The sequence below is a fragment of the Cajanus cajan genome, chromosome 6, assembly GCF_000230855.2.
Source record: "Cajanus cajan strain Asha chromosome 6, NIPB_CcT2T_4, whole genome shotgun sequence".
Classification (NCBI taxonomy): Eukaryota; Viridiplantae; Streptophyta; class Magnoliopsida; order Fabales; family Fabaceae; genus Cajanus; species Cajanus cajan.
In genome coordinates this window covers 52,367,495-52,436,180 of record NC_138522.1, presented here as the reverse complement: position 1 = coordinate 52,436,180, position 68,686 = coordinate 52,367,495, and the positions used below count along the sequence as shown (strand labels likewise).

General features: G+C 34.2%; 10 protein-coding genes across 14 annotated transcripts; 6 read left to right on the top strand and 4 right to left on the bottom strand.

Moving 5' to 3' along the window:
* Positions 1 to 9,129: 9,129 nt before the first annotated feature.
* LOC145958754 (uncharacterized) lies at positions 9,130 to 9,919 on the bottom strand. Its single transcript, XM_083076288.1, has 2 exons — positions 9,900 to 9,919; positions 9,130 to 9,742 (listed from the first exon to the last, which is right to left on the bottom strand). The coding sequence occupies exons 1-2, from the start codon at positions 9,917 to 9,919 to the stop codon at positions 9,130 to 9,132; spliced, it is 633 nt and encodes a 210-aa protein (XP_082932414.1).
* A 125-nt stretch (positions 9,920 to 10,044) lies between these two features.
* On the bottom strand, positions 10,045 to 10,599 carry LOC145958753 (uncharacterized). The gene has a single exon (XM_083076287.1). The coding sequence runs from the start codon at positions 10,597 to 10,599 to the stop codon at positions 10,045 to 10,047; it is 555 nt and encodes a 184-aa protein (XP_082932413.1).
* A 3,017-nt stretch (positions 10,600 to 13,616) lies between these two features.
* On the bottom strand, positions 13,617 to 14,057 carry LOC145958752 (uncharacterized). The gene has a single exon (XM_083076286.1). The coding sequence runs from the start codon at positions 14,055 to 14,057 to the stop codon at positions 13,617 to 13,619; it is 441 nt and encodes a 146-aa protein (XP_082932412.1).
* A 2,356-nt stretch (positions 14,058 to 16,413) lies between these two features.
* On the top strand, positions 16,414 to 19,443 carry LOC109790244 (pollen receptor-like kinase 4). The gene is made up of 3 exons (XM_020349357.3): positions 16,414 to 17,234; positions 17,751 to 18,353; positions 18,459 to 19,443. Exons 1-3 carry the CDS (start codon positions 16,478 to 16,480, stop codon positions 19,094 to 19,096), a joined length of 1,998 nt encoding a protein of 665 aa, XP_020204946.2. The 5' UTR covers positions 16,414 to 16,477; the 3' UTR covers positions 19,097 to 19,443.
* A 149-nt stretch (positions 19,444 to 19,592) lies between these two features.
* LOC109790249 (ribonuclease H2 subunit B) lies at positions 19,593 to 23,925 on the top strand. Of its 3 annotated transcripts, none has more exons than XM_020349363.3 (11): positions 19,593 to 19,752; positions 19,863 to 19,984; positions 20,310 to 20,369; positions 20,621 to 20,722; positions 21,088 to 21,164; positions 21,542 to 21,665; positions 21,880 to 21,944; positions 22,390 to 22,459; positions 23,130 to 23,205; positions 23,339 to 23,417; positions 23,504 to 23,925. In XM_020349363.3, exons 1-11 carry the CDS (start codon positions 19,649 to 19,651, stop codon positions 23,621 to 23,623), a joined length of 999 nt encoding a protein of 332 aa, XP_020204952.1. In that variant the 5' UTR covers positions 19,593 to 19,648; the 3' UTR covers positions 23,624 to 23,925. The 3 variants fall into 3 exon arrangements, with proteins under 3 accessions (XP_020204952.1, XP_020204951.1, XP_082933720.1); XM_020349362.3 differs by having other exon boundaries at positions 23,498 to 23,925; XM_083077594.1 differs by having other exon boundaries at positions 19,598 to 19,752; positions 19,869 to 19,984; positions 23,498 to 23,925.
* Positions 23,926 to 26,203: 2,278 nt separating this feature from the next.
* LOC109790247 (protein kinase C-like zinc finger protein) lies at positions 26,204 to 29,177 on the top strand. Its single transcript, XM_020349360.3, has 4 exons — positions 26,204 to 26,362; positions 27,159 to 27,312; positions 27,670 to 28,149; positions 28,341 to 29,177. Exons 2-4 carry the CDS (start codon positions 27,211 to 27,213, stop codon positions 28,932 to 28,934), a joined length of 1,176 nt encoding a protein of 391 aa, XP_020204949.1. The 5' UTR covers positions 26,204 to 26,362; positions 27,159 to 27,210; the 3' UTR covers positions 28,935 to 29,177.
* Positions 29,178 to 30,471: 1,294 nt separating this feature from the next.
* Positions 30,472 to 35,806, top strand: LOC109790246 (U-box domain-containing protein 52). The gene is made up of 10 exons (XM_020349359.3): positions 30,472 to 31,101; positions 31,239 to 31,345; positions 31,499 to 31,620; positions 31,944 to 32,149; positions 32,242 to 32,314; positions 32,473 to 32,773; positions 33,106 to 33,207; positions 33,304 to 33,732; positions 34,207 to 34,962; positions 35,420 to 35,806. Exons 1-10 carry the CDS (start codon positions 30,900 to 30,902, stop codon positions 35,489 to 35,491), a joined length of 2,370 nt encoding a protein of 789 aa, XP_020204948.1. The 5' UTR covers positions 30,472 to 30,899; the 3' UTR covers positions 35,492 to 35,806.
* Positions 35,807 to 39,330: 3,524 nt separating this feature from the next.
* Positions 39,331 to 46,330, bottom strand: LOC109790245 (oligouridylate-binding protein 1). Its single transcript, XM_020349358.3, has 13 exons — positions 46,165 to 46,330; positions 45,893 to 46,036; positions 45,075 to 45,136; positions 44,702 to 44,804; positions 44,138 to 44,214; positions 43,803 to 43,864; positions 43,597 to 43,684; positions 43,113 to 43,188; positions 42,675 to 42,705; positions 42,459 to 42,581; positions 41,599 to 41,684; positions 40,428 to 40,601; positions 39,331 to 39,976 (listed from the first exon to the last, which is right to left on the bottom strand). Exons 2-13 carry the CDS (start codon positions 45,998 to 46,000, stop codon positions 39,662 to 39,664), a joined length of 1,305 nt encoding a protein of 434 aa, XP_020204947.1. The 5' UTR covers positions 46,001 to 46,036; positions 46,165 to 46,330; the 3' UTR covers positions 39,331 to 39,661.
* A 3,380-nt stretch (positions 46,331 to 49,710) lies between these two features.
* Positions 49,711 to 53,292, top strand: UTR7 (UDP-N-acetylglucosamine (UAA) transporter family). Of its 2 annotated transcripts, XM_020349355.3 has the most exons (8): positions 49,713 to 49,981; positions 50,099 to 50,181; positions 50,353 to 50,458; positions 50,585 to 50,830; positions 51,258 to 51,368; positions 51,469 to 51,627; positions 52,503 to 52,646; positions 52,866 to 53,292. In XM_020349355.3, exons 2-8 carry the CDS (start codon positions 50,141 to 50,143, stop codon positions 53,028 to 53,030), a joined length of 972 nt encoding a protein of 323 aa, XP_020204944.1. In that variant the 5' UTR covers positions 49,713 to 49,981; positions 50,099 to 50,140; the 3' UTR covers positions 53,031 to 53,292. The 2 variants fall into 2 exon arrangements, with proteins under 2 accessions (XP_029125457.1, XP_020204944.1); XM_029269624.2 differs by lacking the exon at positions 51,469 to 51,627 and having other exon boundaries at positions 49,711 to 49,981.
* Positions 53,293 to 55,795: 2,503 nt separating this feature from the next.
* LOC109790241 (uncharacterized) lies at positions 55,796 to 65,693 on the top strand. Of its 2 annotated transcripts, none has more exons than XM_020349353.3 (13): positions 55,796 to 55,954; positions 56,464 to 56,511; positions 58,900 to 58,948; positions 59,024 to 59,072; positions 59,565 to 59,635; positions 60,207 to 60,265; positions 60,405 to 60,497; positions 61,444 to 61,501; positions 61,672 to 61,808; positions 61,922 to 61,978; positions 63,398 to 63,495; positions 64,191 to 64,390; positions 65,345 to 65,693. In XM_020349353.3, the coding sequence occupies exons 1-13, from the start codon at positions 55,877 to 55,879 to the stop codon at positions 65,413 to 65,415; spliced, it is 1,068 nt and encodes a 355-aa protein (XP_020204942.2). In that variant the 5' UTR covers positions 55,796 to 55,876; the 3' UTR covers positions 65,416 to 65,693. The 2 variants fall into 2 exon arrangements, with proteins under 2 accessions (XP_020204942.2, XP_020204943.2); XM_020349354.3 differs by having other exon boundaries at positions 55,797 to 55,954; positions 56,467 to 56,511.
* Positions 65,694 to 68,686: the final 2,993 nt, after the last annotated feature.

The window sequence follows — 68,686 nt, the reverse complement described above, 5'->3', positions numbered from 1 at the left end:
TGATCCCAGGGGCCGTACTGCGCCTCATCCCTATAAATAGGACGTCATTTGGACGTCATTTGACACTTTTACACACAGTTTTGACTCCCTCCTTGAGTATTCTGGGGTTTTTGAGCAGTGTTCTGCCCTAGAAATCTCTCTGGGAGTCGATCCGACGAAGTTCTTGAGTCACGAGCCATTTGCTTGAGTCTCGAACTTAGTCGAAGGGAAATCTTTTGGATTTCCATAGTAAAAATTATTTTTTAGGAAGGAGCGAGCGAGCTTGTAGAGGGAGGGAGCGCCAAAAAGCCTCCTAAACTTCATTGATATATAAAAAGCACGCTTCAAGAGGTTTCTTCTCTAAAAATCCCTTCTTTTACCGCTTTCTGATTGTTGCATATTTAAATTCGTCATCATGTAGATATTTAATATATAATCGTTTATAATAAATAGGGGTAATTTAGTAATTTTACGCTATTATTTAATAAATAATCCGTCATAGGGAATCCGAAAGGGGCGTTGTGGGGTGCTAACACCTTCCCCGCACGTAACCGACTCCCTTACCCAACTCTGGTTGTAATGGCCAAAGTTGATTTATAAAATCAATTGCCTTAAATCTTTTTCCAATGTTTTGAGTAAAATATTGGTGGCGACTCCAAGAACCCTACCTTTTGCGAAAACTACTAATCCATGGAGGGTCCCGCTTGGGATTAACATGGATTGGTGAATCATTTTAATAAAATTGTTAGTTCGACAAGGTCTCAGTTTGAGAATAAGTCGTTCTAACAATCCACCACTTTTCAAAACATTAATAAGAGTCCGACCATCGTCGCGAATGCCAAGGTCCGTTTCGGCGGGTGGCGACAGGTTCGAACTCGACCTTGGTTAAGAAAATGTGATCTCAAGGTTCGGACTCGACCTTGGCATATCAAGGTTCGAACTCGACCTTGGCATATCAAGGTTCGAACTCGACCTTGGTTAAAAAAATGTGATCTCAAGGTTCGGACTCGACCTTGGCATATCAAGGTTCGAACTCGACCTTGGTTAGTCGTCATGGTTAATGTGCCAATACCGAAAATGTATGGGAATGGAGTTGCTTTGTTGATTTATTTCTTAGGGGTGCCTCGTTAAAACCTTCCTTGGCCAAAAACCCTTTTCTTTAGTGGGAAAAAAGGCTGAGGAGGAAAAAGAGTACATCCCCTGAATTTACAAGTTAAGAGAAATAAAATTTGAGGTGGGTGGAATTCCAAGTTCCAAATTTTCCTTTGGAGGGGTCTGTTCTTGCTTCTCCCCGTAATCGCCAAACAAGGTCGCCATCTTTAAATGTTTGTGGCCTGACCTTGGTCTTGCTTTCCTTGTGGTTTGTCGCGAATTGTCTTGCGGAACTCGGCATGCTCCTCCATCTGGATGTACCCAGCAGCGCGAGCTCGGAGCTCGTCCATGTCGTGAGGGGCCTCACGACATAGGCTGTCGACGAAGGGCCCGGGCTTGAGTGCCATGAGCATGGCATGCAGGGCGACCTCGGGGTTCAGATTTATGATCTTAACCGAGGTGGCTGCAAATCGCTCCATGAACGCCCGAAGTGGCTCATCGTCGTTCTGTCTGAGGCTGGCCAGGGCGGCCGAAGTGATGTGGTGAGGTCGGCTCGTTGCATACTGCATTGTGAACCGCCAGACCAGAGTGCTGAAGCTGTCGATTGACTCGGCAGGTAGCTGGGTGTACCAGTTGAGCGCGGCCCCTTTGAGCAAGGTCGGAAAAACCCTACACAGAATAACATCGTTATTGGTGTAGAGGTTTACCTGTGTGGTATATAGGTCGATGTGCTCATCGGGGTCCGTCGTGCCATCATAGCAATCGAGGTGGAGAGGTTTCCACCCCTAAGGGAGTGGTGTCTCCGTGATGCCTTCCACAAAAGGATGACGGCGGAAGGTTGCTTGACCCCCTGTGATATGAGTCGGGGCTTTGCTGACTTCATGGACCGATTTGTTCGTCGGAACATGAGACCGATGCGTGGCAGGTCGTGGAGTCGGTGCCCTAGTTGCAGTTCGGGGCTGAGAGACCGAGTGCCCTTCTTCCTCGTGGAGGTTGCTCGCCTCAAGAGGATGATCAGAGGGGCGCCGAGGGAGCTGGGCGCGAATCCGCTCGTTTTCAGCACGTAGCACCGCTAGATCTGCTTCATTGGCGGTCCGCATCGCAGCTAGGTCGGTTTCGTGCTGGGCACGCATGTTTCGCAGATCGGCGTCGTGTTGCTGCCGCATCTGTTCGACCTGGTTGATCAGTCTCCTTAATGTGGCTTCGTTGTCCATGGTAGTTGAGTGGTTTGCGTCGTCTGTTGCGCGTCTGCTATGGCTTCTGATGAATACCATAAGCGTGGCCGATAAGAGCTGTCTTGATCGGCCCCACGGTGGGCGCCAAATGTTCTTACCGGAAATCTACTGTAGAGATGATCCTCCGAGTAAGATTGGTGAGCCTCCTTCGCTGGTACGCTTGATGCTCCAAGATGGGGGTGGTACCTGCAAAAGAGACTCCGATGCTAAAGTTAGTGTTTGTGGGTGTATGAGTCTCGTATAAGTAATGCACATACCTTTGTGTGTATTAGGGTTTTGTTGGGCCTTGGGCCCGAGATCAGTTTATGACCTAATTGGATAGCGAGCCGATGTCGCCTAGCGCGTGTCCGAGGTCACTCCGCGCTGTGATGCTGAGCTCAAGCTCGGCATAGTGGTACGGATAGTACAGGAGGTTTGTTGTAATACAAACAAAATCTCACATCATTGAATCATGAGAAAAAAATAAAAAATTTATAAAACACACATAATTTCCATTAGTACAAGACCTTTCGAAAGATAAATAAAAATAAAATCATGAGAGTTTAGGTTTAAAGTGAACAATTTTATATCAATGTATAAATATGTGTATGTGTGAATCTTGAGTGTCCATCAAAATTGTATATATAATTCTAATTTAGTTTTTAATATAAGTAAGATAACTTTTTTACAGTGTTTATTTATGATTTTCTTTTTTTTTTTTTCTTTTGAAATATAGTGTTTATTTATTATAATTGTTTATCGGTTTCACATTTTGGTAGATGTCCAAAAATAAAACTATAAGGATTTAGATTCAAAATAAATAGGCTTAATTACACTTTTGGTCCTCCTAATTTAGTGTAAGAGCAATTTTGATCTTCATAATTTGAATTGCTTAATTTTGGTCCATAAATTCAAATAATGGGCAATTTTAGTCCCACAAATAATTTACCATCCAAAATTTAACAGACGTTAATGATATAGATTTTATGCTAAATAAACATTAATTATATATTATTTGATTTCTTACGTGTCAAATTATTTAATATTCAAATTTTAAAAATTTTAAATTCATTTATTTTATATTTCTCTTTCTTATACGTGTTAATGTTGCAACTGGAACGGTCTGTTCTTCAAGCAGAACGGACCGTTCTGCTTGCACGCGTAGTCTGTTAATTTTGAAACTGGAACGTCCAAGCAGAACAACCCGTTTTGGTCCATCGTCATGTGTGTATTTTTACATCCAGAACAACCTGTTCTAAAAGGAGCACAGGCTGTTCTGCAAGTGCTGTAAGGAGAACAGGCTTCTGGATCCAGTTTTACACCATGCTCAAATCCAAAATGCAAAAAAAAAAAAATTAACAGCTCATTATTCGATTCCCTGGTAATCGAATTCTGAATGTGAATAGTGAATGGTGCTACTTGGGTAAATAAATTGGTACAGGTGTTTTTTTGGTAAATTTTTTTAAAAAAAATTCTATTTTAGTGAAAAATTCTCACTACGATTGATATCAATACCTTTTTCATTTTGTTTGCAATGTTATTTGAATTTAAAATTTGAATATTAAATAATTTGACACGTAAGAAATTAAATGATATATAATTAATGTTTATTTAGCATAAAATTCACATTATTAACGTCTGTTCAATTTTGGATGGTAAATTATTTTTAGGACTAAAATTGCCCATTATTTAAATTTATGGACAAAAATTAAGCAATTCAAATTATGAGGACCAAAATTACTCCTATACTAAATTAGGAGGACCAAAAGTACAATTAAACCAAATAAATAATATCGTGTAAATCTGAAGACATGTGTATGAAATTTCATATGCCTAACTAATTATATATATATAACTATAATTTAGTTTTTAATATTACAAGTAAGATAACTTTGTACAATTTGATTTATGAATTTTTTTTTCTTTTGAAGTTAAGTGTTTATTTACGATATTAGATTATCAATTTCACATTTGATATCGTAAAACAAACAAGTCGTTGACTTTAGTCATTATTTATCAATTTTATTTTTATTAAAAAAATAATTTAATTTTTAACTTTGATAAATACCAATCAATTTAATTCATTAAGATCTTATTTGGCTCAACTTATTGAGTAAAAATGTTAGTTTTTGAGTTTTTTTTTTAAAGTCCTTTTAGTTAAGTGTTTATAGAAAAGCCCATTAAATATGATAAACAGGCTGTTTATTAATAATATTGTTATCAATAAAAATATTAATATTTACTATATGATATTGTCACTATTTTAATAATAATTTAAACATCATTGTTCGGCTAGTTTTAATATCTACAATATGTAATGTAACAAAAAAATATATAAAATATGCATTGTATTTTTTGGTTTTAACTGTTTATAATTCTTGTTAAAAAGCTGTTTCTAATTAGAATGACAAGTTTACTGGTCATAAAGGTTATAAATATGTTTAGTACACAAATTCATTCGTTTTTTCAATTAATATCCATTAATCTGCAAGTCTATTAACTTGTTTACTAATAAACTTATCAATTAATTTAAAGTCTTAATACACTACATCATTCCTTTTTAATAGTGATTTAAAATTGTTCTACAAAAATTAAGAAACATAATAATTCATTTAGTAGTTAGTACATACTCTTTTTTTCAGTTTTACTCCCCAATAAATAGTATTAGTTGTCAATGCCCAAATTAATTGTAACTTAGATGAAAAGTGTACTTACACGAACTAGGTCGTCTTCCTAACTCGGATAAGTCATCTCTTCTGCTCGGCTTGGTTGAGAGCGTACGAGGTTGATTGACAAGATGAGATTCCTTCTCTTCGGTCTCTCTATTTGAGCGTCTCGGATGTACTTGCAAAAAGGACTCCGACGATCAAGTTAGCCTGGGTTCTCCAGTTTTGCATATCATTATATTATTACCTGTGGGGAGTTGTCCGAATAACTGTGCAACTGCCATATGGTTATCTTCTGAGGGTGGTTACTCGTCCTTGTTTTCGTTAACTTACCGAGGTATCTTAATGATGCCTTCTATGATATGTCAGCATTCTCTGACGTCATCTTGGCTTGCTTAAGAGGTCACCTCGGGGTGGATTAATTTGTGGGTATAGCCGAGGTTGGCTCTAGTTAGGTTGGTACAATGAACTCGGCTCAGGTCGGCTAGAGTCAGGTTGGTACATAAGCCCCCCAAGCTCTGAGTGATGAAAGAGTGAAAGAGCTGAACACTATTAATTCCTGGGGGAATTTAACGCTAGGTGGCGCCGAAAGGTTATGTCTTTTCAGGACACGTGTAGTGAAAATGGTGGGTGGCATTAAATGGGTGTGACACACGAAACGACAGGCACGCGGGGAGGTGCGAAGTTTGGGGGAGACGCTTGGGTTTTGGAGGGGTGTAAGAATCTCAATAAAGAGTTGCATAGACAAAGGCGCATACATTTGTATGCTTCTAGAGAAGTGCTAGGACGCAAAACGCGAAAGCATCATCGTCGTGTGTAAAGCCTTTGCCATTTAAGGTACTCCCTTAGCCCTGCTGCATTGCGTTTAAGTTTTGGATACAGTCTGTACACATTCCTGAGGTTCAAGTTTTGTAGTGAGATTGAGATGAAAGGTAGCAAAGGCAAAGGTAAAATGGTTGAAGTGGAGGAGGAGAAAGGTCGAAAGAGAGGAGGGAACAATCGGAAGGACTCTCATCCCATAATAGAGGCATCTGGGTATGAATGGGTGAGAGGTGATGTGGGTCAGTATAGCAGTAGGTTTGGGGATTTAATGGGTGTGAGTGTTTTGCAGCACCACTTAAAATTTTGCGTGCCCCCTGTGTTGGAGAAAATTATGATAGAACCTTGTGCGGCGGAGGAGCGTGTGTACTTTGAAGGGTCGAGTGCATCTCCTAGTGTGTACATGTATAAGTGTGTGTTTAAGGATTTGGGCGTGTTGATGCCGTTTACGCCATTTGAGTGTGAGTTTCTAGAAAAGGTGAATATAGCACCGAGTCAGCTACACCCAAATAGCTGGGGTTTCTTACATGCGTTTCAAATATTATGTTCAGTATTAGGGATTGAAGTAAGTTTTCCAAGATTCATGCACTTTTATCAAATAAAATTAGGGGAGTGACCCTATGGTTGGGTTTCACTGAGTGCAAGTTCAAAGGGGGGAGGATTGTTCCGGATATTCACGCAATCATACAAAAATTTCAAAAAAGAATTTTTCAAAATTTGGTCTGTATGTAATGATCCAAGTTTAGATTGTTTGTTTTTCGTGGATGGGAAACCGAGATTCCCGTTTTACTAGCAGTCTCAGCCTATTAAATTCGTTGGTACGGAAGGTTTGGAATTAACCTCGGCCGAAGTTGAAGATATAGAAATTTTGCAAAAGCTACCTCGACCTTTAGAAAGCAAGTTAATTATAATGCTTGCTGGATCAGAGAATCCTCAAGAGGGTTTAGAAAGTAAGTTATAATTATAATGTCAGTAACGTTTGCAGATATCTTGGATTGACCCTGACGCAATGTTATGCTGGCTGATGCAGGTATCATGGGGAGAAGTAAGTGGCGTGAATTGAAGGGAAAATTCAACATAGAAGAGATTCCAGATGTCGCTTCTTCTAAGCCCAAAGTGAAAAAACAGAGGGTAGGAAGTGAAGAGCCAAAAACTAAGGAGCGTGGAATCGCTAATGATGTGGTTGGTGAGAAACACAAGGTTATTGTTCACAATTCAAGCTCGAGTTCTCCCAAAAAGGATGTTGAGAAAAATGTGACTACTCCTGTTATTGATTTAGAAAAAGAGAAGGTATGTTTCCTAGTGTTGTCACTTGTTATGTGAAAGGGAGAATATGATTTATTCTTGTTATTTTAATTTCGAGTTGATTTTTTGCAGTCTTCCAATATGCAAGTCTTTGGATCATCAGAGCAATTGGTGTCTAATTTGGAGGCCTCACTCGCTCAACTCGGCGTAGGCTCGCCGACCACACCTGGGGGGTCGACCAAGAATCGACCAAGATCGATACATCAGAGGTACGATACCGAGCACCCGTTGGCGAGGTTAGATCACGTGAGTTTGTCACCCGACGTGAAGTCCTTTTGGAGTGCTGAGTTGACTGCGGAGTCATTTTATAAGGAAGATCCAGCTTTTATTGCTGATAAGGCTTTAATTGAAAAGGTTGGCCTTGTCCAAGGCTTAGATTCTGTGCAGGTGTTTTTGCAGAGATCTATCGCTGTAGTGGATCACTGGAAGAAGAAATGGGATAAGAATGCTATTCTGATGTCCAAGTTAAGGACCGAGAATGCCCAGGTTGGGTCATTGAAGACTGAGGTTGGTAATTTAAAAAGAAAATTAGAGGAAAACTCGAAAGCTTTTGAGATATCTGTGAGGTCAAATAAGACCTATGCGGCCAAGGTGGAGGACCTTTTAAAGAAGGTGAATTTGTTAGAAAAAGAAAAAGAGGTTCAAGCAAAAATTGTGAAGGGATTAAAGGCAAAAGCAAAGGATCATGAGGGGAGTATGCAAAACTTGAAGGACGAGATGGTGGAACTGTACAAGAAAAACAAAGCTTGCCAAGAAGTGATTGCTGCTAATGTGCAAAAGATCGCAAGAATAGAGAACGAGAATAAAAAATTGAAGAAGGATATGGAGGCGACTGAGTACGAAGTTGTTGTAGAACATAAGAAGGGGTTTGCTAAATGTTTACGGCAAGTGAAATGCATTGCTCCAGATGTTGATCTGACAGAAATTCACATCACCAAAGATGTGTTTAAGGGGAAACTGGTTAATGAAGACGACATCTCGGATGATATGAGCGGCGAGGAGAATAATGAATGATAGTATTTGTTTTCAGTGCCATAGTACAATTTGTGATAAGGTTGATATTTGTAGTTGCCTGTGTATGCCAAACTCTTTGTGATATTTTTGATGTTTTATGGTGTTATGCTGGAAAGTAATACATAGGTATTTTGAACTTTAACTGAAAAAGTATGTGCATGCAATTGGTACGTGAATCAATCAAACTTGTTTGTATCGTTGTTTAAAATTGGTGAGTGAATCTTATTTTTCGAACTTGACCAATGGATTTCATTGCTCGAACTCGGCTAATGAAATGCTCAAACTTGGTTTGATCAATTTTATTGCTCGAACTCGGCTAATGAAATGCTCATACTTGGCCAATGGATTTCATTGCTCGAACTCGGCTAATGAAATGCTCAAACTTGGTTTGATCAATTTTATTGCTCGAACTCGGCTAATGAAATGCTCAAACTTGGCTTAATCAATTTGATGGCTCGAACTCGGCTAATGAAATGCTCAAACTTGGCTTAATCAATTTTATTGCTCAAACTCGGCTAATGAAATGCTCAAACTTGGCTTAATCAATTTTATTGCTCGAACTCGGCTAATGAAATGCTCAAACTTGGCTTAATCAATTTTATTGCTCGAACTCGGCTAAGTTAGATATTAAATTGAATAAATATGATTGTATATAATACTCAAGTTTTCCGACGTCTCGGTCCAGAATAAACATCGGCTTTAAATGTGGTTGGACGATATTATAAGCATTAGCTCATACTTGGGTGAGGAATTAAATCAATATTCAGGAGAGAAAAAATGAAATTGCAAAGAAGAAAGAACTAGAGAGAACTTGTAACATTGAATATAGAGTGAAATGTGGGTTACATCTCTCTTGCTGACCTCAGGTATGCCTCGTTAAAACCTCTTCAGCCAAAACCCTTCTTTTTTAATGGGAAAAAAGACTGAAGTAGGAAAAAGAGTACAGTACCTGGGTTTACATGCGTATTTAACTGAAGTAAAATTTTAAATGAGTGGCGTTCCAAGTTCTAGGCAGAACCTTGCCACTGAGCTCGGCTAGTCTATACGTTCCATTTTTGTAGGCACTCTAAGATACGAAATGGTCCTTCCCAATTGGCTGCAAACTTTCCTGCTGAGATGTCTTTCCTGGCGTCGCCTGTGGCCCTCAAGACGAGGTCACCTTCATGAAAGGATCTCAGTTTAAGCTTCGAGTTGTATCTTCGTGTTGCTCGAAGTTTGCATGCTTCTTCTTGAATTCGGGTGCATTCCCTTGTCTCATCAAGAAAATCTCTGTCCAAGCTTAACTGTTCCCCATTTTTGGATTCGCTGAACATTATCCTTCTGTGGCTTGGCTCGCCAACTTCAACGGGTATCATCGCATCAGAACCATAGGTCAACCTATAAGTAGTTTCTTGAGTAGTAGTTTGCGACGTGCAATGATACGCCCACAAGACACTGGGTAACTCTTCAGCCCACTCTCCTTTAGTGGATCCAAGTCTCTTTTTGAGTTCACGGAGAATTATTTTGTTCGCTGCTTCAGCTTGACCATTTGTTTGTGGATGTTCCACTGAGGTGACCTTATGCTTGATTCCGAGTTGCTTCAAGAATTGCTCAAGATTCTTATCTACAAATTGCTTGCCATTGTCCGTAGTGATTGCTTGAGGTAGGCCATACCTGCAAATAATTTTCTTCCACATGAAACGTTGGACATTGGTTGCAGTGATGCGTGCTAGTGGTTCTGCCTCGATTCACTTTGTAAAGTAATCAATCCCTACAATTAAAAATTTCAATTGGCCTTTAGCAATTGGGAAGGGACCGAGTATGTCCATACCCCACCATGCAAAGGGCCATGCTGATTGCATTGAATGTAGTGCCGTTGCAGGTAACTGATGTAGGTTGCTAAATTTCTGACAGGCTTGACATTTTTGTACATATGCTTTACAATCCGATCTTATGGTTGGCCAGTAATAGCCAGCTCAGATCACTCTTGCAGCCATGGACCGAGATCCGGAGTGTAGGCCGCAAATACCCCTATGGATCTCGTCCATTACGTATCTAGCCTGATCCGAGTTACGGCACTTTAAAAGGGGTACTGAGAATCCTCTTTTGAACAATTCACCGGCCTCGAGTGTGAAATGGCAAGCTTTGATTTTAATTTTTGAAGCTTCAACTTTGTCGCTTGGTAAAGTGCCATCAGTGAGATATTGCCAGATGCTTGACATCCAGCTGGATTGATCCGGATCATTAGACAACACTGCCACAGAGTCATAGCTTGGTGCACTGATTGTTTCTTGAATGATTATTTTGTGTTGTCCTGGGCGCTTGGTGCTGGCTAACTTGGATAATAAGTCGGCTCTGGCATTGTGCGCCCTTGGAACATGTTCAGTCTGAAAATGGTCAAAAGAAGAGGTTAGATGAGATACCATAAGGTTGTACCTTTGCAGCTGAGGTTCTTTCGTTTGGTAGGCTCCTCCGAGTTGCTCGGTAATTAACTTAGAATCGCTGCAACATTTGAGTTTCTTAACACCCATGTCTTTTGCAAGTCGCAAACCTGCAAGTAGAGCTTCGTACTCTGCTTGGTTGTTAGTAGCTCAGAAATCGAATTTAATTGCAAGTTCAAGCATCATACCATCAGGACCTTCAAGGATAATCCCGACACCACTACCTTTTGTATTAGACGAGCCATCGACATGCAAAATCCAACATGGATTTTCCAATTGGGCGCTAGGTGTGAGTTCGGCTATGAAATCAGCAAGGCATTGTGCTTTCAACGCTCCTCAGCTTTCATACCTTATACCATATTCAGATAACTCGATTGACCAAGCTGTCATCCGACCTGCAAGATCGGGCTTTATAAGTATCTGTTTAATGGGGTAGTCAGTCTTGACCACAATTTGATGACTCTGAAAATATGGGCGAAGTCGACGAGATGAGGTCACCAAGGCTAAGATCAACTTCTCAATGGTTTGATATCGCTGCTCGGTTGCCTGCAAAACACGACTGATAAAATAAATGGGAATTTGCCTCGTACCGTCAGCCTGCATGAGTGCTGCACTAATTGCGTTGTCGGCAACAACGAGGTATAACCAGAGATCAACTCGGTCCTGAGGTTTGGAAAGTATGGGAGGTGAACTCAAAAAACTTTTAAAGTTGGAAAAAGCTTCCTCACATTGGGCATCCCAGCAAAAGTTCTTAGGCTTCTTGAGCAAGTTAAAAATTGGTTTGGCTTTTTCTGCCATCTTGGGGATGAACCGAGATAGCTGGCTAACCTGCCTGCCAACCTTTGTACTTCTTTGTGATTCTGGGGGCTTCTCATGTTGATCAGCGCCTGACACTTGTCTGGATTTGCTTCGATTCCTCGGCAAGTTATCATAAATCCGAGGAATTTCCCACCTTGAACTCCAAAAACACACTTTTCAGGATTTAGTCTCATATTATGCCTTCTGACTTGTTGAAGAATTTCTTCGAGATCTTGGGCGTGATCTGCAGCTGACTTCGTTTTTATGACCATGTCGTCAACATAAACTTCAAGATTACGGCCGATCTGGTTAATGAAGACCTTGTCCATGAGTCTTTGGTATGTTGCTCCGGCATTTTTGAGTCCAAATGGCATGACATGATAGCAGTAATTTGCTTGTTCTGTGATAAAGGCGGTGTATTCTTCATCTGGGGGATACATGAGGATTTGGTTATAACCTGAATAGGCGTCTAAAAAACTCAGCATGGCATAACCTGAAGCTCCATCCACCAATCTATCGATGCTGGGTAGGGGGTATGCATCTTTTGGACACGCTTTATTAAGATCTGTATAATCAACACACATACGCCACTTGCCATTAGATTTTTTGACCATCACAACATTGGCTAGCCAAGTGGTGTAAGTAATCTCTCTGATGAACCCCGCATTCAACAATTTTTGAGTTTCTGTTTTTACAGCTTCTCTTCTTTCACCACCGATCTTTCTTTGCTTCTGGGATATTGGCTTTGCTTCTTTGTAAATAGCTAATTTGTGGCAAATAAAATTGGGGTCTATCCCTGGCATGTCTGCGCTACTCCAAGCAAAAAGATCAGCATTTTTAATTAAAATTGCCATGATTTTACCTTGGAGCTCGGGTTCTGTGTGCTTCCCGAGTTTGGTACATTGTCCCGGCTTCTTGCCAATTTGGAATTCGATCAAATCGTCAACAGGACTAGGTCGGTGATCGTACATGTCAACTCGAGGATCTAACTCAGTGAATTCGCTTTTTCTGACGTGGGCAACGACTGTAGAACTCGACGTTTCAAGTTGAGGCTTTGGGGGAGTAATCTTCAGACTCTCAGCGTAACACTTCCTTGCCAGTTGTTGATTGGCTTTGATAGTGATAACATGTCCATCCATCCCCGGGAATTTCATTGTTAAATGGGGTGTAGAGACTACAGCTCCCAATTGGTTCAGAGTTGGTCTTCCGATGAGAATATTGTAAGAAGTGATAGCATCGACCAAAAGATATTTTACCAAAACTCTCCTGGAATTTGCAGCTGTACCAAAAGAGGTTAGTAATTCAATAAAACCACGGGTATGGACGCGTTCACCTGCAAAACCTACGAGAGGTTCAGAATGTGGTTGGATCATGCTGTGAGGGATGTCAAGTTTCAGAAAAGTTGGCCAGTACAACACATCGGCAGAGCTGCCTTGATCGATTAGTGTTTTTTGAACTTCCCAGTTGGCGACTTCAACCGAGATGACCATGGGGTCATCTTGGTTTAGGTTGATGCCTTCGTAATCGTCATCAGTGAAGACGATGTGAGGAGAGGGCGCGTCTGATTTGAATTTCGAACTGGAAAAGTTTTTAACATTACAGACACTGCGGAGATGTCGTTTTCGAGCCGAATTAGAGGATCCCCCTCCGGCGAAGCCGCTAGCAATAGTATTGATGACACCATGTATGTTGTTTCCTTCAGAGGGTTTATTTGTAGGTGGTGGATCAGTGCTGTTCGTACTCGGCTTGTTTCCTTTGTGAGCATTGGTTTGCTGTTGAGTATGTTGTTCAGATCGGCCCTGGTAGTTTGAATAACGTCCCTGATATCTGCCTGCGTGTCGGCCACGTCCTCTGCCACGTCCTCGGAAACCTCCACGAGAATTCTGCCCGCGTTGAATATACTGTCCGAGTTGACCAGCCTGGATAAGTTCTTCAATGCGATCTTTGAGACTCCAACATTCCTCCGTTGTATGTCCATAGTTTCGGTGGTAATGGCAGTGTTTGCTTTTGTCGGCGGTGGCTGAGTTGTGCGCGGGTGGAGGTAGTGAAATTAAATCTGCATGATTAGCTTCTTCCAAAATATTGACTCGTGGAGCATTAAGAGGTGTATAAAATTCATACCTGGGACCCCGTGATTGGCAGGGTCGTTTGAATTTCTGATCAAAAAGAGTTTTGGATTTTTCCCTGGAACTTGATTCTCCCTTAGCAGTAAAACTGTCGCGAACAGAATTTCGAAACTCGGCGTGTTCCTCCATTTGAATGTATCCTGCTGCGCGGGCTCGAAGTTCATCCATACTGGTTGGTTGATGTCAACACAGACTATCAACAAAAGGTCCAGGTTTCAATGCCATAAGCATAGAATGAAGAGCGACCTCAGGGTTGAGATTGCGAATTTTGATAGAAACATTAGCAAAACGCTCCATAAAATGACGTAGAGACTCGTCATCCTGTTGTCGGAGATTTGAAAGTGCGGCCAATGTGATGTGATGAGGTCTACTAGTGGCATACTGGGCAGAGAAAAGACGCACTAGAGTATTGAAATTATCTACTGATCTGGGTGGTAGTTGGGTATACCAACTAAGGGCGGCACCCTTAAGGGAGGTAGGGAAAACACGACACATGATGGCATCTTCGTTTGTGTAAAGGTTGATTTGAGTGGTATATGCATCAATGTGCTCATCCGGGTCTGAGGTGCCGTCGTATCGCTCGATGTTCAGTGGTTTCCAGGCAGGCGGGAGAGGAACTTCCATGATTTCGTCGACAAAAGGATGTCGGCGGACTGAGTGACGATCACCAACTGGATGACTAATATGAGTTCGCTCAGAATGATGAGATCGAGTTGGATAGGTAGGATCTGGAGAGGAGTGATGTTCCTCGGCGGCGGGAGAGACATGACTGGTGTGTGGTGGTTGATGATTTTGCCATTGATTTCAAAAAGCAGTATGCTCGGCACGCATTTGTTGGAGGTCGGCCTCATGTTGCTTACGAAGATTTTCCATTGCTTCGGCATGTTGCTGTCGCATTAACTCGACTTGTTCGAGTAACCGTCGCAAAGTCGGGTTATCTTCCATGTTTGATGTGCTAGAACGTAATGGACTCGTCGCTCTGTTGGTCTGACTTCGGGTTGATACCATAAGGGAGGAGGAGGAGAAGTTTTACCAGGCCCTCCTTCTAGCGCCAAATGTACTTACACGAACTAGGTCGTCTTCCTAACTCGGATAAGTCATCTCTTCTGCTCGGCTTGGTTGAGAGCGTATGAGGTTGATTGACAAGATGAGATTCCTTCTCTTCGGTCTCTCTGTTTGAGCGTCTCGGATGTACCTGCAAAAAGGACTCCGACGATCAAGTTAGCCTGGGTTCTCCAGTTTTGCATATCATTATATTATTACCTGTGGGGAGTTGTCCGAATAACTGTGCAACTGCCATATGGTTATCTTCTGAGGGTGGTTACTCGTCCTTGTTTTCGTTAACTTACCGAGGTATCTTAATGATGCCTTCTATGATATGTCAGCATTCTCTGACGTCATCTTGGCTTGCTTAAGAGGTCACCTCGGGGTGGATTAATTTGTGGGTATAGCCGAGGTTGGCTCTAGTTAGGTTGGTACAATGAACTCGGCTCAGGTCGGTTAGAGTCAGGTTGGTACAAAAAGTAAATGTATAATTGACAAAAAAAAAAGTTAATGTCATTTTGAACCTTTTAAACAATAATTAAATAAAAACAATATTTTATTTTAAAAAAACTGAGAATTAAAAAAAGAACAGAAGGAAAAAAAATAGAATATGCATTTAAATAGAATAATATGACATATCACACTTGTATAAAGGCAGGCCAAACCTTAGGAAAAAAACCCTTATAATAAACAAACAAATCGAACTTAATCTTCGATATTATATAACAGATCACACAGAAGTTAAATAAGACCCAAATGGATTGTAAATCAGCGTTATAGAATTTTCAAAGTATCTCTATACTTTCATTTGGTTTGTCTTTGGCACGTTTTTAAGGGGAAGTGAGAAGTAATTGATTTTCTGATGATATTAGCCTATAAACGACTATTCTTCAAACAGATCAGGCTTTTCCTGCGATTTTCTTTTCCCTATCAATTTCGTTCTTAGTGATTGAAAGCTACTACAGGGTATAAGTAATTAAGTAAATTGAACGAAGCCAAAAAAGAAAAATCATTGGACAATGAGCTATTTTGCACGATTAACAAAACAAAGTAGTATTTTGGTAATAGAGACAGCAGAATATAAATGCTTAAAAGGAGAAAGGTATAGAAACTGCTTATACTCAATCCTTAAAGAACATAATTTTGATTAATATTAAATTAATTAAAAGAAAAGTTCAACCCTTCATAAAAGTGATGAGACCATAAGAATAAATAGAAGAATGAAAAATATAGAAAAACGCCTTCTAAAGAAGACAAAAGTGACAAAAATCTCTCCCAAGTCTTTCTAAAATTCCTATTCACAATCACAAGCAAGGTTTATAAGGTAACCCAAAAAAAATAATCTAAATGAGAGAAATGTGAATCCCACAGTCTCTACCATAGCACTTTAGGTGAAAAAAAGTTATACCCAGACAAAGAAAAATAATTTTACAATATCATCTCACAAACTATTTATTTATTAATTTTTATAATTTAAAAGTTATACCAGTAATAATTTTTTACTGATTATGTAAAAAAAAAAATATCTTGAAAATGCATGACTATTGAATCCTTGTTTTAAATCAACTATGGCCTGAAACTTATTTGCATACAAGTTACGGCTATATCACGGGAACAGATTTATTTGACCTCATTTCTTGTTCACTTCTCTATTCTCCAATTAAAAAATGGCATGTGAGCCAAAGAGAAGAGAGAGAGAGAGAGCAGGGAATGAGTGATTTCAATCTCTTTGCATTTGGTCTAGTAAATTTAGATCATAACAAGCACAGCAGACAAATAAAAGCCACGTAAAATTGTTATTAACTTATTTTAGAGAGAATCAATGTGATAGAAGACATCACCCTCACCATTAACAAGAAAAGACAGCTTTTAACCAGGCCACAGACAACATAGAAAAACCATTGAACAAAAGTATCTTTGGAAATGAAGTCCAAACACTCATTTATACATAGGCCGGCCTAACCAGCTCATTCTTTGTAGGAAAAACCTTGTCATTGTCAATGTCACCCCATAAACCATTAAGTCTTGGTTTCTTATGCACATGCCTTTCATTTCTCAATTTTCCTCATTCTCTCTGCTTCCTAACTCACCAACCAAAACCTATTTCAGTTTTCATCTCCATTATCATGGCACATAAAAGAGAATATTACTGTCTTCTCATGCTCTTTACTTGTTTCTTGCCATCGTTGGCTGACAATGCTGAAGTTCTGATGAACTTCAAAAGCCACTTTTCCACAGCTGATGCTTTAAACAACTGGGGGAACCAATCAATCGACTTGTGCAGCTGGACTGGTATATTGTGCTTCAATCAAAAATTTCATGGCCTGAGATTAGAGAACATGGGACTAAGTGGCACCATTAACGTGGACACGTTGCTTGAGTTGTCCAATTTGAACAGTTTTAGTGTCATTAACAACAACTTTGAGGGGCCAATGCCTGCATTCAAGAAGCTTGTGAGTTTAAGGGCATTGTTTCTGAGCAATAATAAATTCTCTGGTGAAATTCAAGATGATGCTTTTGAAGGCATGATACGTCTCAAGAGAGTGTTCTTGGCTGAAAATGAGTTCACGGGTCATATTCCTACATCCCTTGCTAAATTGCCTAAACTTTTGGATGTGGACTTGCATGGAAATAGTTTTGGAGGCAATATACCGGAATTTCAACAGAGGGATTTCAGAGTGTTTGATTTGTCTAACAACAAGTTGGAGGGTAAAATACCAGAAAGCTTAAGCAACAAGGATCCAAAATCATTTGCTGGTAAGTTGATAACCATCTCTACTCAATACTCAATAGCTATACCTAGTTTTTATTTGATATTTGTTCTTATGATATCATTAAATCAAACTAAAACAAATATCCAAGTTCATTGTTAAATTTGAACATATTCTTTTTACTGCGTTCCTAAATTTAAACCAAACCCTTTTTCCCCTCTCTAGTTTTCATGGATCATTGATAAACTTTCTTGTACATTTGAACATTCTTCTGATACCGTTGCTGTTTGTTCAACCTTCATTTTACAATTGACTTTAGGCTTATTTGGCAAATCCAATGACATTTTGATATCAGTGTACATGTTGAAGTCTTAATCAAGGAAATCTAACTATCGAAATGACAACTTAAAAAGTATAAGAAACTGTGCAACAATAAAGCTAAACAAACTCAACAAGTCAATGATAACCAATTCATGCTCAGAAATCTGTTACATATTTTTTCCTTCTTCCTCCGTGTTATCATCTTAGATATATGCTTTATCTAATTTTTCTTGTGCAACAGGCAATGAAGGTCTATGTGGAGAACCTCTAAGCCCCTGCATGGGAAGTCCCCCCCCACCAACTTCGAGCAAAAACGAAAAAAATGAGAAAAACCACATCCTTTTAACAGCTATTGTAGTGGTGGGTGTGATTGTGTTGGCTTTAATACTAGCACTCCTGATCATCCGTTACCGTCGAAAGAAACACGTGTCGGTCGGGGATACACAACCCCATAGCGTTAATTCAGTTTCTAGTAGTGAGGGCAAATCCATTGTTGTGACAGGAGAACCCAATAAGAGTGAAGATGGGGGGTTGAACTTTGTTAGCAGCGAAAAGGGGGCGTTTGAATTGCAAGACTTGCTTAGGGCCTCAGCTGAGGTTCTGGGGAGTGGCAGTTTTGGATCCACGTACAAGGCCTTGCTTCTGAACGGACCAGTTGTGGTGGTGAAGAGATTCAAGCACATGAACAACGTTGGGAAGAAAGAGTTTTATGAGCACATGAAAAGGCTTGGAAGGTTGTCACACCCTAATCTACTCCCTCTTGTTGCATTTTACTACGGGAAAGAAGAGAAGCTTCTGGTGCATGACTTTGCTCAAAATGGCAGCTTGGCTAGTCATCTTCATGGTATGATCACATCATTGTTTTTTTTATTTATCATGATTCATGAATTATGATAAGCTAGCAATAGCGATACAAATTGATTAGTCTCTTTTGGGCAATGTTTTGTAGGCAGAGGTGGTTGTGTGTTGAACTGGCCAACTCGTTTGAAGATCATAAAAGGAGTGGCCAAAGGGTTAGCTTACCTTTACGAAGAGTTCCCCAACCAAGCCTTACCTCACGGTCATCTAAAATCATCGAATGTTGTGTTGGACCATTCACTGGAGCCTCGTTTGGCAGAGTATGGAGTGGTTCCAGTGGTGGACAAGAGCCACGCTCAGCAGTTCATGGTGGCATACAAGTCTCCAGAGGTGAGCCAGTTTGGAAGACCAAGCGAGAAGAGTGATATTTGGTGTTTGGGGATCCTGATTCTGGAGCTTCTGACGGGGAGGTTCCCTGCCAATTATCTGAGGCATGGGAAGGATGCAAGTGAGGATTTGGCTGCATGGGTGAACTCCATTGTGAGAGAAGGGTGGAGTGGTGAGGTGCTTGATAAGGATATTCCCGAGAGAGGGAGTGGAGAGGGTGAGATACTGAAGCTGCTGAGGATTGGAATGGGGTGCTGTGAGTGGAGTTTGGAGAGGAGGTGGGGTTGGAGGGAGGCAGTGGCAAAGATTGAGGAGTTGAGGGAGACTGACGGTCATGCTGATGCTGATCATTTCTACTCATCATCTATGAGTTTGGATGACTCTGTTTCTATTTCTAAATAGATGATTTTGGTTTTGGATCAACACATGCAAGCCTACGTCTTTTTCCTGGGAATGGGATGGAGATACTCACTTCTCTTCATTTCTTTTTGTTTCTGCTTTTCAAACTTTCTATTTGTTTGTATAATATTAATAACTATTCTATTAAAAATAATCTGTGGATTGTCAATGTAATAAATAAATGACAAAAATATATATATATATAAATAAAAAGTTTATTATTTTTTAATTTATGTATTGTACTTTTTTTAATTAGTGTATTGTATTGTAACCTCAAACTTTCTTAAAAAAATATATAACTCAATTGTTTAAGTAATATATGAAAGTTGAAAAAATCTCTTGATATTTGGATGGGGATAAAAAAATCTTGAAAAAAAAAAAAAAAACTAACAATAAATAAATAATTCCTCAGGCTCGAATTTTTTTATTAATTTCAAGTAATTAAAAAATGATATTTTTTTCATTGGTCTACCCTCCTAAAACTTGGACCCGGTTGAAACAACCCTAAGCCCTTGGGCCTTGGTCCGGTTGGTATAGAGAGAGCGTGTGATTTTAATGGCGCGAGTGTGTGTGTCTCTCACATTCCCGCGCGCGCTCCATTTCGCGATTCAGCGTCACTCTCATTCGTCGCTCTCTGGAAACTCTCTTCACTCTAAAATGTGAGTGCCCTACTATTTTTATTTTTATGCAAACTAGAACGTTCTCTCTTTGTTCCATTGTTGTTCTTTCTACCCAATTCACTTGTGAAATTAACTGTATTCCGTTACAGTTACAGTTACCGGGGAAGGGATCGATCGGTGATTGGTAGTGTTAGGGCTTTTCATTCGTCTTCTGCTAAACCCATGAGTTGGTGCGACGACGTTCAGGAACCACGTCTTCTCGTCGCGCCCGGTAAATTTACATCTCTACTCTTCCATTCTTTTTAACATTCTATGTTCTTATTTATTTCTATCTCAACTATTATAGCCACGTCTTTGAGAAAACATATGAACAGAAAAAACAATACCAAAATTAAATTCAACAATAATATGCAGCTACTTTATATGGTTAGAGTATATGTCTCGGTAAGTTATAGCTGCTGATTTGTTATTTCAACGCGACCACATTCTGATTATTATTTATGCATTTGGGAATATTTTTATTTTAAATGATTTTTGCAGTAGTTTGCAATCACGTGTTAATGCATATTATTTAATTATTATTTGTGCGAGTGTAGATCCTGGTTCAGATGGAAATGGTCTGGGACAGATGATTTTGCTCCGCCATCCTAAATCTGGTAATTCAAAGAATGTACATTATTTTGTGTGCTTATCATGTTTTGTTACATATTTAAATTTATATGGATATATGATTTATTGTAATTTTTCTAATTCTTAATGTGTTGATTCAAATTTTATAGTTTAGCTAATAATGTCGCACTACTTTGCTGTAAGTCTTTCTCGAGGGATTAGACCTTATTGAGGCCTTTGAATGTGCGCTCCCTCTCTCTCTAGGCTTTTTTCATACATGTTTTCATTTGTTTGACAGGAAATGCAACACAATATCTGTTTGTAAATGGAATGCTTCAAGAACTTCAGTGGTTTAAGAACTTGTATGGATCTTGGTTTTTGGGAGATTATGTAAGTGAAGGTAAATGTTTGATTATCTAAGATGCAAAGTATGCGTTTTACGTTGTTATTTATGTTTATATCACGTGAGGTACATTAGTTTCTCTCATTGACCTCTTGTCTCAAGAAATTTTTTACTTCTACTTTTCTTAAAATTGATATTTGTGTTTCTGCTCTGCCTTATGCCACTTTGTTGTGCTTCTAGCCAATTTGAAAAATTTTAAATTCTCTTGTTCTTTGTCTGCATGAAAGCATTGTGATTTCTCTTGTTATGTTAGTAGCCTCTTATCTCTAGGTTTTCCACTCATGAAAAACTATAGTAAAACAATACTTTAAGCATAAATTCTTTTGATTCTTTTCATGATTATTGTTTTTGTCCCCCAACAGATGGTCGGCTGTATTTATCCACGCCAATTGATCCTGTATTCATCATGTTGCCCATATTTGAGGAAGCTAGAATGAAGGTAATTAATTTGTTGTTTCATTTGAACCATGGGAATTGGAAGACATTTCTTATTTCCAAAGTCTTTTCCATTTGTGTAAATCCTTGGTCAACTATTGCTGATGAAACAGAGTAAATGTTTTAGTTGTACGTATGACATCTTATGTATAAAAGCACCCAGACAAGTAATTATAGGTTTATACACAAGAGAACCTCTACACAAGATCCAAGATATCCCTTGTTTGTGAGGTCCACAGAACTTATATTTTTAGGTTTGTGAATGGATTAATTAGTTCAAGAACTCTAGATTGTATTGTCCCCCCCGCCCCCCTCCCTTTCTCCAAATAAATAAATAAATAATTATATCTTTGAATATCACTGGTTTTGAAATGCAAACAGAAAGGGGATGATCTTGGGAGGTTCAGGCAATTGGATGAAATCTTGTTTATTGATGGGTATCCAGACTATATGCAGTTAATGTCTGTTGTGGAGAACTGTATGCAAGTAGTTTCTGAAGTCAAAGGTAACCCTATTCTTGTGCTCTTTTGAGTTTGAAAGTTCGCCAAGTTTTCTTTTCATAAGTAATTTATTGGGCAGATATTGCTGAAATAAATTGAGAAGTTTGTTCTTGCCTTTATGTTTTTTATAAAGGTAATCACAGAAAAGAATGGTGAGCGCATTGTTTACCATTTTCTTGTTTTTAATTCTCATGGACTTCTATCTTTATGCATATCTAGAAGTTGGATCCTCAAAATTCTTCAGACTTGATGACTCAAAGGTTATGCGTTGGCTGTGCTATAAGGTTTGTCTATTTTTCTGTAATTATCATTTAGTTTATATGATGTTTAATCTTCCCAATCCCTTCCCTCTCAGGGAAAGCTACTAGTACACACAATTAGCTGCACACCAAATCACATTATCACATCCTCCATGTACTTTTATTGAGGTATGATATTTAGCATATGCATGTGATGTTTTTCATGAAAATGTAACCAAGACTGAAACATGTATCGGTTATTCATCACCCTTTTAACTTTGCATCATTAGAGAGTTACAGCCTATCTTCAGAATTTTGCTAATACAAGTATCCATCTATAATGCAACATGGGAAATACTTGAATTGATTTGTAGAGGGTTTGCATTTAAACTCTTTATCTTTGGGCATATGTTTTGGTCATCTTTGATTTGATTGCTAGAAAACTATTTACCTGTATCAAAGTTTGTTAATTTGATTTATCTTATTTTAGGTTTGTCAGCTAAAACAGACACTACCCAAATTGGACAAAAACTATGCTGTTCAATCAGAGAAAGACACATGTAAAGTGTTTATTACCATTATGTTGGTTTTCGGAGAAATTTATTAAGTTGAGGTTAAATTGGAAGAAAAAAAAATACTTTGTATATGAAAAAAGGCTCCCTTGAAATGTGTGCTTGTGCATCTGCTCTCAGATTTATGCCTTTGACTGTACTGTGTCTGTCTATGCATGTAAAAGAGTGACTGAGGGATACAATACAATGGAAACGTGTGGAACTGACGTTTCTTTTATGTGTAATTACATGTTAAAATGGACAGATATATTATACAATATAATGCATTGGAACAAATAATTACAGGTTCTGGTAGTTGTCAAATTTGGGAGATGGAAATAGGATACCTGAATTTATCCTTTTTTGTTAATAGGCCACTTTTCTACCATGTGAAAACCATACTAGTGGTTACTATTTTTTCCCTCGTATTTGAGGGATTACCAATTAAGAACACACTTCCTCTCATTCTGGATTGGTGCATGAGTAAAATACTCATGTATATTGATGCTTCACGTGCAGTTATTTATTTAAATAATCGAAGCACCAATATCATCCTTGATAATACTCCCCCTATTCCTTCCTAGTAAATATTAATGTTGATGTAATACTTGAAATACACCTCTGGTCTTTTTATGCGACAGTTTTGCTGTGCATTAATGTACTTGTGTTACTGATGCAGTAATTGATGCGGTCTCTATATTAGGAGAGTATTTGAAGGAAGAGCCTTGGTTGCAGCTTTTGTGTATCCATCTTAAGTATAGCCTTTCAGAATGTCTTATTTTAAAGATTTTAGTTGCATATTCCTTGTGGTTATAACTGAAAAGAGAAACCATAGTCGAGTTGGAATGGGATTCTTTAAGATGCCTTACGGAAATTTTTCTTTTGCAGGTTAAATATACTTGAGGTTACTGGAAAAGCACAAGTAAATGGTGAAGGAAATAACAAAGCTTTATGTGAAGAATTTCAGGTATTTGCTGGGACACTAGAATAATGAGTCTTTAGATTTGATATTTGTTTTGTATTTGTGTTTACTACTATTTTTATCAGGAACAGAAGGATGGTAAAAAGGCTACAACTGCAAAGAAAGGTAGACAAGCAAAGAAGGTAAAATTAGAGACAGAATCACATAACATCAAAGACATGTTTTCGAGGGCCTCCCGAAGGAAAAGCTAAATTATTCCATTCCCATTGGTGGAAAGGGGTCATTGTCATACTGTATCATTTTCTAAACCTGCAAGTAGTGGATAAGCACTGAGTCAGCTCATGGTTTGCACCGTCCGATTTAGACTATTTATTTCGAGATTCTATTATCAAATTTTATTTCACTCGCAGTACATATTTATCTATTAATATACTTATTCCTTACCTTTTTAAGCCCTTATCTGATCTATCTCATCTCATTGTAAAAATCGCTACTATTTTTTTGTAATCTCCAATTAATTCTTGGATCTATATTATTCCGAGTAATATTATAACTGAATGTCCTTTTTAATAAACTTTTGATATTTCATAAACTAAACATTAAATAAAGTCTTAAGTTCGTATTTCATTATTATTCTACACATTAATATCTTAAGATGGAAGTATTTAATATTTTATTTAAAATGCAAGAAAAATATTAAAAAGCTAATATATTTTGTTTGGCTTACTGGTTTGACAACAGAAAACCAATCAAATTATACGTGGGTCGGGGTAATTAGTTTCTATGGATTAAACATGTTGATTTTTTATAAAAAAATAAAAAAAAAGTTCATAAAACAAACATTTAACTTAGGTTACAAATGTCAGAATTTATATAATAGTCATCAAATTTAAATTGTATCTTAACTCGTAAGTCGCCAATTTATTTAAGAATTTATTATTTATAATATTCTGTAGGACAAATTTCAAATTTTCACATATTTATTCTGGTCAAATCACTTAACACACGAGTTCAATGCAAGCCATATTTGAAACAAATTAGACCATAACTTTGTAGCGTGTTAAGTTGGCTCACATTTTATTATTTATTTTAACAAGTAGAAGGATATTATCATGTGTGGATGTGATGTATATTATGCAAGGAAAAATTAAATAGTTATTGAATGATGAATTGTATTATTATTATTTAATTAATCTATTAATAAGTTTATATGTATATAAATTCTTAAATGAAATATAACACCTTTTTATAAATAAAATTTCATCAAGAAAGCTTACTAATAATAAGTGACGGATCTCTCTTTCATCTCTATTGTATTAATTAATATTATAAGAATTAAAATAGGTTAAATTAGATCAGACTTTAAATATATAAGTTAAATCTATTATATAAAATTAAAGCCTGAACTTAATTTATTATAAGTTTTTTTATAAGTCTGGTCTATTATTTTTAAAGTTTAGTCCGATATATTAATCTATTTAAATTATTAATGTTAATTAAGTCAACAAATTTGATTTTTAAAAATTAATAAAATTATTTTTAAAATATACTTTATTTAATATTATTAAAATTTAAAATTTTAAAAATATAGAAAAAAAATATAATATTTTTTGTTAAAGGGACAATTGATACGTAATCATGTATGTTGATGTACACTCACATATCGTAAGTTTATAAATTTATAATAAAAAAATATATTTTAAAAAAATTAATATTGATACTTTTTTTATAAATATAATATTTTTATTAAACATATTAAATTAGATCGAACTTTAAAAAATCAAACCATAATTTGTGTTTAAAATCTGATCTATTTCCGTTCCTAAGCACGTGTAACCTTGAGTTCTCGACCCGCTGTGACCAGAAAAGGAATTTTCAAAACTACATAATTTACACAAGATAGAAATATTTTAGTTAAAGGAGCCTTGAAAATTTTGGATAAACATACGTAGCCGCAGATGATAGCCCTCCGTTTTGTCCGCATATCCGTTTTACAAGCAGAGCATATGCCCCATCTACAGAGCATTTAGTTTTCAAAAGAAAACGAAATAATAGAAGAAGCCAAATAATGCAATTAAGACTAAAATGAAAGAAAGGAAAGGACTTCTAATGATTCTGCTGTATCACATGTGAGAAAATATTATATTTGTTTACCAAGTGAAATTATCATGTGTTTCAAATTAGGGTTTAGTTTCCATAGTGAGGGAAGTGGAAGCACTAAGATAATGAAAAATATGTAACATTTAACTTGGTTGTGTCATAATTATCAAGCTCACATGTAGGGACAGATTGCATTTCTATGTGAAACTGTAAGCGAGGAATTTGCTCAAATAATCTCATTATATACAATTATATACATATTTAAAAGAAAAGCTTTATGACTTATTTGAAGAGAATCTATTATTTATAACAATTCTACTGAGTTTAATAAGATTTTTTCTTAAAAAAACATTTGTAATCTAATTTTAAAATAATTATTATAAAAAAAATTAACCATATATTATTTATCGTTTAAATTGATAGAATGTTTGAAAGCTTACTCAAAAAGAAAGGAATGATGGGAGAAATTAAACTCTCTGATATTAAAATGTTTTGCACATTGCTAAATCAAATAACTAAAACAAGGAAGCAATAATAATTTCTTGTTACCAAAAAAATATATAAAACTGTTAAAAAAAAATAACTACAATGCACCCTTAATAAGGAAGAAATAACGTTTGAAATGTAAAAATTATGTTATATGTTATAAGAAAAAGACTTGTAACTAATGACGCTATAGATAGAAGAACAATAAAAAATGATGATGTAGATAAAAAAAAAAATCCACTTTTTATGTCCGTGTATTGATTGAGGCTTGATCACGTTATTGCAGCATATTTAAAGCTCTTCACTGTTCCACCGCTCTGCATCATCTCCTTTCGTCCTGGAGACTCAACCTCTTTATTCTCTCTCTCTATTCGCTGCTGTTCTTCTTCAGCTGCAACTGCTAGGTAATTTATTTTAGAAACATATTTTTAAAAGTGATGCTTTGGTGCATGATGTTTTGTTGTTAATTAGTTCATGACCGGGTTTGATGCAAAAATCAAGTCATTCTCTAAAGAATAATAGATAAGGGTGCTTTTAATCTTCTTTTCCTTCTTTTGGGTCCTTTAAAATTCCACTTGAATGAAGATTAGCTACTTGTGAGTTGAGAAATGCTTCTCAGTACTCACACAACACCTTAGATCCACAAAGTTTTAACCTTTTAATTCTGACTTGGGAGATGTGACTCCTCATGTGCATGAAGCAGTTTCCAATTGTTCTATTAGGATCATTGATCATCAAAACCATTTGCATGTGGTTTTAAGAGAGTGATGATGTCCCATTAGGATGGTGTGTACGCAACCCTTTGTCTGGTTTTTAAGACTGAAGCATCCTCCTGAGGAATATCCCCTATATCCGGTTTCATACATGTTCACCAATTCTTGTACTCTTTGTTTATTCTACTATAGAAATTTCTGACCTCCAAGTTTCGTTCACATAGATATAATATAATATATTTTTTTCACTCTGCTTCCTTCAATCTTAATTGAAGGACAGCTTCAGACAAATTGTGAAATTTAAGAAAAAGCCAGAGATGCCCTTTCACAAAATCTGAACTTCTTTTGTCTCTAGGTCTATCTGCCTTTGCAATTTGCAAAAGTATAAACTAACATGAGAATTAAAGTTCAAAGTCTTATTGATATGGTGTTATAGTCCATATTGTATGTTACTTTCAACACTCATATTTTTCTCTTGATCAATTAGGTCTCAATAAAGCTTGTAAAAAGAGAGAGAACACCTGTTTTATTCAGCACCGATGGCAGGGTTAAATTTTGAAGCCACATATACTGACAACCATGATATTCTGAAGATATTTGCAGATGAGGGTGTTGAGTTCCTTTTATCTAGTGAAGGGAAGGTAGGTAGCTAGTATCTGCATAATCCTCCTATTATTTGTGCGTTTGCGTTTGTTGATTAAACAATAGGCTAGTTAACACTTAACAGATTCAACTTGAGATCAACTGATGGTTTAAGTAGTTTAACTTCTAAACCATCCTCAATAGGTTCTCTTTTTTCCTTTAATAGTCTGTTTGGATATAAGCTTATAAGGGTTTTTCTAGTAGAGAAACTCTCAAAAACTCTTTTGAGTTTGTATCCAAATAGACTTTGAGTAAATAAAAAAAGTAAAATCTAACCTTAAAAAAAATACCATTTGCTTAGTTTATGATCTTGGTTTTTGTAGCTAATGCTTGCCATCTTTGAATCGTGATATTAGGTACCCGTGTCAGAATGCTATGGGAAAATCATCTGCCTATTTTTCTCTGCAAACTGGTGCAGGCCATGCAGAGCTTTCACTCCCCATCTTGTTGAACTTTATGAAACACTGAGAAAGAGGGGGGAAAATCTAGAGATCATCTTCATCTCCTTTGACCGTGAAGAGGATGGATTTACTGAACACTTCAAGCGCATGCCATGGCTAGCTGTCCCATTTGATGTAAATTTGCACAGAAAATTTATTGACAGATACCGAGTCGATCGAATCCCATCATTCGTACCATTATGCTCAGATGCCATAACTGTTGAAGAAGACTTGATTGGATGCATTGAGGATTATGGTGCTGATGCATTTCCGTTCACAAGGAAGAGACATGATGAATTGAAAGCTATAGATCAAAGGAAACGCGAGGAAGCAAGCTTGGAAGAGTTATTGGGAAACGAAGGACGCAACTTTCTCATATCTGGAGATGATACAAAGGTAGCCTAATGCTTGCTTGAAGTAGTTCACTGTGAGCCAGATTAGATACAAGCTTATAAAAGTTTTTGAGTTTATCTATTTGAGAAACAAAACATTTTTTTTTATTAGAGAAGTTCTTTTTAAGTCTGTATTCATATAGACTCTACGTGGTAGTAACATTCATTTGACATTGACATGTCTTATTGATACAGGTACCCATATCTGAACTAACTGGTAAAACCATAGGCCTATATTTTGGTGCATATTGGTCTCCACCTTGTTGTGCCTTCACTATCCAACTTACAGATACATACAACAACCTCAAGGCTGCAAAAGGTGACTGCTTCGAGATCGTTTTGATCTCAACAGATAGGGACCTTATGGAATTCAATGTCAACAGAAGTAGTATGCCATGGCTTGCTGTCCCATATGAGGACAGGACAAGGCATGACCTTAGAAGAATCTTTGGTATAAAGGGCATTCCTGCTTTGGTTTTCATTGGAATAGATGGCAAAGTCATTAGTGTAAATGGGAAGTTTATGGTCTCCTCATATGGTGCAGAAGCTTTCCCATTTACTGAATCAAGGATAAGAGAACTTGAAGCAGCTCTGAGAAAGGAGGGAGAGGCTTTGCCTCAACAGGTTGAGGATGTGAAGCATGAACATGTGCTGAAATTGGATATGGCCAAAGCATATGTATGTGATTCCTGTAAAAAGCAAGGGAAATTCTGGACATTCTCTTGTGATGTCTGTGACTATGACCTTCACCCAAGTTGTCTAGAAAAGGTCAACGAGGACTTAAGTTGATAGGGAATAGTAACACTCAAGTTTGTAACCTGTTATATTTTCTTGGTGATGGAATTAAATTAAAGTTGTAATACCTAGGAAACTTCAACACTATATACATATATTTTATTTCCTATTGGTATGTTGCTAAAACCTGCCATTTGAAATTAAGAGTGATTTAAATCAGGGGAGTTTTGTAAGGGAATAGTCTGTGAATAGAATTACCGTGTGTTAAGAAAGTGTAGGCACACATTTTTATTCCTATTAGATTGTTATCATTTTCGTCCTATTACACTTTTTTTTTCTTTCCCGTTTTTAATCCTATAACTTTTTATTTTTTTTAGTTCCTATAGAATTATAATGTTTTAATATAGATTCCTTTTATGTTGAATTTTATTCATTTTAGTCTCTCATAATTAAGGAAATATCATACCTAATTTTCAATCTATTAGTCCTGTCATCGCTTTTCAGAGACCAAGATCAAAATGAAACAATATATATATATATAACCAAAATAGGAAAAAAAAATTAGAGAAACAAGGCGAAAATATCTTTATATAAAAAATCAATGGCTAAATTACTCTTTTATCTCATTTTGTTTAATTGGTTTAATTTAGTCTCTTATTAAAAGGTTTAATTTCATTTCAATTTTTAAGAATAATGCAATATAATCCTTTCTGTTTAATTGAAATTAACGACATTGAATTTTTATAAATGTGGTACAACATAAAAATGACATACAAAAAAATTAGCATTCTAATTGGTCGAAAGATGGCATATCATTTTAATCGTTTAAAAAAAATTAAGAGATCGATTCGATTTTTTTTGTCATATAGACTAAATTGGATTAGTTAAATAAAGTGAAGGACTAAATGAGTAATTTAAAAATTCAGTCAAAATAAAAATTAATAGTAGGAGTAACGTAATAAAGAAAAATATAAATAAAGTAAACCAAAATTAAATAATTTTATGAATGCTTAATTTTTAATTGATTTAAATCGAATAACTTGTTCGAAGAGTATTATAGTTGTGGTATAAAATTTGGGCCTGAGAGATTTTTTTTAACCATTTAATTTCCTTTTACTTTTTGGTGTGAATAATAGAAACATTATGTGTATTATTAATTAATAAATTAATGAAACAATTAATTTATGATAACACATAAATTGGTGCGAGAATGAGCTAGGTTTGTGTCAAACTAAATATTATTTAGGATATATTTGCACAATTTTCTATGAAGACTTTTAGAATAGAAAAATAAGAAAAAGAAATTAAGTTAAAATTAATTTATATATAAGTTAATTTTTAGAAGTTCTATCTTATTAACTTCTTCAAAATCATATTTTAAATTTTGACATAAACAAGTTTCAATTTATAAAGAAATTTATTTTAATTTTTCTTCCTATTTTTCTCTCCAAGTAAAAATTTATAAAACATATCCTTAGTTAGTAGATTTCATTTCCAAGTAGCATGAAATCAAAGATAGCCCGCAAACTTTGGTTATTCTCTCGTGAGATAGACAAGATTATAATAGAATAAAACAATCTGTGGTCGTTACATTCGGGAAAAAGAAGCTCAAAATAGTTGAAATAAACCCAAAATTGGTTGCTACTTACATACGGGAAATTGGTTATTAACTATTCCATTTGTCGTTTGAAGTTTCGATTACCAAAAAAAACAAGAACAACAACAAACTAACAAAGTAAACACGTCTCAAGTCCTATGCTGAGGGAGGAACAGAGAAGATTCACAAGTAACAAGTTAACCAATATTTTTCCCAACCAAGGTCTTTGATTCATCAAAGCAACTTGAGGAATTTCTGGGTGTAACAATTTGGAAACACATATAAAGGCAAAAAAACAAGGAACTTTAGATGGTCTCTTTCAAAGGGAGAGGAGATAAGACTTTTTGGTCTTGAGGGTCCCTTTAGTTTGGTTTATGTTCATTGAAGGAGAAGAATAAGATTGCATTAAGGCAAAGAGAGTAATGTGGTTGTCAAAGAATCAGTCAGAGAAGAAGGATGGTGTGAATGGATTAGTAGCAGTGGCAATAGATAAAGAAAAAGGAAGCCAAAATGCACTTAAATGGGCCGTTGACAATCTCCTCATCAGAAGTGCAACTGTAATTCTCATCCATGTCAAGCTTCTTGCACCTACTCTATCATCATCACCTTCGCTTTTCGCCCCAAGTAAGTATCATAAACCCCCTGTACATAAAGTCTTACACTCTTCATGCCATATCAAATTGGCATTAACGATAGCATCAAATATCAATGCCTCCTCGCAACATTTGTGATTTCTCATTTCTTTGGTTGTGTTATGGCAGGGATAAGTGCTCTCCTTGGTGATGATAGTTCACAGTTAAACAAAGAACCTGAAGGCCAAAACAAAAATGTTTTCCTTCCATATCGAGTCTTCTGCACACGGAAAGATGTAAGTTGTTTTTCCTTGCAAGATACTCCTCTGGTCCTTTTTATAAGAAACAAATAACAGTGTATTATATACTATCATTTGTTTCTTATAAAAAAAGACCAGAGGTAGTACATATTAGTGGAAATGGTAACAAATATGTTGGATGGACCATAGATTCAATGCAAGGACGTCCTACTAGAAGATGTAGATATATCAAAAGCCTTAATTGAATATGCTGCTCAGGCAGGAATTGAGCATCTGGTTCTTGGCTCCTCAACAAAAACCGGTTTGCTCAAGTATGCAACTCTCTAAGTAACATTGTCATCTTGCAAATTTTACATCAAGCTTCTAGTTCTCTACCTTCCATTCTGATAACACAAGCAAGTTAATATGTTGGTTTAAGTATCCACAATAACGAATGAGATCATTAGCAACCTAAAAAATTGTGTCATGTTCCACATGATATGTGCAACAGCTCAAGACTTATCCAATCATTTCAACTTGTGGATACTTTTACTTCCCTAGCTGTATGAATTAAGCATAATAGAAGCCTGAATTTTTAGCTTGGATGTGTCAGTACATATTCCATTTTTTAAAGTTTTTTTCTTCTCATCATCAGAAGATTCAAGGTGTCGGATATTCCAGGAATAGTTTCGAAAGGGGCACCGGATTTCTGTACAGTCTATGTTATTTCTAAAAGTAAGATTCAATCAATGCGATCGGCTTCTCGTCCTGCTCCGGCCGTTGTCCCTAACGAGACATATCGAGCTAGTGTCAGGTCAGACAATTCAGAACCACATTTGCCAATGGCCAGAAGCATGAGAGGTTAGATTCATCCCTTCAAGAACCACACATCTATGTGTATATATATACATATTGTCAATATGCTGATCCCTAAGAAATGTGGTTTCTATTAGAACAAGAAACGCATTTCTTTGATGCTGCACCAGCACCACCGCGTAGATCAAACGATGGAACAGATTCATTCAGGTCAGTGACATTACATACATGCTACTTAGCAAATTTTTATAAACTAGTTCTTCTGTTTGGATACAGGCTTAAAAGAGTTTTTCATAACTTCTCTACCAAAAATAAAGAATTTTTTCAATAGCATTTGTTTGAACATTTGAAAATTGAATGCTACTCAGGTCACCATTCACTAGGAAAGGTTACACTGGAAGACAATATGGGGACACTGCCAAGCCAGATACTGACATATCCTTTGTAAGCTCTGGAAGGCCAAGCACAGAACGCTTGTTCCCTTCGTTATATAACTCAGATACAGGAATACCCAACCCTCGGCTATCATATAGCTCAGAATCTGATTTAAACTTCAGCTTTGAGTCAATGCAGTATGGAAGGAAGTCTATGGAAATAAGCACTCCTCCTGAATTCTCATCTCTCTCATTTGAGAGTGAGAGGCATTCATCTTCTACATCACAAGCCGTGGTAAGGGAAGTTGACAGGATGGATCTGTATGGTTTGAAAAACATTTTTTTTCCAAATTATTAAAAAATCTCATCTTATTTTCACTGTTTTGATTTTTGTCTTTATTCTACAAATCTTTTAAAATGGGAAATAAAGTGAAAATGAGGTCACATTTTTTGTAATTTTATGTTTACTCAAACCAAACATGTCATGCATTGGTATTTTTGGACTGCCTGTGTATGGATTTGTAGTTCCTGCAGTGATAAGGAGTTCAAGAGAATTCCATGATTTGGCACAATTTGTCAGACAAAAGATGATTGTTTTTTAAATTCTTGAAGTTGCTGCAATTGTAGGATGATATGGAGGCTGAAATGAGAAGATTAAAGTTGGAGCTGAAGCAAACAATGGAAATGTATAACACAGCCTGTAAAGAAGCACTCACAGCACAGCAGAAGGTATGAATGAATTAATAACAGGTTTATTTATGTTTATCTCTAGAAAAGGTTAATAATGTGTGACATGCTATGCTTGCATGCATTAATGCATGACAGGCAGTGGAACTTCAGCAGTGGAAATTAGAGGAAGAGAGGAGATTGGAAGAGGCAAGGCTGGCTGAGGAAGCAGCATTGGCTATTGCAGAAAAGGAGAAAGCCAAGTCTAAAGCAGCCATTGAGGCTGCTGAAGCACAGAAGAGGATAGCAGAACTTGAAGCACAGAAGAGACTCAATGCAGAAATGAAAGCACTTAAAGAATCAGAAGAGAAAAAAAAAGTACTTGATGCTTTGGTAAATGTAGATATCAGGTATAGAAAATACCCAATTGAGGATATTGAAGCTGCAACAAATTTTTTTTCAGCATCCCTCAAAATTGGAGAAGGGGGATATGGTCCAGTTTTTAAGTGCCATTTGGATCACACACCTGTTGCAGTCAAGGTTCTACGCCCTGATGCAGCACAAGGAAGATTACAGTTTAACCGAGAGGTAAGCATAGAAACAAAACACTACATTTGGACACCTTACAAACTTAACTAAATGATTGGAAATTTTGATTTCTCTTCAGTATGAGAAAATATCTTTTATTTTCAATCTTTGTTTTATTAATAATTACAAACTAGTCACTTTGTTTTCAATCTTTAAAAGATTTCACGTGTAGTCACTTATTGGTATAAAGATTTTTACACAATTAACCAATCAGAAATCATCAATAGTATTACGTTTAAGATAGTTATCACACAAGTCTACAAACTATCATACATAACAATCAGTAACTGAATGACCGTTTTACACTGTCAGTGCATTTTAATTAATTTCTTGCAAAAATAGGAAAGGAAAACAAAAAATGTTTTCTTAAACCAATCAGTATCACTCAAGTGCTCAAGTCATACTAGGTAAAAAGGGCAAAGACATTTGTATACTATGTTTAGCTGAGCTGATTGCATGCAATGCACATTACAGGTTGAGGTGTTGAGCTGCATACGGCATCCAAACATGGTTCTCCTCCTAGGAGCATGTCCAGAATATGGATGTCTGGTGTATGAGTACATGGCAAATGGAAGCTTAGAAGATTGCCTTTTTCGACGAGGCAACACTCCCCCACTTAGTTGGCAGCTAAGGTTCAAAATAGCAGCTGAAATAGGCACAGGATTGTTGTTCCTGCACCAGACAAAACCAGAACCTCTGGTGCACAGGGACTTAAAACCAGCCAACATATTGCTTGACAGAAACTATGTGGCCAAGATCAGCGATGTAGGTCTGGCCAGGCTAGTTCCACCATCTGTGGCGGACACCGTGACGCAGTATCGCATGACATCGACGGCAGGAACCTTCTGCTACATAGATCCTGAGTACCAGCAGACAGGTATGCTAGGAGTAAAGTCAGACATATACTCCCTTGGCATCATTTTTTTGCAAATTTTGACAGCAAAGGCACCAATGGGTTTGACCCATCAAGTTCAAAAGGCCATTGAGAAGGGAACTTTTGGTGACATGTTGGATCCATCACTCACTGACTGGCCTGTGGACGAGGCCTTGAAGTTGGCTAAGTTGGGAGTGCAGTGTGCCGAGTTAAGGCGCAAAGACAGACCTGATCTTGCCAAGGTTATCCTACCAGAACTCAACAGGCTAAGAAACCTTGCTGAAGATGACAATCTTCTTTCAGTTTTGGGTGACAAAAAAACTGTCAAGCATGAGAGACAAGTTTCTGTGCAGTTGGTAAGTTACTATGTTGTTTCTGTACACATGTTTGGATAAACATCTTCATAAATATTTGTAAGAGAAGAAAATATGAAAATAAAATAAAATAAACTTTTGCATAAATTAATTAGCTTCTCCAAAAAAAAAAAAAAAATCTTTTGCAACTTATATATAAGTTAATTTTATGTTATGAAGAAGTTTTTTTTTTATCTAGATCATAGACCTTTTTTATAAAAACAATCTTATTCAAATTAGATAGAATTATAATGAATAATAAAGTTTTCTCTCTCTTTTTTTATGTGTAGTTGACACAATTGTATATTTTATTTTATTTTTCCTTCTTATTTTCTTCTTCTATGGGTAATTCTAGAAAAAATTATCCAAACACTTCACAAGTTACTTCCTGTCTTGAGGTTGTTATGTATACCATGTTAACATGATCATTGTGCCTCATTTTTCTGTTTTCTTTTTTCAGGATGGAGGGTGCCCTCCATTTCATCACTCAGGCGCAGACTCGTCAGTCAATTACTGGACAACATCCAGTTGAACTAAAGAACAAAATAGGTTCAATTGATTCATTTTCAGGATTAAGTGTAAAATACTTAGGAGGATTGATGTTAGCATGCTTGATTTTCTCATTGTGCCCCCCTCCTTTATTCAAATTTAGATTGCACCAAAAGTGTAGCCCTTTTTGAGCTAGTTTTTCACCATGCAATAGAAAGTGGGGTCGATGCCTAATACGGTCCTAAACAAAAGGATAATTCATGTATAGAAATACAATATTTTTACGATACCAATCCATGTTGTATTTTTGTATAGCTATACAGGTCGTTAATTAATAAAACTAACTATATTTGAAGAAAATGATAATCCAACATGAGAAATACTTTATGTGTGTTTAAATTAGGAGTTTAATGGTTATGGTTTAATCGATGAGAAATTACCGAATTTTTAAAATAGTAAATGTACATGATGATTTGTTATTAAATAAGTGTAATGTTGGGATACAAACAAGTCTTACATCAATAAAATAGGAGAAAAAATAACAACTTATAAAACACATACATACTCCGATGCTAAAGAAGTCTTTTGGGTGATGATTAAAAAGCAAAATCGTGAGGACTTAGACTCAAAGCGGACAATATCTCATTATTGTGGACTATGCTTGTGTAATAACCTTATAAAAATAACCCTCATAAAAATATCTCCTTAGACAAATACCATAAAATAACCTCAACTCTGATATCAGAGCTGCAAGGTTGAATGAGGTAAAAACCCTTAGGTCCCTTGTTTAAGGGGATGATTGTTGAGATACAAACAAGTCTCATCTTATAAAATAAGAGAAAAAATAACAACTTATAAAGCACACATACTTTAATGTTAGAGAGGCTTAAAAAGCAAAACCATGAGGACTTAAATCCAAAACGGATAATATGCTTATGTAATAACCTTATAAAAATAACTTTCATAAAAATATTCTCTCAAACAAATACCATAAAATAATCGCAACATGTAATATTGAATAATTGACATCGTTGATGCATGAGATATTTTCAAAATAAATAAAAAATTATGTCAACGAATGAAAATGAGTCTGTCCATAAAGTGTGTATGAATAAGAAATTATTTTCTTTCGCCACATAACTTATTTTCTCTAAATTAATGTATTTTAAAGAAACAATAACATTTTTTTTTATCTTTTTGACTTTAGAGAGACCATTTAAATATTACTTTTAAAAAATAATCTATCCAAACACATTGTTAGCTTATTTTGGTTTTTTTATAACTTCCTAAAAGAGCTTTAATTTATTTTTTTTATAAAAAAAATATATTATCAACTTATTTGATTTGTTTAGATAAACTTATCTCCACAAGTAATTATAAGAAGAAATAAAATAGAAGAAAATAGAATATGTAAAAAAATAAAGTAGTTCATGTAAAAGTTTTTACACTAGGCTTGTCTGTTTTTTTTATCATAATTATTTGCCAACAGTCAATTTTGATTGGATAATGTAAAAAAATTTACACTTATTATGCATAATCATTAAATTCAAAATTAAATAATCTTTTTTCTATAAATTAAAATTAGTTTATACATAAATTAAAAATAACTCTTAAAAAATTAATATATTTTTTTGTTATAGATCAGTTTATGAACAAATAAATTTTAATTTTTGATAATTTTTATTATTTTTTCTATAAATTCTTATGAATAAGTTTATCTAAATAAATGATTATTTTTCTACCACGTATAAGGCAGTTTTATGTTAAGCGTCAGTCATCAATATTTAGTATAATTGAATTTAATTATTAGTACTAGGTTAAAAAAAGGTATTTTGCGACTTTATATTTAAAAAAAAAAAAAGGAAGTAAAAGTTAATAGTTAGAAGGTGAGAAGTTATTGAGCTGCTGTAATTATAAGAGTAGCTTTTGAATAGTTTTATAAAGTAAAAAAAAAAAACTAAATAAAAATAATAATGAAAAAAGAAAGAGTAAATTAATAAGTAGTTATAAGAACAAATATCTCCAGAAAATGTGTACATTAAAGGGGTTAATCCCTTTTATTACTAGTATAAACTAGTATAGATGTGTAGAACAGTAATTGGCATACTATTACATTATAGAATATTAGAACTCAAGTATGTATTTGTATTAATTTATTTTATGAAAAAGAATAATTTGACAACATAAAAAAAAAATATATATATATATATATATATCAAAATATATAAATGAAGAAAAATAAATAGATATATTTTTTAAGAAGAGTATTATATATTATTTATTAAATATTCAGACTTCTTTGTTTATTTTATATTTATATTCTCATAAACTTTTTGTTATCATAAGTTTCTCATTAATGAAGTATAAATGTATTTTATAAACTATTATTTCTCATTTTATTTTAAGGATATGGAATCTTGTCTTATCCCAACAACCTTCTCACCAAGTCTCCTCCTCTCCTCCCCCTCCCTGCACCCTTTCCTCTCATTTTTCTCTTTATTTTATTCTTTTCAGAGTCATCTCGGGCTATCTCCATCTTTATTTATTTATTTATTTTTCACACCTCATTGCTTCTTCTCCAACATTTTGTTTGTTATTACATGTCGCTGATTTGCAGAAACTAGTTTCTCTTAAAATAATAAAGATACTTTGTGAAGGATATTTTTGTAAGAAAAAATACAAAAAAATAAAAAATAAAAATACCGGGCAGTGCAAAGACCAAAAAAAGGACTCTGAAAACCAGCTCCCAAAAGAAAAAATGAGTGAAGCAGAATCTACATTCAACTCACTTTCATGTTTCTGCATGACTTATAAACATTAAACAATCGTTGTTTATGAGTTTTTATTCAATCATTTTTAAATTGACCAATAGAAACCTCGGGCATGCCCTAGATTCCATTCCAGGCACCAGGTATAATAATTTCAAACTCGCACATTTAAACGTGTTTGGTTCCGAATTCAGGCAAAGCCATAAGCATTTTTAACACGAAAAATAGAAATTATGAAGGGAAGCTTATGCATAGATATGCCTTTTGACGTAATTTTGGTTCTACTCAACATATAATAACCAAATATTAAGGCTATTTCCTAATTTTAATATTAAAAATCAACAGCAAATATGACGTCATATTCAATTATTTGTATCTTTCACTTGCTTAATATATTTTCCATATCAACTCATTAAAAATATACGTTCAAAATTTTAAAAGGACATTTGTTGTCTAATGTGTTTAAAATACATTTCCCTAGGTATTAAATGTTTAAAACAATTTCACTTTTACCAGCACGCTTGAATAAAACAATGCAAGCAAACCATTTCTGAAATCGGACAATTTTAACATTACCAATTGCAATATAATTTTTCACATCTAAAGGATGCAAAAACTTCTCAAGGAAATTTAAGTTGGGAGCAAACAATGGTAAATGCATAAATCGCGGTTACTGTAACTCAGCATTAGCATGCATGAACGGTAAGACGGCACGATACCGTAATGTCACCTCATCTCCACTACTCCCCATATAAAAAAGTCGTAATTTTTTGTTATAAAATTTTATTATCTTGTTAAAAACCTAGCTGGCAATTCACCAAAAATATAAAAATACCTATAGCAATCTTTGCTGTAGAAGAATAATTTTTACGCACTATATTATATTATTAAGCCGCAGTGAAATAAGATCATACATGGATTCGAATTTTAAGGTAAACGGTTGAAATGCGCCAATGTCAAGGATTCAAGTTTATCAATCAAGAGCCAAAAGTTACACACGAGCCAGAATTAAGACCACTTTAATTTTCCAAAAATTTATCATTGCTGACATATAACGCATTAGCGCATCGATATTTGATCTATGCAGGAGCAGACATTCTGCCTTTCACGGAACGAAAGGAAAACAAGAGGCATAGAATTATTAACATGAACTTTTGTCGATACTTATGATACACAGTAACATTAATGAAAACTACCCAAACATAAAATTCGCTGCCCTTTCTAGCAAAACATTAATCCCTTCTTTTAGTCATCAAATCCTCGTTAGATCAAACAATACAAATTACAACACCAAGTAGAAATAAAGAAAATATCAAGCCACAATACCTCAATAAAAAGGCTCAGAATGGAAAAGGATATGTTGTGGGGAAGCAAAGAGAAATGTGATGCCCATCAATGCCCCCATAAGATAACAAAGAAACTGTGAATCTGCACTGGCCAATTTGTCAACGATAGTACATAAGCTGCTGTCTAGATGAGTTACCGGTATATCCATCATACATGGCTTGAGATCCCCCAGAGTTTACGCCCATTGAAGCAGGAGCTAGACCGTGTTGTCCAGTCATTTGCAGAAGAGCTTGACCTGAAAGACCAGATACAGCAGCCTGACTCAAGGCCAGTTGGCGCTGATAAGCCAACAACTCAGCAGGAGAATACCCTTGATTCATCCCTGCAGTAGGGAGTATTTGATATGGTTGAGCAGGAGGAGGTAGTGGATTTGAAGCTGTTCCAGGAGGAGTTGGTTTACTACCCCATGAACACTGCACAAATCGAGAAAAATTTTATTCATTGACAGTACATAAATAAATACCTCCGGCATTCAAAAATTAACAATCGTAGACAATGTGAGCATTTAATTGTGTTATGATTCTAGAGGTGCATCACATCCATAGATTTCTTGTCTTTTAACTTTTCGACAATATAAAATTAGGTCCATCAGTACATAACAGTTTGAAGAAATTCTCTAAAAGTATGGCTTTCTTGCCATCTAAATCCACACCCCACAAGTGCAGGGACAAAAGTAATGGCATGGATAGGTGCAAACATGTGTCTCTACATGCAAGTAACATGGTCAGGTATTGCCAAAAAAACTGCACCCTCTGAAGAAAAGACTTATTACAAGGCATTATTATATAGGGCAAACATTAGCCCCAATACAGAAATGGCAATTAATTAGTTGACCAGATAAGCAGCAAGTGAAAGATATCAAACCTTCATAGACTTCCCACGAATTATTCTTCCATTAGCCATTTGAATGGCCAACGCAGCTTCCTCATGAGTGTTGTATCTGACAAATCCAAAACCCTTATCCCTCTGAACTCGGACCTCCTCAATTACCCCAGCCCCCAATGTGTGAAACTGACAATGTAGTTCAGCTTGTGTTACCTGTAACCACAAGTATATAGATGACAGTTACTTATCAAGAAGCTTGTGAGTGAAACAGTTCATAATTGATAATTTGCGAGAAATTGCAAAACTGAGTGACATTCAGATCAGATCAATATCGTGCCATGCTGTCAAGAAGATGCAAGGAAGGTGTTAAAATGCTGGAGAAAGGATTTTATAAACAAGTAAAAATGCATTACTCTCAAGTCTCAACTATGACTTTTTTGAATTGCAAACTTGGTTTATTTTCAACTTATAGATAGATGACACACTACAAATGCAGTTCCCTACAGCTGCAGTTCCCCACAAATAACTGGGATGCTTTTTTTTTTTCTCTCGTTGAGATCAGATCCAAAACAATGCCACAGGTAAGAGTTAAGAGTGAAAGAAATTGATGAAGTAGAAAATAAACCATGATAGATAACTGCTCATCAGATGTGAAGAGACTTATTTTTTTAGTCTAAGGGTCCCAATATCAAATGGAGGGAAAGGTAGGGTAAGCGTGAATTTGACACTCAGGTGCTTCATAAGAAATCTGAGTCACTATTGGCAGATTGTCATATTCAAATACACTTTAGAACACTTTAAAGAAATATCATATCACATTGATCAACACCAAGAACAAAGATATACTCAAATTTTGAAAACACTAATTTAAGTTCAAGTAAATTATAATGCTTCATGGGCCAAGGCATGTCTGCCCCTAACCACTTGAAACTAGGTATTCATGCAGTTGGAAAGATTGCAATGGAAAACTCTTGCACATATTATGCAATTTTTCTGGCACTTTTATTTCATTATTAAGCTGACAGTATTGTAACATGACCAGAAATACAAGATTGACCCAGATATACATCATTGGAAAGTATGCACACTTCAGTAGTCCATCCAAAATTATGTTTGAAGCCGATTCTAATAAACCAAATCAATCCCAGCTAATACTTACTATGTACAAATAATAAGCATGATATTTCAGTATTCAATTAACATAACTTACATCATGGGGAAGGTTGCCAACATAAACTGTGGTGTATGAAGGATTGTTTTCCGGAGCATCCTCATTGTTATTATCTTGACCTCCATCTGTGAAACACAATAAAAAATTATTAGTATGTCACTGTCAGCAGTCCTAAAATTCCCAGCCTGTTTACAGAAGTACATAGGAAACAGAAGCAAATGGATTTAAAGAAGTGCATAGGAAACAGGGAAGGAAATGAAGTCATTGAGCTTAATGAGATTCAAAATCCAAATTAATTCAAGTCCGAACCAATTAATTACTTTATAAAAAAATATTTAAATATAGAAATAACTATCCCAAAAGAGTAATGGAAAACACACATTGCTTAAAAATATTGGAAGAGTCACCATGTAAAAACACATAATTTATCTTATTCAAACTAAAATAGCTATGGTATTTGTGTCTACATTAGCTATTCTGCTGTACGCATTCCCTCTAAACATGTTATGATTGAAATACATAATACAACAATCCCAATATGTTACCCAAGTATGCATCAAATCTGGTGTCTAACAAATCAAGCAATTAGAAATCCAGTGCCAATTTACTAGAAGATAAGGCTTGTGTCTAGCAAATGTCAACCACCAAATCCCAATATGAATGTTATCCTGATAGGTGTTGCCCATTACTCATTATACATTTTGAATCAGTATCGTATCATTCAGCACAATGAATTATAACAAATAGCAGCCAATAAAATAACCCGAATCTGGGAATATATATATATACATATATATATATATATATATGAAAAGTTGTAAATAGAACCTTCATAAATATTTTCATGGTTCCACAAATATAGGTTCAAGCTCTTAGCTATTAAGAATGGTACATGATACCTGAAGATCCATTTGTAAGCACAACAGCATTTTGGGTGTCACTGTTCTTCTCTTCATTGGAGCTGGCACCAGCACCCTTTGTTGCCCAGTTGCAACGTATTTGCCTATTTCCCAGCCACTTACCTATATGATAGAGGAAATGTCACAAGTTGGTAAGAACAAAAAACATGCACGGAAGCATGGAACAAGCAGCACAGAAGTACACAAATGCCTAACCTGTCATATCATTTATGGCACTTTGAGCATCCTGCATATCAATTGCATAAAGGCATATCATTTCATCAATTCAACACATAATTAACACATAGCTACACCAACCTAGGTTTTGGTTGAGCTTAACATGGAAGATGTTATAAAAGCTCGGACTACTCTTCAAGCATCTAGAAAAACAGTAAAAATAATTTGTATAGCATTTGAAATGACGTTATGTTCTGAGAAACATTGAGTATTCTGATCTAATTTAATTTGAAAAAGAGACAATTCAATGATTTTTTTTATAACACTAAATGTATATCTAGTTCAGCTTATTTTGGAAAACAATTGTTTCCTTTTTTTGTGGCTTCCTAAGACAGCTTTTGAATTTTTTTTCCCTTTCGGGATAGTTCTTCTTGGTTGATCTCTTCAGTATGTTCATTTGTACAGAATAAGCAATACCTGATGGTCACGGAAAGAAACAAAACCATATCCTTTTGACCGACCAGTTTTGTGATCCCACATAACCCTTGCATCACTGCAAATAATGAGAAGATGGAAAAATAAATTCAAGAAACCAGAACATATTTCAAGGTTGAGTAACTTGTTGAAAAGTTCCCCCCACATTAACTATCTTCAACTTGTCACTGCTAACAAGGACTACAACAGTCACCATAAAAAAATAAGAGTTAATCACCTATACACTGACAGTATAAAGTTTTTTTACACGGACAACCAATCATATTTTTTAATAGTGTCATGTCAGTTACTTATTTAATGAAATAATAATAAAATAAACAACTTTAAAAGATATGATTGGTTGCCAGTGTAAAAAACTTTACACTGGCAGTGTATAGATGATTAACTCAAAAAATAATATACCTTGCTCTAGAGACCAAAAAAAATCGCAACAAAGGAAAAAACAAAAAAGCAATGAGGAACTCACGAACAACTAGGATAGACTGAGAAGCAAGCAAATAAAGTTGCATCAGTAACCTCTGGACTCAAATCACCAACAAATATATTGAAGTGCCCTGATGATTTTAAACTAAAATCAAAGGAATATACAATTGAAAATAAAAAAGAAAAAGAATGCCCCCAAGAAGCAAAATAATAAAAACCAACGATGAATTGACTGTGCTTAAAATTAACCTGACGTATCCTCCCTACTGCTATTAGCATATGCCCAATTCACCTTAAGTGCTTGACCATACCTGCAAAGAGAAAAGAAAAAAAAATCGATGCAAAGTAGCTACATATTGAGGAAAACTCTGAGGAACTTGTCAAGACTCAAGATTGCCTAATTAAAACAACATTTGAGTGTAGAGACATGCCAAATAAATGATAAGTGATAAGTCTATCAATTAAAAAGAATATAGAAGTGAAAAATGATAATATTCCTCTGTATCCAGAATGCTTTCACAATTCACATCCTATGCAAATATGTCAAAGAACCTGAATAAACATGTATTAAACAGAATGCTTACAGTTGTCGTCCATGCAACGTCATTATTGCAAGGGCTGCAGATGCTCGATCATGGTAGTCCACAAAACCATAAGAGGACTGTAACAGTAATTTCTCAGTAAGAAAGGGGCAAACAAAAAAAAAAAGCAGAAATCAAGATTGATGCAGAGAGAACAAATAATGGGACTAAGGATAGTATGCAGATGCTAAACTAAGGTATCTTCCAAAACAAAACATAGGGTTTAGGATGCACATCATCTCAGAACTCCTTTAAAACAAATCACCATTGTAGAATAGATTCCAAAAAGAATTCCCTGATAGAAACTCAGAAAATAACTCTGAAATGAGAGCAATCTAAATTCTTATGAGAACCGCATTTTTAAAAAATAAAAACTTACTCATCAGTACTAATAACCAATATATTCGTAATATTAAGGAAATATAAGGAAAAAATAACAGTATTGTTTTAGTTTTAAGGCAAGGCCTGTTAAAAGAATCCAATTGTGAGCAAAATAGTAATAATGATAACAATAGTGACAACATTAATGATCATCAACAAAGAACAGAGTTGAATACTGAATCAAACCTTTTCTTTTCTTATGAGCTTGCAGCCAGCAAGAGGACCAGCACTCTGAAAAACTTCTGCAAGAAGTTTATCGGTGACATTTACATGAATATTTCCTACATAACTGAAAGAACATAGCTTCAGATCAATAAGGTGTCAAAGTGGAAAAGTATACTACTTCTAGTACAGTGATTATTTAATACCACATAGAACTGCAGAAGCATCAAATTTATCTCTCAGAAATTCAGATCAGTTAAAAACACCGTTATGCAAAAAAAAATTCGCATCTAAAGTTGTTAGAAATTAGGTTAAAATGAAACACTTTCGTACTTGGGCACAAACACAAAACTAAGGACAAAATACATATAAAAGCCAAAAGAAATCAAACACTCACACGCTACGGCAAGCAGAAGTATCAAAACCAGGGGGCAAATTTCCACTTGGAACAGGCTCCATCTGCAAAATTTTCAAACAACAAAGAGTAAACAAAATGGAGAAAAGGAAAAGTCCAGCCAACTATAAAAAAAGAACCTTAGACTCAGCTAATTCTCATATGTTTCTAACGAACCAAATTAACTGACTAAACCATTTTAGCTCCTATCATAATCGTCAAAAACAATTCTTGAACGGTTCATCTATTACATGAGACAACTATCCTATGCGTTATGGGTCGACGGGTTAAAAAATTCTCGACATATTTTAGTACACTTTGACCAATTACAGAAATTTTGGCAATCATTAGGTTCCATCTATTGGCATATTGAAGACCTAAAAGTTTGGGACCAAAACCATTGCAAATCACACATACATATAAATTTAATATACTAGCCAGAAACAGAAGCAACAATCATATCAAATTCACAAGACCTTAAATGACAACAACAAACCACAGCAGCAGCAATCTCCCCGTTGAAAAGGAAAACTAGATAGATATGCGGCAAATGAATTTAATAGAAAACGTAATTATCTGTAAAGAGAGTAAGGAAAGAGTAACCCTATGGATATGAATTGTATCGTACAAGGCTGCGAAATGCCTCAAATAAATTCAGAGATAGAAAATCGCAACGACACGGATACCATTACCCTAATTACGAGAATTACATGTGATTCAGAAGGCCAGGTTCGTTGTTTTACGGAAATGTAACAATGCAATTGGGCAGCGTGGAAGGCGTTAGTCGGAAAAAAGGGGGAAAATGAAAATCTGAGGAATACCTGAGACATAGCAGCGGCGAGCATGCCAGGGTGGTACATCTGCTGTTGCTGAAGCAAGGCTTGCTGCATGAGGGCTTGTTGTTGCTGCAACTTGAGCCTCTGTTGCATATTCCTCTCCTAATCCGGCGATTCAGAGAGAGATTCCTGCGAGAGGAGAAAAAGGGGAAATTATGGGGAGAATTGAAAGAAATCGAAGATGATAATCGGGGAGGAAATCGGCGATTGAATTGAAATCAGGAGGAGATTGAAAGGGAAATGGATTTTATTCTGACCGTGATTCGGAGACAAGAGAAGGCGGTGGAATGGTGATGGGTATTGGTCCCAATTGGTGTTTGGTTTGGTTTTGGAATTTTGCACTCTCTCTCAATAATCCTCCAACCTCATTCTGCCAATCTCCAATTCATGTCCATTCACTTCCACTGTATTTTAACCCGCTCCCTCTCGCCCAATCGGGTCGACCCGTTTACTTTTACCTTTTCTATCCCATGGATACGTATTTCGTGTCTTTTTTCAGTTTTTCTTTTCGAGACAAACATTCCTATTATGTATCAACATTCAAATTCTTTCCTTCAAATCCATCTGTGGCCAAAAAATAATTAATCAAGGGAGAAAGAGCCTATAATGTATCTTCTACCGACTACAATTATCCATTTTTTTTCCCTAAAAGTACTATTATGACAAAAACAAATTTTAAATCTAAAATTTTGTGTATACTGTTTTAATCTTTTATCTATAGTATAGTATACATATATATTTTGATAATTATCCCTTTAATCTTTACTTTTTAATAAATAATTATATCTTTAAATATAAAAAAAATTATATTTTTTCTAAATAATTATCCATAATATTATATATACATATTTATATATCTAAATAACTATTCATAATTTATAATATTTATCTGTGTATAAATATATATTAATAAAATATATATATTTATTTATAAAATCAATTTAAATAAATAATTTTATTAAAAGAATATAAAATATAGTAATAGCTTAGTCTAAGTTTTATTTGGATATTAATTTTTTATTAGTATTAGAGAAATTACATTTTTAAGAATATTCAAATCAAAATATAATTACATTCTAAGAATTTTTAAACTTAAATTTTAAATATTTTTTATTAAAAAAGTGAGCTAACTCGTACTAACTTGTTAATGACCTATCCTTAGAATTGTCAATTTGGATTTAGTTTGATGAATTGATTCAATTAATCAACAAATAAGGTCAAGTTAAATTTTAAAAAGGATAACTTAAATAAAATCAAATATTTTAGCCTAACCTATTAAGTTTGATATGTCAAATGGCCTTATGTTGGGCTAGCCTGCAAGCTTATGCGTTGATCCGTTAAACGAGTAAGAGTGGAATAATTTAAACTATCGTCAATTTGTAAATTATTATAAAATAATATAATATAATGAAATTAAATAATAGTTGTAGTATTTTACTCATAATGAATCACTCTGTTGTGTTTGCTTACAAAATTGTGGTTACAAGTTGGAAGTTATTTTAGTTGCAATAATAGTTTTTTCATTCTTAACTTTGTTTCATTTTTCGAAGAAGACGTGGTCACACTCATACTTATGCTTACAAAGTCACGCTAAAAGTAAAAGTAGGAGTATTAATGATGAAGATTGAGATACTTAAAAGGCTAAGAAAACTAAGTCTAATACCTCTGAAATATGAAATTATTATGAAAATGTTGGTCTAGTTAATAGGGTAGATAAATCCAAATGTAATAGTTGTGAGAAATCATATACATGTAAAGTTATTAGGTGTTTCATGAGTATTAATTAATCATGTTATAATTTTTTTGCATTGTAAAAAAATTCGTATATTTTTTTAATTAGGTCAATTTGGTATAACGACTTTATATGAGCTAGGTTGGATAAAAAAAACATAAAAAAATAATAATAAGTTGAATCAACCTAACCTAAAATAACATTTGATTTGTGTAAATTAATCTAGATCAGACTAGCTCAACTTATTTGACATCTCTACCTCTTAGGTTAGCAGGTTATGCAAGATAAATCACCTGACAAACATTCATAATTTGAATTTTGTCTTAAAACATTGAGAAAATAAAAAAATGTAGCAAGTCTCAAACAAACATTGATATTCTTGAAAATCTCATAAAATCAGTCCCAAATAATGTTAAAATGTGAACTACTTTAGCTAACTATATAATGAAAAAACGACATGAAATGCAATACATACAAAAACTAATCATAAGGACAAAACTCATATTACAAATGTATTGTTTTGACAAACACATGCTAGACAATTGACATAATAACTAGACAAATACATTTAAGCACTTTGACAATTATAAAATATTTGAAACTTACTATAATGTGACATCAACACTCGACTAAGGAGTTATGTGACAATTAACTCATCTAATGAGTTTTCCTATGTGGACAACACTTTGAACCTAAGTTTTCATGATTTTATTTTAGATCATCACTCAAAAGACCTCTTATCAATGACATTTGTGTGTTTATAAACTCATTTATTCATTTGTTTCAAAGATATGAGATTTTGATTGTATCTCAACAATCATCCACTTAACTACTTCTAACTTTCACTACTATTAGGAAGACTCTCCTCCATTTATGGATCCATCGATATATTCATTTAAGTCGATTACTTTATTGAGCCATTGACTCTGATATCACTGATGTGCATTGGGGTTCCCATATGCACATGTTTATACATTAATGATATTGTCTACTATAGGCTTAATCTATCATGATTTTGTTTTTGGTCATTATCCAAAATATTTCTTACCAATATAGATAATTGTGTGTTTATAAACTCGTGTTCATTAACTTATTTTAATGATGCAAGACTTTGATTGTATTCTTACAATCTCCTCCACATAAAGGACCATGGTTAACCATCCTTACAGTGAAAGTCATCTATTTAGTCCATGGGTATCCAATGGTAGCTCATAGAACTTAGTCATGCTTCAAGTATTTGCACCATCGTTCCACCACTATCTTATAATAGTGGGACACATCTTAACCCTCAATGTTAGTAGAAAGACTCTTCATGGAAGACCTCTACTACAAGGGATTCAATGTCGAGATCCACCGTAATTTTCATCATATTTATTTGAATTGATCACCTAGTCAAATCATTGACTCTGATACCACTTATTGTGCACTGAGAGTTCTCTCACACACATAACTCCACATTTATATGATATTATTCACTTAGGATATAAACTTTGATAATTTTACTTATGGTCATCACCTAAAAGAGTTCATTAATGGAGACATTTGTGTGTTTACAAACTCATATTTATCTCTTGTTTCAACAATGTAGAAGTTTAACCATATCTCAACAATCACGTTTAAGAGATAATGACCTATTGAAACTGTTTAAACACTTTATACACGACTTTATGCTCTATTGCATGACATACTTAAAAAAATTCTTAAGTTCAAACTTGTGTTGATTCTTGGTAAACCCACAAACATAAAAGTGTTTCTCACATTCAACATCAACATGTGATTATTGATTGTTTATTGATTGTTGAATGATAACAACTCACTTGAATTGGTAACCACCATTAAATCTTAAACAAGTTAAACTAATCACTTTTGCTATAAATGTCATAACTTTCTCATTTTGAGTTTAATACTTTTAATACTTATTTAATAATAACATGTGCATGAAGAATATTTATTAAGATATCTCTTAAGATAGATATTATTTGATTGAAAAATTAATCTATTGGATTCCTTAAAAAAAAAAAGAGTTAATACTTTCAACCAATATAAAATAGTAGTAATGTTTAGAGAAGGTTGGTGCTAAGAAGCGCAAGCAAGAACGAGTGTGACGCACGAGAGTCTCCATCTTGCTCGGATTTTAGGGAACCACCAAAGCTACCCAATTCAAATCCCAACCTCAATGCCGATACCATGCCAGCTGTTTCACCTTTTTTTTTTTTTTTTGTCCCTTTCTTCGATTATTTTTCTATTTTTCCTCCAACCCTCCCACTATTCCCTTTTTCTCCATTTCATCACTCCTTTCACTCTCGTCTTCCCTAGCAGTCATGTAAACACGCCTCTGCCGAGTAAATCCTCAATTTCACCCATTTTTCATTAATTTACTCGCTTCGTTTTAGATTTAATTATTATTTTTCGCAAGCGCAGAGCTAGACTTGATTTTTAACGTTTGACTTTGGATTTAGGTTTTACTGGATTGGATCTCGTTTTCGCCATTAATTAGAGTCATGGATATCCGTGCCGATGCAGAAACCAGCTCCTTTTCAAGGTTTTCCATATCTTTACTTGCTTTTCACTGAATCTGAAATTTCATTTTCAAATGAATGAATATTTATTTTAATTGTTTAACAATCAATCGCTAAGTATTGCTCTTATTAGAGATTATGAATATTCAAGGGTAGCTAGTAGCTATGGTGACCGTGATTTTGTTTTCGCGTAGTTTGTTCGCTGCTGTGTCGTATGGATTTGCCTCAATGGCCATGGTTTTTATCAACAAGGCTGTTCTTATGCAGTATGCATACTCAATGACTCTCCTCACTTTGCAGGTATTATTATCATTGCTGATAAAAAGAAAACATAGAATCTTGCCCTTTGGTTATTCTGATTATTATTTTTATTAGAAATTTTGTTTACCTATGTTGATAACAGCATCTGTCGTTTTTAAATTTTAGCAATTGGCTACCACCTTGCTTATACACTTCGGTAGAAAAATGGGATACACGAAAGCGAGAGGACCTGATATGACAATGGCCAAGCGACTGCTCCCGCTTTCAATTTTCTATAATGCTAATGTTGCTTTTGCTTTGGCAAGTTTGAAAGGAGTTAATATTCCTATGTATATTGCAATCAAGAGGCTTACGCCACTTGCTGTACTCATTGCTGGGTGTTTCTCTGGAAAGGGAAGACCTACAACTCAGGTACTGGTTGTTATTCGAGTTTTTATTAATTTTGTCACCTTATTAAGATGGCTTATGTATGAGAGTCAGAGACTACGAAAGAGGGTTCTTTGAAAAGAATTTGTGGCACTTAAAGAGGGAGAAGAACCATTGGTACTATTAAATGATGTTAACAATAGGGTATTACAGTAAAAAAAAACTTTCATATTCTTGTGGAAAGATTGATCGTAGGTGGACTCTAAATTTACAATAAAGAACAGCATCAAAAAGTTGTGTTCTCTTCTTTGTACCTCATAAAATGTGTGGGTCTAATTCTAAGGCTGTTGCCTTTTGCTTAGGATTTATTTGATCAGCCTTGGGTGCCAATTATAATGATTAGTAACATTTTATTATTTTAATCTCTTGAGCTGAGAAATCTTAATATATATAATATTCTGTCAAATTTTAGGTGGCTCTTTCGGTGATATTGACAGCTGCTGGAGTTCTTATAGCTGCCCTTGGGGATTTTTCCTTTGACCTTTTTGGGTATAGCATGGCCTTCGTTTCTGTTTTTTTCCAGGTGATATGTTGATATATCATAGTTCTTAATCTTATAATGAAGTAATGGACATTGTAATTGTGCATGATTTGCTCATGGTGCTGCTTACGAATGTATCCAGACCATGTACCTTGTGCTGGTGGAAAAATCTGGTGCCGAGGACGGACTTTCATCCGTGGAAATCATGTTCTATAACAGTTTTTTATCTCTTCCATTTTTGATGTTTCTCATCATAGCCACTGGGGAATTCCCAAATTCTTTATCCCTATTATTTGCAAAGGTCAGAATCTTAACCTGGCTCTTTGTATTGGAATTGATTCATGCTTACGCTACCATGACTTGAATTTTCAGACATTTTTAATTGTTTTCTTTTAATGCACAATCAGATAAATTCAATTTTTTTTACAAGGAACTGCTAAAAGCTTCAGTGATTGTACTATAGTTAATCTCAAACAACAAAATATGTTAGATTATTAGTTAAGTACTCATTCATTTCCATATGGTTTTTTTTTCTGTGTTGGACAATTCAAGAAGAATTATATCAGCACTAGTATTTCCTTCGTCTAACTGATTGTCCGCCTAGTAGTTTTGTGCAAATTTTCTACGTATTGGTCCATTGTAGAATATTAACCAGCATCTAGTATATTCATTTCTCGCAAAACAGTCATGATCTGGGGGATTTAAAGATAATTTTGAGTTTGTTAGGATTGGGCTGTAACATAAAATCAAGGAATAAAAAAGGGGGGAAGGGGAGGCTGAGATCACTTGATGTGTGATGGAAAACAGGACAATGCAGCAGCAACTTTTGATTTTGGCATGATAATATGGGTCTGTTTGGCATTCATAAAACACTTGTCCTTTTATAATATGCCAGGTGCTTAAAAATTATAAATTAAATGAATAGACTGGTTGATTCAGTTTCTTTAATTCTCCTAAATTGAAATGCTGGCAAAGTGTATTTTTAGTAATCATTTTTTGAGAATAAATCAAGCATCATAGAATCTTAGTTTTGATGGTTAACAACTGGAGGCATAGCTTGCAACATATTTTGGAAAAATTAAAAGTTTGCATGTATTTGATGATGTGGCATAGCTGGGACATACTTTATTTAGTGATAAATTGATACCAAAGTTAATATTTTGTTTTCCTTTGCAGAGTTATTCTTTTTCATTTTTGGTGATCCTTATTCTTTCGTTGGTGATGGGCATCGTTCTTAACTTCACCATGTTCTTGTGTACAATTGTTAATTCAGCCTTAACTACAACTATTGTTGGCGTTCTCAAAGGGGTTGTTTCCACGGTAAGCTAGGAGTGATCCTGTGTTTGCCATAGAAAATTTCTGTCACAGTACAAAAAGCTTGAATTTGGAAATTGGAATGATTGTCCCGGCCCTGAATATTGATACATATGCATTATCCATCTTTTCTTTGTAGTTTAGTTGACTTGCATGCGCTCTATGTTCATTTATATCTGTAGTTTTAATTGCAAGCATTAAATCTGTTGCTCGTTGCTTCTTCAGACTCTTGGTTTCTTCTTATTGGGTGGTGTTCAAGTCCATGCTTTGAATGTGAGTGGCTTGGTTATCAATACAGCTGGTGGTGTGTGGTATTCATTTGCTAAATATCAGCAGAAAAAAAGTAAGGCGGTGAAGCTGGTGACAGATGTGGAGGCTCATCGTAAATAGAAGTAGCATCGATAAGTTGCGGTGAAAACTAACAGTTACATAAGTGTTTCTTTACTTTGATTACTATGATTGTATACGCTGGTAGTTTAGTTTTTTCTCTCTTATAATTTTACAGTAGTTACAGGTTCACATAGTCTGAGCCTAAGATGTAGTAATAGACATGAATTGAGTAAAATAATTGTACTTTTATGATTCTAATGCTTACAGAATATTGTAGGGGTCTATTTTATTATGAGAATTGCTACCATTACATTTTCTTTCTCATTCTTTCCAACATATTTATCTTATTATTGGTTAAAATTTATTGGAGAGAGACTTATTAAATAATAAGGATCTGAAATTTTTTTTATTTTTAATAAATTTTTACTAATGCTGTAAAAGGGATTAAAAAAAGTGTGTTAGAAAGTATATTTTATCTTTTTTTAATTTTATTTTATGCACTGTTCTCTGAACACAAATCGAGGACAAACTGCGTTACAAACAGTGAGGCGTAGTTCTGGCCTTATATTTTTGGTATAATGTATAAATGCTTATCTACAAAACACTTCAAACAGGAAGTTTTAATTTGCCGTTGTTCGTGTTTTCCAAATTAAAATGTTCAGAAATTAGAAAATTATAGAAATATATAAGGAAAAGTTTCTATAATTTGATTATTATTTTTAATATTATTTAAATATTCATATGTTGCATTCAATTGTAATAAAGATGAAAAAAAATCTGACATAAAAGATTCGAATAATGTAAATTTTTTAAAGAAATCTTTATAAATTTATAATACAATATTGATTCAGAATGTGTTCTAAGTTCACAATTATGTGTGACAAATTTTTTTGAAGATCTCTCTACGTTTTCAATTTTTCTTTCTTGGATTGACTTTAATTCTAACCTTGTAAAGTTGTAATTGATGTATTATATCAGATATTGAAGATATTATTTACATTACATTTTTTTATTAGAAACTTGATATTCCTTTTAATTATGAAATGTATTTAAATTAAATAAATTTGATTATACAAATTACGCATATAAAAGATTAAAGCTTACAATATTAAGTATTAAGAACCCAGAATATTTGTAAAGTATTGAATCTTCTAGTTTTATAAAATAAATATAACCAAATAAAAATATTTTAAAATATTATATTATACAATCAATTGATAATATACCAAAAAAAAATACAATCAATTGATAATTTGTTGTATCATGAATTAGATAATTTTATTAAAAGTAAGGTTTTCATATTCATCATAATATTCTCTTCTTGGAGTATTTATAATAGTAGCAACTCATTTTGTTGCTTCTAATGGAATCCACCAAAAATCTTAAACCATTATGTTTTATTAATAAATTATTTAATAATTTATAATTATTTTATTTATAAATTATCTAAAATTAAAAATTATGAAATTTTATAGATTACTATTGTAAAAAATTCATGTAATAAAAAATTAAAATATATAAACATAATAAATTATATTGTATTTAAAATGATAAAATTTGCTGACCTTTCATAAATAATGTAATATAAATAAGCTATTATTATCCATCGAAGACACTTGATCAAAAGGGTTAATTGATAGTGTTTGAAACATAAAATTGATATGGACGAAATGATGGTATATGATATTTAAAATTTGGATTGCTGGAGTTGTTTTGAAGGTTGGATATATAAATTTGCAGAATTTTGAAATTTTGAATTTGTGAATTTGTGGATTGTTGATAATTTAACATCAAATTAAACCATACATTCATATCAAATGAATTCTGGTTTGGATCGATCGAATAAAAACAAATAAAAAAAGTTCATAATTTAGTGAAGTGAGAATGAGAAAAAATGAGAGGTTTTAGTTGTCCGGAAAAATTGAAGTAGTCTCTTATTTATAAAAAGAAACTAAGGGGTAATAAATCTTTCAATGGTACTAAAATTTTGTCACAATGGTAACAATAATAAACAGTAACAGTATTTAACAGTAACAGTACATTAATATATGAATTCAAATAATATATATTATTTTTAGTTTTTAAAGGCTTAGAAACCGGTATTTTTTTTAAAACAACCGTTGTTCCACGCCAGTTAAATGTATCGTTGATGTTTCAAAAAGTAGTTTTGCTTCTTTGATAGAATTGCTTATGTAATAAGCATTAAATGTATCGTTGGTATTGAAATTTAGCGCATTAAAATTTATTAAAAATTTAAATTTTAATAATAATAAAGAAAATGTTAGTAAAAAAATACCTTAGAGAGTGTCCAACATTTTTTGTTTATCAATTACACATATCTTGAATGCAAAAAATATAAATATAATTATGAAAAAAAAACTTTATCCATATTACTTTTCTAACTAGATATTACATTGGTTACAATTTTTTTATAAAAAAAAACCTAAAGTTGATACAACAATAACTGTTTATTTTGCCAACTAAGTACTACATTCATTGGTTACAACTTAATAATAATAATAATAAAAGTGTGTTTGGATGGGGTAATTGAAGGGAGTAAATCATTTATTATTTTTTAAAAATACTCTAGTGTTAAATGATTTGTTTGATATATGATTTAAAAGGTTTTAAATTGCATCATTTTAATGGAGTATTTTAATTAGATTTTTAATTTAATTTAATTTAATTTTTTAATTTAAAAGGTTGTCTTAACATTAAAAAAAGTTGATGGGTGTATGATTTAAAAAATGGGTGTAGAAAGCAAGTGGCTTATTTTTATGGGCTATATCTAGCAGGAGGAGCACCAATGAAAAAGCCCATTAGCGTAGTTTTTCTTTGAGTATTTTTTTCATGGTGCTACCAATTCGCCTGGGGCAAAGGAAGATGGCATCAGCTCTATAATTGAAATGGATAGCGACTTGGAAGAAACTCAGCGGAAGAGACCTAGAAAATATCCATTCTCCGCGGATTCATCCTCTCGCAAGGTCTCTCTCTCTCTCTCTGATGCATTGTGTGTTAACTTACAAGTGTTGCTTGTGCATACATGCAAATTGTAACTATCACTGTGACAACAAAACCTAGCGCACTGTTTATTCATCTAAATTTCACTACTGTCGCTATTCTGGAACGATATTTTTGTTTAATTTATCTTAATTCTTCTAAGCTATCTTTGTTGGCGATATAATTCCCTAAAACGTTGTTGTGAGGCTATTGATTTACGATGGTTTTCTGATTCCGTGTCGATTGCTTGGAATTTAATGTTGCGAACTTACGTTTTGATAAGGTCTGGGGAATGATCATCTAAGACGCTTTCGAGCCTGGGTTAAGTGCAATTACTACTTAGTTACTTGTAAATTGTGACTGTGACGTTGTTTTGCCGTTTGGTGCTGATGACTTGTTTGGTTCTTCTTTCGCTCATGATTATTTTCTTATTCGCGGTTGTGTTTTTTTTTTTTTTTTCCCTCTATGAACTGATGATTGTTGAATTATGCAGCAGTTTGAACAATATCCTGGACGGCCATTTACAGTTATGGGGGAAGTGGTAATGGTTCTCACTCTCATTAAATTCTGATTTGGATGAACATGTGAATAAGTATTTCATTATTATTATTATTATTTTTAATTTCTTACAACTGTCATCCTTGTTTATACTGTGGAAGTGTTGAACATGGAAAACAAGAACATAGATGCGCTGCAACGATTATTGCTGTTTTATTCTTATTTTTTAGAGTCAAAATGCCATATGGATATAGTATGTTCAAGTGTTTCATCACTCTGCAGTGATTCTGTTCTCTAGCGGGATGGGTTTTCTAGTAACTAGTTTTGCGGATAGCTTTTTCTAAGATCTGCTTTACGAGTTACAACTAATTGAAGTAGTCAATAGCGCTCTATTGTGGTGCTAAAGTGGAGTGGTCAAGCAGGGCAGCCTTTGGCTGCTACTGGATTTAATCATTGGAAAAGTCGCTAGAATTTACAAAGTTATCGAAAATTTTGCGGGTTGCTGGAAAGGTGGCAATTAATACAGTAAAACTTTACAACACTTAGTGCCTAGTCAAGTTAACAGGGTACTGATAGCTAAAGAGCCCATCAGACCTTCAACGTGTTCTTGTTGCAGAAGCAGAGGCCCCTTAGATTGTTAGTATCCTGTACACTCTATTTATGAGGAAAGAAATGGGTGACAAAGTGAAGAGAAATTGGTAAATAGAAATAGGTAAGAAATAGAGTGAAATTTGGATTATTTGGTTTAAGAGAAATAAAAGAGAATTAGAGGAGAAATAATATTAAAAGTTGTTTGGTTTGGATGAAAGGAGAGAAAAGAAATTAAAATAAAAGTAAATTTACTATTGCAACCCCGCTTAAGTTGCACTCAACTTATGAGGAAAAAACGTTATAATTGATTAAATTTAAGCCATTTTCAATTCAAATGTGTCATGCTCTTTGTCAGTTCAGCCCATAGTCAATTATGTAGTTTTCATAATCGATTATGGAGAACATAGGCAAGCCAAATTTGCCATTGAATGCATGAAAACAGAGCAAATCTGCCATTGATGCACAAAAACAAAGCCAAATCTACCATTGAATGCAGGCGGCATGGCAGAGACACTTGAAGACCATGAAGTGTTTGTTGGAATGCTCCAACGTGAAGAGCATGAGGGACAGGGTGGGGAGATTGGTGTTTCTTGTCTATTTCCCCTCATTCTAGCAAAGAAATACAAATAAGTGGGAACCACCACTTTTTTATTTCCATTCTCACCATTTCATTCATACAAACAATTAACATTATTTCTCTTATACCCATTTCCACTTTTTTCTACCTATTTCCTACCCATTTCCACTCTACCATTCAGAGGAGTAAAGTCATCTGAACTCTGATGGCTGCCTGAAAAGTCATTGGAAATTCTGTTGGTTGTCAAAAAATCTGACAGTTGCCAGAAAGGCAGTAATACAGTAAAACTTGACAGAACTTGGTGCCCACTTCCCAGTCAAGTTTACAAGGTACTAGCAACTTAAGAGCCTAGTCGAACTGTCTTCATAATGTTTTTGTTGTGGAAGCAGAGCTCCCTTAGATTGGGAATTTTGATACCATGTGAGAAGATAGAGACAAAGATTTTATTTTTTGAACTTGCTCACGTGAGTATACCACTTAGCAAAATGATCTATTTATAATAGTAATGATTACAAAATAATAAATTCTACTATAGAGAACAATTAAAATATCACTACTTCATAAGCTACTTTGAACTTTGTTAAACAAATAACTAAGCTGCTTGGAAGAGTAATAATCATTAAATGCTCCTATTTTCGACAAAGGGAAACAACTTAATGCTATCAGATGGAGACTTGTTCATTCTATATTTATTATTTTAAAAGGAAAAACGAAATCTGTCGTTTGTTGTGTCATAATTATTGTTCTCAAGGTCATCAGCAAAAGAGAAATAAAGAAGTGTCTATTGCTTGCATTTGACTTGGTTGACTCGATGTGAGGTGAGGGGTACCCTTGGTTTTTGTTTGGGAATTAAATTTTGGAGGGAAAAGGAAGAGAGGCCAGTTTTTTATAATAAATATTCTCCAATTTGATAGTTTTTAAAATGAAAGAAATAAAATGATTGATTAACATAAACTTAATGTCCTAATCTTTTGTTTATTTTTGGTCATTATATAACTTTCTAAATTTAAGAATAAATATCAGTGTTTATGAAAGTGTTTTACTGATCATTATTTCACTCAACTTCATGTGCAAAAAGTTGTATATGTGAATTCCATATAATGTCTTTGAAGATAAATTTTGAATGTTAGTGTGCATTTTAACATGTTCAATATTTTTAGTTAAAAGATTTGAGTATATATGCGAATTATATATTTCTCTCTTTATATGTATTATTGGTAATTTTTCTTTTCTGAAACTAAAGCTGGGTTCTCTTTTTGTCAGAATTTTTTGCAAGATGATGATAATCAATTGGAGATTACACGAGCTAGATGTATGTCTATAATCTCATTGGTTTTATTTGCATTTTATAGATAACATGTCAGTTATTCTATTATTTCCTTGACAGTTGGAAGTGTGATTAAAAGACATGGAGATTTGACAGAGCGTCTTGCTAGGTAAAATACTCTGAAGATTTTCGTTATTCTTTTCATCTTTGGTTTTCAGCAAAACCATGGCCCAACCAAATGATTAATGCATGAATTTTAAGTAATTTTTCTGTTTTTGAGTTTATATTGTTAATTATTTAATAGAAACATAAATATAATGTTAGAAACCACTATCTGCTATCCTGCTATCCCACTTTTAGGATTGGCTGCTTTGCTCCCCTATCTGGGATTGACAACTATGGTAGAAAAATCTCTTCAATTTCTCACTTTTATTTTCTTTATAAGTGTTTTATGTGTAATTTTTAACATGTTTTGAAACTGCTTCATAACAATCAAGGTTTATTTGGTCACTTGAAGATGTGTAGTTCTCTTCCCTTTTCCTTAGTGAAAATCTCAATGCATTTAATGACTGCCTACTTTTATTATGATTATTGTTTATGTCCATTACATCTGTACGCTGTAGTGACTTTTTTTTATTTAAAATATTTACTGGGTTCATAGGGATTCTGACAAGATAATATTTGAGCGTCTACAGAAAGAGTTTGAAGCTGCACGAGCTTCTCAAACTGAAGGTAGCTTTGACTTTGGTCTGTATGGATGAATTCTTTAATAAATTAATAGTGAACCGTACAGCTCTGCCATGTCTCAATTTTCTTTCCCATTTATTTCCTTTTTTTCTACTTTAGTCTAGCTGATATTATTCTTTATCTTTGTCAATTATTCCTTTCTTCCCCTTTTCAATTTATTTATTTTATTTCATTTATTATAAACCTTTCGATTTATATTTTTTTCATATGGATGCATAACTGTCTTGTTAAGTGTTAAGCATACTAATTTTGGTTATGACATATGATGGTAAGATTGATAATAAAGTTATTTTACAGCTGCTGATCATCGCTCATCATATAGAATATATATCAGGGCTATTTATGCATGAAATAAGAAAAGGGAATTGAACAGCAAAGAAACATTAAATAATCTAAAGCATTTTAACAAGATAAGATTATTAAGATGTGAAATCTTGGTTCACTTGATGAGATATACTTTTGTAACTTCTGAAATACTGACCTACTTCATTTGTTCATTCATTTTGGTATAGATGTTCAGAAAATGCTTCTTAATTACCTTTTATTTGTTTTACAGAGATACATTTAGATGGGGAAGAGTGGAATGATGGTCTACTAGCTACAATAAGAGAGCGGGTATTGGTTTTTTGATTGTTACCTTATTTCACTCGGTGTTCTGCTATTTGACCTTGGTGGTCTCTGTAAATATCAATTTGTTTCAGTTTCACTGATGTTGTTGATAATAATGATTGATACATTAAATTTTTCCCGTCAGGTGCATATGGAGGCAGACAGAAAAGCAATGCATGGGGATGCTGATATATTAGCATGTCCTCAGGAAAAAATTACATATAAAATTGGAAACAAGGTAAGTTATATGATGAAGCCTGCCTAAAACACTTCTTGTTGGAAATGACTTATTATTTTTCAGTAAAAACTAAACACATTATACTTGTAATACTTGAGCATAGATTTACAAAATTCTTGACAAAGCCTGAGAAGATAAGATAGGCACATCGGACAAGGTAAAAGATTATAAGTTGGTGGTCATGTATATTTCAGTTGTGTTAGAGTGGAGAACTGGAAAATTTAGGAAGTGTTTTAAGAGGAGTTGGGGTATATTTTATATGGATATTGATTCTTAATATTAGATGCTGTGATACTAAAATTATAAAATGCCTGCTCAAGGGTTTACAGATGTATATTACAGACTAGCAAACAGACTTTTGAAATTTGGGGGTATTGTATTGTATGGATTGATTGGATTGTAGGTTCTGTATTTGACATTGATGTACAAATATTATTGTTTTGAAATTACGAGTAGTGAGTGGGAGCTCCAGTTTCTCTTTTTCTATTTGCTGAAAAAAAGTGTTGTTATGTAGTGCTAGGAATTGTTGGTATTAGTTAGAAACTATTAGTTCTGATTTCTGCAATTGTGGTGATAGTGGATGGAACAGAGCACTTTCACTTTTATGTGTGTCTCTTTTAACTTGTTATGGGATTGGATTATGGCTCCTCTTTGGTATTATGCTCATGGCTTTTTCAAGGAAGCTGCCCTTCTGATGTGCAGAGTGATTGGCAGCCTTGCTGCATGCTATATGTTTTCACGTTCTTGTCATGACTTGCTTTTTATCTTTCCACTAATTTACTTCCTCATTTTGTGTTTTTAACATTTTTTTAACCAACCCTCCAAAAAATATTAAAAGACTTTGGTATGCCTAGTTGTTCGTAACTTTTCTTAAGATCATTTGGCATTTTGTGTGAAAACTTCATGACCAGAGTCTTTTTAAATTTGATTGTGTATTTGTAAGCAGGTAATTTGCTGTTTGGAAGGGGCAAGAATTGGTGTACAATATGAGACATCTTTTGCTGGTAATTTGGAAACAAATTTCTGAACTTAAGTTATTCACGAAAACTATCATGTTAATTTAACTCATAAGATGGCATCATAAATTATCTGATAGAGGGTGGGACTTTTTCTATTTGCCTTTTCCATCTGACCAGACGATGATAAATGATAAAGCCTGTTTGTTAATTTCCAGGTGAACCTTGTGAGTTTTACCATTGTGTGCTGGAGAGCAAGTCATTTCTTGAAAAGATGACTGTCCTTGAACACACAGTTCCATTTTTCCTGCCTATACGTGAAATAGAAAATGACCTCCTTTCATCCAATGCAATGGTAAAGTCTTCTATATATATATATATATATATATATATATATTGCCTTTACAAGATGTTCATTTCAATTTTCTTTTCTTTCTAATTAGCATTGTTTTATTGGTTTGCTTTCAGAAATTCATAGATCATGTTGGAGATCTATTGCAGGCATTTGTGGATAGACGGGAACAGGTAGACTGCCCATGAGAAAGTTTGATGTGTTTATTTTTTTTGGAGTAACATCTTGTCTTCACAATCCACATGTATTTGCTGTTACTTATGGGGCAAAGTTTTACACTTACACAATCATGCAAAGCAAGTACTTTCTGACTATTTTATATCCATATTCCAGAAACCTTATATTAGCATTTGGCTTATCTGTTCTCTATAGAGAGTTTATGTGAGTTTACCCAAGTTTATCTAGAAAAAGAATTTGATGGAATGGTACCAAAGAAAAGAAACATACTTAAATATGATTTATTGACTTGGAAAAAGCTTATGATTGAGTGTCAATAGAAGTGTTGTGGAGTGCTTTGGGAAAAGAAAAGTTTTGTGCGATTTACATTTAGGCTATACAAGATATGTATGATGGGATAAGTACTTGTTTGAGAATCCCAAAAGGTGAGACTAAGGATTTCTTATAGAACAAGGATTGCAGAAAGTTTAATATAGTCATGGATGTGCTGACCAGGGAGATACAAAACACTATCCTTTATTGCATATTTTTTTTGCAGATGATATGGTTTTGATTGAGGAATTAAGGGAAGCAGTTAACTCTCTACTGGAACTTTGGAGAGACTTTGAAAACAATTGATGTTCACTTAAGTAGTAGTAAGACAGTATATGCTGTGCAATTTTAGCTAGAGACAAGAAGAGAAAATGTCATACCTTATGTTTCAAAAGTTTAAATATTTGGGATCAAAACCCCGAAATGATGGGGAATTAAATGAGGAGTCACACATATGATACAAGCGGTATTGCTAAAATGGAGAAAGGTATTGGGGGCTATTTGTGACCACAAAGATCATATCAAACTCAAGCAAGTTTTATTGTACTACTATATGTTCGGCTATACATATGTAGTGAATGTTAGACTTAAGGTGGTAGTGATAGGATTGAGAATGTTAAGATGAATGTATGACCATACAAGAAAATATATGATATGAAGAAAGATTGGTACAACTCCAATTGAAGAAAATATATCAGAAAATTGATTAAGGTGGTTTGGACTCGTTCAAAGGCCCTGGGAGGCACTAGTTGAAGAGAAGGACATTGGAGAAAGTTGTCAAGGGAGATCTCACGGTAAATACCATATATCTAAAAACTTGGTCATTAATTGAGTCAAATAATGACCTTGTAGTTGACTTCACCTAGTGGGATAAGACTTAGTTATTATTGTTTTAATTAATAGGCTTACTTTTATTTTCTGTATTGGTTGTATTATCTATTCGGGTTATTAAGATTAAACCTTCACCATTACTATGTATGTGCAAAACATGAGGTTGGCTTGTGGCTATTTTACCTAGAAAATATAAAGTTCATCAATCTTTTTGTAAATTATTCTGATACAAAAAACATGCATCTGTTTTGTCTCTTGTGAATATCATGCAGGTCCGACTTATAAAGGAACTCTATGGAAATCAAATTAGAGAGTTGTATCATAGCCTACCCTACCATATGATCGAATTTGTATTGGATGATTTTGATTGGTTAGTATCTTATAGTGTTCTTATTTTTAACAACCATTTTTCTTCAAATTTAGTATCTTGGTATCCCTTTAAATTTTTTTCCCTCAACTGCAATCAATGGTGAATTTGGAGGTTATTTCAGTATGCTTGAATAATCAAATAAAATATTTGTCAAGGTGCACTTGTTGGTAAAGCGAGTGATACTGGGGTGGTGCTGTGCTGTGCTTTTTTTTTTTTTTTGTATGTTTTTCTTTTTCTTTTTCTGGACATTCTAATTTGTGATCTGATGCTAAAAGGACAAATTGAATAGGGTGAAGTTAGGTGTGCTGCAGCTTTCAATGCTAAAAGAAAGTACATGATACTGGTTATCTTACACTTTAGTTGATACATTTTGGTTGGCCTCGACACTAAGATTACTGATCTAGAATTGAATTACAAATGCGCTCCGATCAATTATCTTTCTCCATTTATTTTCCTTCTGTCAACTTTTAAGTTATGCCGAAAATTTTGGTCAAGGATCTGGGGTGCTGGGAGAAGTGGCTTACATGAAAGGAAGAGTCGCAGTTTATACAATTTTGATTTGTTTGCACCTTAATTATGAAAGCTCATTTGTTTATTTTTAAATTTTAGCTTTCCTTCAATGAAATTAAATATACATGCAATGAAATGAAAGTTTAAAAGATATTCTGTGCTCAATGAGTCTTTTTTGTTTGCAGCAAGGTGACAGTCAGCCTTCGATATGCAGATCTCATTTCGGTGCTTCCGACTCGAATTTCAGTGCTAGCCTGGCCAATGATCAATAAAAATACTACAGCAACTTTGAACAGGAAGGATGATGGACTCTCAGGAAGTCATTCTTCTCCATTGCGCTTAACCTATGCAGAAGAAGCCTTACGAACCATGAGTTTACCCGAAGGTACAAACTATATTACTTTGCTTAATGGGGTTTTCTATTGTGCACGAGCATATGATAATAAGTTAAAAATGGAATTTTTTATTAGAAAATAAAGTATTTATTATATTGAAAACACAATTCATTCACTTGGCCTTTTTAGGTAATTCAAAATATTTAATAGGTTGTATTTAACGTTTTCATTCTGTGTAGGAAAAATTGTACTAACCTCTCTTGAAGTATTTTTAAATGACATACAATTTTTTTTTGTAAGATAATACCATTTGTATACCGTTAAGTGAAAACAAATTATTAATATAAATGTTAATATTTGAATGAGATTTAATTTCTTATTCAATTTTAATTTCCAAGTTATATTCTAAATATCACGCGTTTTGTGATTTAAAAAATATATTAACTTTGAGGAATAATTTTAATAAATGGACTGAGAAATTATTATTTTCAAATTTGAAAAATAATGAATTTTTTTATAAAGAAAATAAAGCATTGTGTGTAATTCAATAACAAAGAATAAACACGAATATGATTGAAAATATGAGTTGACTTTTATTTTTTGGATTTTATCTATTTTTCTTCTCTCGCTTTAACTAATCATTCCTTCTCTCACTCTAACTAATCATGTTATTGTAAGAGAGGTGAGAGTGGTTTTAAAAAGAAAAAATTGTATGTCATTTAAACAAAGGTAAGTGCAATTTTCCCTCCTGTGTACTCATAGACACACAATAAACATTTAATTTATAAGAACATAATTATTTTTAGTTTTTTTGTCAAGAGCGGTTGGTCTATAATCTTGTCCTAATAGGATGTGCAGCTAGGAGAAGCTATCAGACCTATGAATTTGGATTCTGAAATTTAAAACAGCCTGCTTCCGTGTTCCTTTAATTGTGATACGTATTTCTTTATTGCTTTACTGATTGTTCTGAATAATACTGATTATATATTTTATTTGCATTCCAGCATATGCGGAGATTGTATTAAACTTGCCACAAGCGCTACAACAGACGTATCATCAAAAAGCCCCCTCCTAGAGCTTCGCCCTATCAGTAGTCTAGATTCATCTGTAAAAATTCTTGTTAGAAATGTTAAATATTAGGAAAAAAATAACTCGAGAATTATTACCAATTTACCTTGCCAAATTGCTCATAGGCTGTACCATTATTGTCGTATAGCATTTGTGTTTTGCCCCCCGTGGCCTTGTTACCTACTCCGGTGTCTTGTATCATTAGCACGACAGGGCTAGGTTTACATTGTTATCATTCATCTCTTCTTCAATAATTCAATATATATGTAATTTGGTTTCATATAAGTTACATCTTTTTTACATGGCAAGCAAGTGGCAAGTATGAAAGCATTTTCATCTGCTAATCATTAAATTTGGGATTATTAAAATAAATGATTCTTCATTTTGAAGTAAATGCTAGAGTGCAATATTGCTATGCTTGTGAGTAGGGATGAAATATGGATCGATTGAATAATTTTTCAGGTGAATTATAATAGATTGGATAAAATTATATTAATTTATTTAGATTAATTAAAAATTTATATAAAAATTTAATCTATTTAATTTATTTAAAGCAAAAAAAAAAAAAATTCAATTCATTCATTAATAATTTTTTATGAATAAATATCAAATTTATCTATAAAAGTAATGTTTTAAAAGTTAAATAATTTTTTTTGAAATTTATTTCTCTCTTTTTTTTTATAAGTCATTATATTTTTATATAGTGTTTTAAAATTTACAATTTTTTTAATGTCAAAATAGTATTTTAAAATTTCAATACAATAAACATCACATATTATAATTCAATGGATTTTGAAAAGGTAATGAATGAATCATTATCCATAAAATTAAAAGGATGTGTTAGATCTAATTTATTATTTATTTTTATTGTAATAAATGAATTTGATAGGTTTATTTGTGGATGGATCGAATGAAAGATAAGTAAATTGATTCATTTGTCAATCCTACTTGTGAGAGAATTGCACTTGGTGTTGTTTTCTTGAGAAGAGAGGATTATGTGTCCACTTGTTCTTATTGTTTAAAATTGATTTTGACATAATTAAATTTGAATTGTTTATAATATTTAAATATGGGTAAATTCATTTAAATTTAATTTCATTTTAGGACAAATTTATTGGTGTTTATAAGAATTGTACTCATGCAAAGATTACTCTTACACGAGTGCAATTAATTGAAATTTAAAATTTTTTAAATTTCTTGAATTTTTGAATATCTTTGTCAAACTATAGTCTACTAAAGTTTTATCTTTCAAACATTATGCAACTATGATTGTTTATATTAATGTGATACCACATGAACATAAGGAGTCACATTTAATGTGCATTAAAAAGTGCTCTTGCCTTAAAACATGTACACTTTTTTTTTTCATCGACACATTTAACTAGAAAGGTTACCCATCGCATAACTATACTGTAACGAGATTCCAATCATTATGCATAGAGTCAGGGTGCAAGAATTTGATAAAGTTCTTTCTTTGGCAGTGTTTACATAATGTCCTTCTAGATAATGAGGTTCAATTGTAAAGTAATTTAGCTTCAAGTGGAGCTTGCATGAGATGTTCACACAGAATGGAATCTATACTACATGTTGTGTATGACTGTCCTTATTCGAAAGAAATTTGGATGCAGATAAGGAATATTTCATCCTTTTTTATTTTTCCTATTACGAGTTATCTATTGTGGTTCAAGAACTTGGTTAATCATCTAGATGCAATGAGGCTGACAATTGGAACATGGTAGATTTGGCATTTTCGAAACCATATGATCTTTGAGACAGATCAATTATGGATAGTGAACTATGTTGTGAGACATATAACATTAGATATATGACATAATACACTCTAGTTGAGGTTTAAGTCTCTTTGTTGTTAATGTGACAAATGAAGTTCACCAGATTAGACAATTCCTTTTGTGTAAGTTTTATTTAAAAGGTATTAATATCCTCTCTAATTAGGATTATTTACAAGATGTTATGTGTGATTTTTATCAAATTTATTATTTTATAAGTAAGTTTTAGTTTTTACAAATTAACCCCTCATTAATTGCCCACTCTCTCCCGGCCCCCTCCTTTTCTCACAAGGGATCTACACTTGCACCACCACCACCAGCAACACCAATTCCAAGCCACCAAGGACGAGCACAACAGAAGCAACACCATGATCACCACAAGCCCCGAAGCAACCAGTATTCCAACCACGCTTCCTCCCACCACCTGGCCTTGGCCATTGGCCAGGTAAATGGTCAAATCGGAAGCAACCAGCGGCAAAAGCAAGGAGCCCGAGAAGGACAAGGTCCCAAACCTTTTGTGGAGGGTAACAACAAAACCAGGAGAAGTCCATTGCCTGAGATTGATGTTGGTGACAGTTCTAATGCTGCTCAAGATGCAAACCCCTCTCTGGCGCTTCCTTGCGAACATGTCACACGCGTCTGCCACCTCCATCTTGTGCGCTCTCATGGCGTTGACATTGTCGCAGGTGATGATAATGAATGGCTTGGGCTTGTTTTTGGACCCCACTGGTCTTCCTCGAGGCCTTGTTATCTCAGCCTCACTTGCACCTTCGTTGTTTTCTTTGCACTCCCTTTTCTCCGCCCGTTGCTTCTGATGTGATCGTCCCCGGTGGCTTGGAATTGGTGTTACTATTGTTGGTGGTGCAGGTGTAGATCCCTTGCATGAAAAGGAGTGGGGGCGGAGAGTGGGAAATTAATGAGGGGCTAATCTATAAAAATTGAAATTTTCTTATTAAATAATTAGTCTAATAAAAATTACACATGACATCATTTAAATGATCCTAGTTAGAGGGAACATTGGTATCCTTTAAATAGAACTTGGACCAAAGAAATTGTCATCAAATTATCGCTTTATCAAGTTGAATGTTGATAGAAGTTGATTAGAAAAGTTATCGAGTGATGGGATTTGATGGAGTGGTGAGAGATACTGTTGATAGATAGAAAGAGAATTTTTAAACTTTTTCGAAGGAAGAAACCTTTTACGTGTATAACTTCTTATCTCGGAGGCGAGGTTACATTTATGTTGAAAAGAGGGGATTAAATTGGATTGTGTACCTGTCATGTCTATCATTCATTAGTACCCGCTATATGATTGTTCATGCTATAAATATGTAGATATTATTGTCAATATTATAAAGTTATTGACTCGTGATTAGGGGTGAGAATAATTCAGGCCAAACCAAGTTTTGAATATATTTGCTAGACTTGTTTTACAAAATTAAAGTCCAAGTCTGCCTTTTTTTTATAGACCTTACGTACCCAACCTTTCTG

Excerpts from the sequence above, each read along its gene's own strand:
- LOC145958754 (XM_083076288.1), bottom strand. The coding sequence starts at position 9,919 with ATGGCCCTTTGCATGGTGGG. Across the intron at positions 9,743-9,899 it reads ATGGCCCTTTGCATGGTGGG|GTATGGCCTACCTCAAGCAA; the intron begins GTATGGACATAC and ends AATTATTTGCAG.
- LOC145958753 (XM_083076287.1), bottom strand. The coding sequence starts at position 10,599 with ATGGGTGTTAAGAAACTCAAATGTTGCAGCGATTCTAAGTTAATTACC.
- LOC145958752 (XM_083076286.1), bottom strand. The coding sequence starts at position 14,057 with ATGGAAGTTCCTCTCCCGCCTGCCTGGAAACCACTGAACATCGAGCGA.
- LOC109790244 (XM_020349357.3), top strand. The coding sequence starts at position 16,478 with ATGTCACCCCATAAACCATTAAGTCTTGGTTTCTTATGCACATGCCTT. Across the intron at positions 17,235-17,750 it reads GGATCCAAAATCATTTGCTG|GCAATGAAGGTCTATGTGGA; the intron begins GTAAGTTGATAA and ends CTTGTGCAACAG. Across the intron at positions 18,354-18,458 it reads CTTGGCTAGTCATCTTCATG|GCAGAGGTGGTTGTGTGTTG; the intron begins GTATGATCACAT and ends AATGTTTTGTAG.
- LOC109790249 (XM_020349362.3), top strand. The coding sequence starts at position 19,649 with ATGGCGCGAGTGTGTGTGTCTCTCACATTCCCGCGCGCGCTCCATTTC. Across the intron at positions 21,666-21,879 it reads AGTAGTTTCTGAAGTCAAAG|AAGTTGGATCCTCAAAATTC; the intron begins GTAACCCTATTC and ends ATGCATATCTAG. Across the intron at positions 22,460-23,129 it reads TCAATCAGAGAAAGACACAT|TAATTGATGCGGTCTCTATA; the intron begins GTAAAGTGTTTA and ends TTACTGATGCAG.
- LOC109790247 (XM_020349360.3), top strand. The coding sequence starts at position 27,211 with ATGGCAGGGTTAAATTTTGAAGCCACATATACTGACAACCATGATATT. Across the intron at positions 27,313-27,669 it reads TTTTATCTAGTGAAGGGAAG|GTACCCGTGTCAGAATGCTA; the intron begins GTAGGTAGCTAG and ends TCGTGATATTAG. Across the intron at positions 28,150-28,340 it reads TATCTGGAGATGATACAAAG|GTACCCATATCTGAACTAAC; the intron begins GTAGCCTAATGC and ends TTATTGATACAG.
- LOC109790246 (XM_020349359.3), top strand. The coding sequence starts at position 30,900 with ATGTGGTTGTCAAAGAATCAGTCAGAGAAGAAGGATGGTGTGAATGGA. Across the intron at positions 32,774-33,105 it reads CTTCTACATCACAAGCCGTG|GATGATATGGAGGCTGAAAT; the intron begins GTAAGGGAAGTT and ends CTGCAATTGTAG. Across the intron at positions 33,208-33,303 it reads CACTCACAGCACAGCAGAAG|GCAGTGGAACTTCAGCAGTG; the intron begins GTATGAATGAAT and ends AATGCATGACAG.
- LOC109790245 (XM_020349358.3), bottom strand. The coding sequence starts at position 46,000 with ATGCAACAGAGGCTCAAGTTGCAGCAACAACAAGCCCTCATGCAGCAA. Across the intron at positions 44,215-44,701 it reads AGCTCATAAGAAAAGAAAAG|TCCTCTTATGGTTTTGTGGA; the intron begins GTTTGATTCAGT and ends TTACTGTTACAG. Across the intron at positions 42,706-43,112 it reads TTTCTTTCCGTGACCATCAG|GATGCTCAAAGTGCCATAAA; the intron begins GTATTGCTTATT and ends ATTGATATGCAG.
- UTR7 (XM_020349355.3), top strand. The coding sequence starts at position 50,141 with ATGGATATCCGTGCCGATGCAGAAACCAGCTCCTTTTCAAG. Across the intron at positions 50,459-50,584 it reads TGACTCTCCTCACTTTGCAG|CAATTGGCTACCACCTTGCT; the intron begins GTATTATTATCA and ends TTTAAATTTTAG. Across the intron at positions 52,647-52,865 it reads TCAAAGGGGTTGTTTCCACG|ACTCTTGGTTTCTTCTTATT; the intron begins GTAAGCTAGGAG and ends TTGCTTCTTCAG.
- LOC109790241 (XM_020349353.3), top strand. The coding sequence starts at position 55,877 with ATGGATAGCGACTTGGAAGAAACTCAGCGGAAGAGACCTAGAAAATAT. Across the intron at positions 61,502-61,671 it reads ATATGAGACATCTTTTGCTG|GTGAACCTTGTGAGTTTTAC; the intron begins GTAATTTGGAAA and ends GTTAATTTCCAG. Across the intron at positions 61,979-63,397 it reads TTGTGGATAGACGGGAACAG|GTCCGACTTATAAAGGAACT; the intron begins GTAGACTGCCCA and ends AATATCATGCAG.